Source organism: Schistocerca cancellata, chromosome 9, assembly GCF_023864275.1.
Source record: "Schistocerca cancellata isolate TAMUIC-IGC-003103 chromosome 9, iqSchCanc2.1, whole genome shotgun sequence".
NCBI lineage: Eukaryota > Metazoa > Arthropoda > Insecta > Orthoptera > Acrididae > Schistocerca > Schistocerca cancellata.
In genome coordinates, this window is record NC_064634.1 from 256,595,856 (window position 1) to 256,667,944 (window position 72,089).

Here is a 72,089-nt window from a genome sequence, read left to right on the forward strand (position 1 = left end):
GCTACTGCACGACCACGAGATGTGGGCAAAGGGCATGACCCTGGCGTCCAAATTACGAACCCGCCAGTTCATTTGAAGCGTATACAGTCTACTAAAGTCACCGTAATCGCATCACATGGGGATCCGCAGGTTGACAGGGTAATAAAACGGCATTTTTGCAGTTACGCAGTATAATTGATTATTACTGTGATGAACATAGCCTACTACCGCTAAAAGTTATAACCTGATTACGTTCAGTTCATGTGTACAAATGTACGGAATAGTTAATACCCGACTTTTCCGTTTTCCAGGTGTCAGAAGTAAGTTGTTTACAAATCTGATATATTAGAATTAACGCATATCGCCTTCGTAATCCTGAGAGTTTCTGTGTGTGACATTCTAAACGTGACATTCTAAACGTGATCTTCAAAACCTGTATGTTCTAGGATAGGTTATTGAGATAGGATTGCGGGAAGTGGGACACCAAACGATTGCATTTAGCACCATAATCTATCATTAATACCTGTACATACATTTTTATTAAAATATTGATATTAAAAAGAAATATTAGGTTTATACCGCTAACTCCACCCGCGTCCCTCTTCCAACATCATCACGCCCCCCCCCCCCCCCCCCCACGCCCTCCCAAGGGGGCGCGCCCCACAGTTAGGGAACCCTTGGCTTAAGATCCAGAAGAACAACGTTCCACTAATGCCGACTGTAACCGCTCCTGGCTCACCGACGTATAAACTGGGAAAACACTTGGCCTCTCTGCTCCAGCCGCACTTAGGGAAGAGCAACACACACATAAAGGACTCAGAACATTTCATGGAGAAGCTGTAGATACTAAAACTTGCACCAAGCGATATCCTGGTCAGCTTTGATATTGTTTCTTTGTTTAGGAAAGTGCCACTCCGTGACGCTCTGGGGCACATCGGTTCCATTTTCGAGCAAGTCATCACAAAGGTCTGCCGTGCATATCTCACCACGAGATGTTTCACGTGAAATGGCAATTTCTACGAACAGCTGGAAGGCTTTGCCATGGGTAGTTCCCTTAGTCCAGTGGTGGCCAATTTCTTCATGGAGCGTTTCGAAGCACAGGCACTGGACTCGGCGACTTGTAAACCTAAGGTGTGGTACAGATACGTCGATGATACTTTCGTTGTGTGGAGCCATGGTGAAGAATAGGTCGTGAGAATCAATGCAGCATTACCGAGGGATGTTACCCTATATTTGCTGAACACTTGAACAGCCTCCGCACCAACATAAAATTTACCATGGAAGTAGAAAAGGACAAAAAACTACCATTTCTAGATGTGCTGGTCACAAGGGACGGCGATAACCTGGGACATAGCGTGTACCGAAAACCGACACATGTGGACCGATACCTGCACAAACTATCAAACCACCACCCGAGCCAGAAAAGAAGTATGATTCATACGCTCGTAGCGCGAGCAGGACGAACATGTGAGCCGCAGCACCTCAAAAGCGAAATGCGACATCTGGAAAGTGTTCTGAGGAGCAATGGGTACTCCACAAATTGTGCTAGAAGTGCAACAGAGCCAAACACTCGACGAAGTAAGAAACCAGGGAAAGAAATGTCGGGTACGGCCTTTCTGTCGTGCGTTCCCACAGTGACGGACAGAATCGATCATATATTGCACAAACGCGGGGTAAAGACAATTTCCAAACCGACAAAGAAGGAAAATAATGTCTTAGATCGGCAAAGGATAAAAGGGACCCACTTGAAGTTTCGGGAATATACAACATACCATGCACATGCGGAAAAGTTTATGTCGGAATGACTGGACGATCAATCAACACCAGGATCTAAGAACATAAGCATCATTGCAGGTTGGAGCAGGTGGAGAAATCGACCGTGGCAGAGCACGCGCTGAGTGAAAACGACTACGTAATAAAATTCTCCGACGCGGAATTCTGGCTGTAGAGAAACACTATCACACCCGCTTGTTTAGAGAAGCTATAGAGATACACAAACACGGGAACAGCTTCAAGAAGAAAGAGGAAAGCCTTAAGCTAAACGGATCCTGGTTTCCCGTACTGCAGCGAACGACCGCCGCAGGTAGCAAGAGGAAAACCGCACCGGAAATGACCTCGGAGAAGACCTCGGAGAAGCCCTCGGACGTTGGCGAGCCAGGTACATATAGTCTGCGGCTGCGAGCACGGCTCCAGTTCACCACCGGCAATGGAGGGTGAAGCTTTGACAATGCCAGCCACTCGTGCTGGCGAAACGTCAGTAAAATTATCAGACAGTCGGCCGAAGAAACAGAGACAGAAACAAATAGGCAGTTTGTCAGTGTAGACAAAGCTGAATTACTTTTTTCTCTCCATATATTCTGGCCAATAGCATCTGTCTTTGTGCAGCCTGCAAAGTTTCACAGTAATGTTGAATCCAATTTATGCTTCCAACTTTGCAAAGATGAAATATGAAGAACTTTCTATAGAACCGAAATCACCTATTTCTACTGAATAGGAGAAATTACTTATGAGTTATTGGTTAATTTCGTGGACGTACTGGTGTTAACAATAAAATATATTCCACGACAGTGAAAACGATCACTCTCTCAGTAAGTTCAACCATTTTATTCTTATAGTAAATTAAGATAAGCTCGTTTTTTTGCATTTGGAAATTTACACAGTTTTTAACAAATCTTCAAGTAAAGTTATTTTTATCTGTTCAGAAGAGACTACTGCATATGACGGGGTGTAGGGACTAGTGCACACTACAATGTAATACTTTTAGTTGATACACATCTGAAACGTATTGTTACCCTTACTTCTAGTGTTGTTAATTAGTACACAAATATGTGTCTATCTAATTTGGATTCTCTGTTTTAATTTTATATGTCAAATACAGAGAGTGGATGAAATCACACTTTTGAAATACTGGTGCCCTACATTCTACTATAAATCCTTTACAGGCAATTAGAAAAAGTTATCCCTATAATTATTTTCATTTGCTTTAGTAACCAGGTTAATAAGGCATTAATGATAAAAGTTTAAATTTATTACAGTTTTCAAATATGTACAAAATGTCTTAATAACTGTCATTAGATATGCAATTAATTTTTAAACTCTATAATTCTTCAGGTTGTATACAATGCTTGAAGCAACACTACAGAATTAGAAATTTCTGTACTGTAATATGTTATCATTTAGGGTACAGTTCACATTTCTGCAAATACAATAAACATTTATTTATAAATGGAAGTAAAATGACGAAATCCCTGAGATGAGAGATTATCAGAGTATGTTACTTTGCATCATTACTTATCTGGTGACAAGGCTTTCTTCATATTTCAGGAAGATGTTCAGTATCACTGTTTTTGTGTGTATACAATCGCCATAAATTCTCCTAGGTTGCCAAAATAATAAAACCTTTACTGAGGAAAAAACTTAAAATTTGCATGGCAACAATTGTTGATTGAAGAAACTATAAATAGAGAAACTTGATTACTTTATTTTCTATGTAAATAATTGTTGTTTTTCTATTGTTGAGTAGAGTAAATCCATTAATTTTGTCACCTTTCTTACAAACTACTCCCTTGCACTCGGTAGCTTATGCATATTATTCAAGAATATCAATAGTGTCCTTTTCAATTAATTAACATCTGTTTAACTGATATTTCATTAAAAGTTCAGACATTTTATTCTCTCCATTAGATCAGATAATTTAATCTAGAATCATCATTTTTGTATAAGCTGTAGGAATACCAGTGTGTCTTTATTAAAGATGCACAAATCAGTATTCTTCCACAGTTCAGCTCCAAAGAATATGGGTTTAACGTCTGTTCATTTGACCCAACAATGCGTAGTATGAATAGGATGCATTCACCAGCTGGAAGATAAATATACATAATGAGATCAGAAGAAGCTGCGTTGACTATAAATCTATGTCTACTGATTGCATACATCTAAGTAATAAATGTACTTGAAAAGTGTACACTGCTATGATGCTGTGGTGAAATGTATCTTTTTTCAGAAGGAGCTCAAAATCTGTGGTTAGAAACACAGTGATTTATGACAGTGTTCTTACTAACTGAATTTGTGGTAGAAAGAATCATTCAATACGAGTTGAAAGTCCGTGGTATTTACATAATGTTACGTAACAAAATAATGGTTATTAGTTAGTATACACATAACTTTAACTGACGAACTTCCAAATAATTGTTATTATTTACATAAACAACGTTGGATAACCAGAGATAAACGACAGTATTCTCGACCTTCATTGTGTATGTAACTCTATTACGCCGTAGATTCGATTCCTTAGACTGTAACAAAGGAGACAAACATGGAGTAAACAACTACTTCCGATATTGTACATGTGCATCTAAATGACTACTCTGCAATTCACACTTAAGTGCCGGGAAGAGCGTTCATCGAACCACCTTCATTCAGCTATTTCTCTACCATTCCACTGTCGAAAAAAGTGCGGAAAAAAAGAACACTTAAATCTTTTCGTATAACCACTGACATCACTTATATAATTGTGATCTCCATAAGCAATTGGGCATCAGCAAAATATTTTCGCATTCGGAGGAGATACTGGTAACTGAAATTGTGTGAAAAGACCTCGCCATAGTTAAAAACGACATTGTTTTAACAACTGCCCCCTCCCCTCAAACAGTTCCCGGGCCGTGTCCGTTAAACTATCCCCTACTTCACGATAATCAACATGTGAAATTTTGTCGTCCGTCAATTTAGGCAGGTGAGGACCCAATATCGCTGCATATTGGTCTCAGAAGCGGACGGAGAAGTGCATCGGTGGCAATCACTAATAGATCTGTTGCATCTGCCAATAAAATACAAAAATGCAGCCTTTATTTTGCTTTTCCCACTACATTTTCCATGTCAGCGTTCCAGTTTAAGTTGTTCGTAACTGTAATGCTTAGGTATATAGTTGAATTGACAGTCTTTGGCTTTGTGTGCTTTCTTATCGTGTAATCAAAATTTAACGGATTTCTGTTAGTATTCCTGTGGGTGACATCACACATTTCGTTATTTACAATCCATTGCTGCTTTTAGCACCTTAAGATATCTTGTCTAATTCATTTTGCAGTAGGTTTTCATCGTCTGATGATTTTATTGGACTGTAAGTGAAGGACAGCATCATCTACAGACAATCTGAGAGGACTGCTCAAATTGTCTTCTGAATCGTTTGTGATGGATGAAACATTAATTCCTGACTGGGAATGGAGGAAGGAATGTCCTATAGATATGTGTCCGGAAATTGATGGTGTGCGTGAAACGACGAGTTGTTCCAGAACACACAACAGAACTGCATCTCATCCACGTTACAACATATTTTAAATGTGGCCTCCTTCGAATTGCAGGTCATAGTGGCAGTAGCTAGACGTTCATTTGTCTGAAAAGACCCATGGTCACACAAACGTCCAAAAAGTGCTTGAAATGTTGTGGGATGTGCTTGATGCCTGTAAGGGCACTTGTTTTGGTGTAGTTGTGCTGTCTCTCGACCATTTCCATCTGCTTGGACGTATATAAACACAATCTCGACTTGTTTCCTACATTAATACTGAACTATTTTGCTGCTTACAGTCCGCTGCGTCTATCACACATCCTCAACGCACAGCACTTGATCAGAGGAACTGTCATTCGTCAGCGCCCTCTACCGTGGCACGATGCATTTCCGGACACATGTTCATAGCACCCTTTCTTCTCCAATTCCAGTTAGGAACTCGCCCCTGCACTTTGTTGGTTTTACTGATATTCATCCTGCATGGATTAAGAACAACAGCGGGGCTGTAGTACTTCCTAGTGTCACACTTTGCGTCACTTCCGATTTACTCCATGACTTTGCGTCACTTATTACGAGATTTGATCTCTTAGTAAATAAATCACGAATATCGCCGCACAAATGAGGCGATACTCCAGAGGCACGCGTAACTGAAGGAAATGCTATGCCTTGTCGTAGTACATAGGTTGAACGCTGGTACTGGAGGCATGTTTATAATAAAAATATGGTAATATTAAATGTGATGGGTACAGATTCAGAATACGAAACAATATGGCTGATGACAGGTGTTAAATGTGAATAACACATGTCATCTGATGCTTTTATAGACCTTTTGCATCAGCAGCCATAGTGGCGGAACACTTGTCGGGAAACTTACAGAACACTTCGTGTAAATATTCTGGTCACAGTATAGTTTTAAGTGGAGATCTTAACATACCAGCTATAAACCTGCTGGTGCCAAACAGACTCTAACTTTTCGACTCAGTAGCCTAGAATAGGGAATCAGTGATCATAATCCAGTTACAGCAACGCTGCATACGGTGGTAAATGGAATTACAAAGAAAGGCATGAAGATCTTTCCGTTTAGCAGGAGCGACAAGAGAGATTTCAGATTACCTTGCAAGTTTCTCCAGCACTGACAATGTTGACCATCAATGGACAAAGTTCAAAAGCATTGTAGAGTACGCACTAGACATGTACGTCCCGAGTAGAGTTATAAGCGAAGGAGTCCTATGAACATGTGTCCGGAAATGCATCACGCCACGGTAGATGGTGCTGACGAATGACAGTTCCTTCGAACATAATGAATTACCTCGAAGAAAACGATCTATTGACACACAGTCAACATGGGTTTAGAAAACATCGTTCTTGTGAAACACAACTAGCTCTTTATTCACATGAAGTTCTGAGTGCCATTCACAAGGGATTTCAGATCGATTCCGTATTTCTGGATTTCCGGAAGGCTTTTGACACTGAACCAAACAAGCTGCTTGTAGTGAAATTGCTTGCTTACGGAATATGGTCTCAGGTATGTGACTGGATATTTGATTTTCTGTCAGACAGGTCACAGTTCATAGTAATTGACGGGAAGTCATCGAGTAAAGCAGAAGTGATTTCTGGCGTTCCCCAAGGTAGTGTTATAGGCTCTTTACTGTTCATTATCTACGTAAGCGACTTGGGAGACAATACGAGCAGCCGTCTTCGGTTGTTTGCTGATGACGCTGTCGTTTATCGACTAATAAAGTCATCAGGAGATCAAAACAAACTGCAAAACGGTTTAGAAGAAATATCGGAAGGACGCGAAAAGTAGCAGTTGACTTAAAATAACGAAAAGTGTGAGGTCATCCACATGAGTGCTAAAAGGAACTTGTTAAACTTCGGTTACACGATAAATCAGTCTAATCTAAAAGCCGTAAATTCAACTAAATACCTACGTATTACAATTACGAACAACTTAAATTGGAAGGAACACATTGAAAATGTTGTGGGGGAAGGCTAAGCAAAGACTGCGTTTTATTGGCAGGACACTTAGAAAATGTAACAGACCTACTAAGGAGACTGCCTACATTACGCTTGTACGTCCTCTTTTAGAATACTGCGGCGCGGTGTGGGATCCTTACCAGATAGGACTGACGGAGTACATCGAAAAAGTTCAAAGAAAGGCTGCACGTTTTGTATTATTGCGAAATGTGGGAGATAATGTCACAGAAATGATACAGGATTTGAGATGGGAATAATTAAAAGAAAGGCGTTTTCCGTTGCGACGGAATCTTCTCACAAAATTAAAATCATCAACCGTCTCCTCCGAATGCGAAAACATTTTGTTGACACCGACTTACATACGGAGGAACGATTACCGAGATAAGAATAAGGGAAATGTGAGCTCGTACGGAAAGATATAGGTGTTCATTCTTTCCGTACGCTATATGAGTTTGGAATAATAGAGAATTGTGAAGGTGGTTCGATGAACCCTCTGCCAGGCACTTAACTTTGATTTGCAGAGTATCCATGTAGATGTAGATGTAGAAGTGTAGACCATCAACAAAGTAAATAGCTTATAAATATTGAAATTTGTGTGAATTTCTAAGGGACCAAACTGCGAAGGTCATCGGTCCCTAGACTTACACACTACTTAAACTAACTTACGCTAAAAACAGTACACACACCCATGCCCGCGGTAGGACTCGAACCTCCGGCGGGAGGGGCCTCGCAATTAGTGACATGGCCCCTCTAACCGTGCGGCCACATGGCGGGGAATAGCTTACAGAACATTTGTTCGACTAATACTGGAATGCTACTCTTCAGTATGGGATCCGTACCAGATAGGATTGATAGAGGAAACAGACGAGATTAAAAGAAGAGCAGCATGTTTCAAGTACCGGTTCATTTAGTAAGCGCGAAAGCGTCACAGATGTGATCAAACAACTCCTGTTGCAGGAGCTGCAAGAGAGGCGTTCTGCATCACGGTATGATTTGTTGCCGAAGCAGAGTGTACGTTCTTATTAAAGCCGACCTATGTATTGCTCACTTCTACGTATATCTCCCGGAAAGAACATTCGAGGTAAAATTAAGACAGACTTGAGCCAACGTGTAGGCTTAGTAGCAGTCGTTTTTCCTGCGAACAATACCCTAGTTTAAGAGGAAAACAGGGAATTGACACTGGTACATAACGTATTCTGCGCTATACACTGTAGGGTGGATTGTGCAGCATAGATGTAGACGAACAAGTTGCTCGGTAGCACTGTCACCGTAAAATTCACGAAAAGCAATTAGCCTGCATCTTTTAGTTGAGCCTGATACCCTTGTGGCTGGTCAATTTTAAGAAAACTCCTTAACAGCATCGAACTCTAATTTGGTTGCCTGAATTATTGACGTTTAAGCTACCATGATAAGACTTTACACAGACCGAGACGAAGGCTTCCCTGTTGATTGGGTAGAGGCGTCCAGCGGTGAGAACCAGAGGTTTCTGGGCCCTGCTGATGAGGATTCTCAGGCTGCGTTTGAAACGTCCACTCGCTTCCACCCAGCAACAGCTGTATGCTGACAGCACCACCGCCTCCGCCTATGGACAGGAAAACACCTGAAGAAAATTTCTTCGTACTGCCATGTCGAGGGAACATCACTAGCGCTGAAATAAAAAAAAACACACACATCTGCCTTTAGTTTTATGCTATTGCTGTTTTTCGCCAGGGTATATTTTGCTCGCCTTAAATATTTCTCAGTGTGGTTCATCATCTAAGCAGTTTATCTAGAGGAGGGTTAAAATATTCACTGATTGAAATTTATACTGTGGGGAGAGAAAAGAAGATTAGGATTTAACACCCCATCGACGATGAGATCATTGTAGACAGAGCACACTCTCGGTTTTTAGAAGAACAGGAAAGTATATTTATTTATTTACTGCTGCCAAGAAACTAAATCTGTATAACAGAAATTATGACTGCAGAAATAGTAAAGCATGCACTCAAACAATCATTAATCGGTGCTGATTAAATGTGCTGCTGTTATAATATTCTAAACCAGAATCATCATGTAACGTATTAAAATTATTACGAAGACTATCTTTCTTTCAGTAGGCGTGCCATTTTATATCGTAACTAGGTGAGCACCTGTCGTTGCCCAGGTATGGTTTTATACAAACAGTTAGTCCTTTTCTTCTTGCCCCCGCCCTCTGTCCTCCTTCTTCTCGCCCTCTCTTCTCCATCTTCATTCTCTTCTGCCCATGTCTTCCTCATCTTCGTCTTTCTGAATATCTTCTAATTCTTTCCTCAGTCCCTACCTCTGTCGAACTCATACTCCCCCCCCTCCCCCTCTCTATCCATCTCCTCCGACACATATCACTCTCCACCTCCTCCGTTGTACTCTCTATTCATCTCCTCTTTACTCTCTACTCATCTCCTCTTATCCCTCTTTCTATGCGTTTCCCCCTACCCCGTCTCTGTCCATTAGTTCCTCTCTGTCGTTACTGTCCTCCCCCTCTTTCTCTGCACATCTGCTCTTTCCCCTCCGTATGCCCATTTCCTCCTCCCTGTATCTCCCTCCATCATCATCTTTCCCATCTTTGTGTCCAACTCCTGCCCCCTTTCTCCGTTTATCTCTTCCCCATTCTATCTGTGTCTATTTCCTCCCAGTCTTTGTCTCCCCATCTCTCCCACTCCTATCCTACTCTGTACATCAAAACCGCACCAATAGGAGGTTGTTGGTTCTCACACCACAGTATTTCTTTCCAGGCCGTAAAATGTGTTTGGCTGAAGTCTATACAAGCATTTAAGTCGTTCATTTTCCCAACAACTTGAGCTATGTGCGAACAGGTACCATATATTTAACATAATTCACACATTTTGTATACATGTTTCAGGTATATTTGTAGCATATTTTGCCATGCAGTTTCGTTTTCAAGCAGCTCTGTGTTTAGACTTCTTCTCTTCTGAACTACATGTCGTACACACTGAAGTGCCAAAGACACTGGTATAGGCATGCGTTTTCAAATACAATGTAAACAGGCAGAATAGTGCGCAGCGGTCGGCAACGCCTATATAAGATGCCAAGTGTCTGCCGCAGTTGTTAGATCGGTTGCTGTTGCTACAATGGCAGGTTACCAAGATTTAAATGAGTTTAAACGTGGTGTTGGTGCACGAGCGATGCGAACAGCATCTCCGAGGTAACGAAGAAGTTGTCATTTTCCCGTACGACCATTTCACTAGTGTACCGTGAATATTAGAAATCCGGTAAAATATCAGATCTCCGACATCACTGCGTACATAAAAAGATCCTGTAAGAACGCGACCTACGACGACTGAAGAGAACAGTTCAACGTGACAGAAGTTCAACCCTTCCACAAATTCCTGCAGATTTCAATGCTTGGTCATCAACAAGTGTCATCGTGCGAACCATTCAACGAAACATCATCGATATGGGCTTTTGGAGCCGAAGGCTCACACGTACAACCTTGATGACTGCTCTACACAAAGCTGTACTCCTCGCCTGGGTCCGTCGACACCGACGTTGTACTGTTAGTGACTGGAAACATGTTGCCTGGTCGGACGAGTCTTGTTTCAAATTGTATCGAGAGGATGGATGTTGAATACGCGGCGCCTGCATGTAAGCAGGGGACTTTTCAAGCTGGTGGAGGCTCTGCAATGGTGTGGGGCGTGTGCAGTTGGAGTGATATGAACCCCTGATACGTCTAGACACGACTGTGACAGATGACACGTACGTAAGCATCCTGTGTAATCATCCGCATCCGTTCATGCCCATTGCACATTCCGACGGACTTTGGCAATTCCAGCAGGACAGTGCGACACCACACATGTCTATAATTGCTACAGAGTGGCTCCAGGAACACTTTTCTGAGTTTAAACACCTCCGATGGCCACCAAACACCCCAGACATGATTATTATTGCACGTATCTGGGATGCCTTGCAACGTTCTGTTCAGAAGAGGTCTCAACCCGTTTGTACTCTCACGAATTTATGGGCAGCCCTGCAAGATTCGTGGTGTCAGTTCCCTCTAGCACTACTCCAGACAATAGTCTAGTCTATTCCAGGTCGTGTTGCGGCACTTTTGCGTGTTCGAGGGGGCCCTATACGATATTTGACAGTTGTACCAGTGTCTTTGGCTCTTCAATGTAATTTCGCAGGTACATTCAGCGGCACATGTAGATACGTCTGCCAAATGTGTTGGTAATAGAGCTGGTGCCAAGGAAGTTTAAGTGCCAAGTTAGGTTCAAGCCGATCCATTAGTTTAGATCGAAATGGGGAAAATACACTTGAAATGAAGTGGATATGAAAATACGATATGATGACCCAATTAGCCATCTCCTGCCCACTTATTATGAAAATTTCCTCCATGAATATTAACAAATGGCGTATTAATGATAAATTCTTTTCGTGAGCTACAAAAAGCCGTTGAAAAGTCACTTCAAATGTACTCCTGTTTGCTACAGTAACTTTATGAAAAACTGGTTTTTATTTCTTACACTGTTTCTTAAATACCCTGATATTTTACTCCGTTACGACGTAGATATTTCGCCCTTTATCACTAATGCAAGATTTTGCAGTGGAATTCGATGCGGAGATAGTCGGTTCGAATTCGGATCTTCGAAGACATTTTAATCACGAATACTGGGTCGAAATGGATAGAAAGATGCCTTAACAGAAACGTATATCAGTATCTTGTGCTGGACGATAAACCTCTTCGCAATGTGTCACAAAATGAGAGAACGTAACATGATGATGGCCAATCGTACGTCGAACGTCGGAGACACACACGCTTACAAAATTTTAATTTTAGGCTGGGATACTGGACTAGACTGTCCCAGAAATACATTAAAATTAGCTCCAATCCCCCCCTCCGACAGAAGTTTTCGGGAGTTTTCTCTTGGTTTTAGACATAAATCCCAGTCTGGATATTCGCACCGAAAATTTCCTATTTGGCTATCCTTTGCCCCACTTCTAGTCTGCTCGGATGTTCCACTGAAAACAACGAAGTTCTACTACAGCCCATCCTACTTTTACGAGATGGGAATGAAAGATACAAAAATTAAGCATCACACTAACATGGTGGCATCACAGTCCAAATGAATGTTATTGTTGACATACAACTGGCAACTATAGCAAACATCTTCAACTACTTTTTAACCACAAGTATTTTCCCTGAGATCTGGAAAACGGAACTAGTAATGTCACTTTGCCACAGTACCCTCTGTTTACAGACCTATTTGCATTTTATCTACACTTCCCAAGGTCTTAGAACATATGGTCCACGATATATTCCACGACCAGGTAACAAACCATCTATCACAGGATGCCTGGCCGTGCGGGGTAGCCGCGTGGTCTCAGGCATCTTGTCCCGGTCCGGTCGGCTCCCCCATCGGAGTTACGAGTCCTCCCTCGGGCATGGGTGTGTGTTGTCCACAGCACAAGTTAGTTTAAGTTAGGTTAAGTAGTGTGTAGGGTTATGGGTCGGTGACCTAAGCAGTTTGGTCCCATAAGATCTTACCACAAATTAATAGGACACCCCTGTGACAGCGGCCAATGAGCATCTGTTTCCGCGCTAATTCTTTGCTATAAAGCCGACGCTGGGGACTTGCAGTCTCCAGTGGTGGACACTCACGTGAAGATGGCTCGACGGTTTTCAGCCGAAATATAGTGGTAAGAGGTCAGCAAGTTACAGTTGTAATCCCGAAACCTCATCGAATATTCAGTACGCCGGGAAAACTTCAAGAATAACATACCTCTTCGGGGAGGAGAAGGCAATACAGATCTAGTGGTTGGACGCGTTACGCAATAAGCGAGCGATATTGTTCTCAGTGTTTTTTACTGGGCTGTCGGAACAATAACCTTATTCCGATGTTTGCCAGATTGAGACATTTTATCCAGACCGCTGCTGCAAAATTCATTACACGAAAGGCGAGCCCAACACTAGTGAAGGAGAGAATGGAAATGGCGTCAATCCTGCAATCACTTTCCTGGGCATGGGTCATCGACGTGACCTAAGCAAAATTGGACTGGGTCCATAAGAAGTCTACATCAAGACAGTTTTCGAAGTTCGCCCGGCAGTCAGCTACGTTACCACAAGGAGATACTTTTCGACGCCCCGTGGTCAATTTAACGGATAAGGTTTTGGACAACGTAACACTGTCTGTGCTTGAAAAAGGCTTGAACTTCGGCCTTACGCCGAAACCCTGCCGCTGACAGATTTTATTAGTGTTGTTGAGGATGCTGTCACACCTATTCCTAGTGACGCTGCAGAAGAAGTAAGACGTGAAACATATCGTGCACTCACGAAAGCTTCACCTAAGAAGAACTACATTTCTGCCTTGGAAAGGGCCACACTACGAAAGCTACTAAAAGATCCTCACTAGGTGATCTTACCGGTGGATAAGGGAAACGCCACCGTGCTGATGCCTCGTGAGGTTTATGAACAGAAAATTTATAGCTTGCTATCGGAAGACTTACGAAGATCCCGCAGCGAAAGTGGAAAGAAAAACATCAGCACTGCTGAATTGTTCTTCTGTTCCGCAAGAAGTGGCCAAAAGACTAAGACCTCATAGTTCTGTGTCACCCAGGTTATACGGTGTTCCGAAGATTCATAAGAAACGGGTTCCGTTACGGCAAATCGTCAGTAATATCGACGCCCGCACGTATGATTTGGCGATACATCTCGCCTCTCTACTGAGACCTTTTGTGGGGAAGTGCGCGCATCATGTTCGCAACAAGGCTGACCTTATCAATAGACGGAAGTCACTTCAACTCAGTGAAACTGACTTATTAGTGAGATTCGATGTCATCTCACTTTTCACTAAGGTTTCTCCTATGGACTCTTTGTCACACATTAGCAATAAGTTCACAGCCGATATAATAGAACTTTTTCATCATGTCCTTTCCTCAAACGACTTTTTATTTAACAACGAATATTTTGAACAGACTGACGGTGTTGCCATGGGCAGTCCTCTCTGCCCTTTGGAGATATACTTCTTTCTGGAAGACTTTGAAGAAAGGGCACTTGATTCGGCAGAACTTAAACCGAGAATCTTCTGGCGAAATGTAGATGAAACTTTTGTAGTGTGGTCCCATGGTGAGGAAGAACTGTCACGTCTCTTGTAACATCTGAATTCAATCCACAATAACATCCAGTTTACTATGGAAACAGAGAAGGACGGTTGCTTACAATTTTAGGACGTCTTGGTTACTAGGGGAGTGGATGGGTCATTAGGGCATTCTGTGTACTGTAAGCCCACACATACGGACCTTTATCTGCAAGCGTCGGGTTGCCATCACCCTTCACAACCTATTGGTGTTCTTAGAACGTTGGTGCACCTGAATCATACTAAGCTAACATAAGTCAGACGATAGGCGCATTACATGAAAGGTGCGTTGAACATCGGCGCTGCACTCGCCTTTCGCAGCCCATTAGGTCGGCCGAAACTGAGCATTGTATTACCACAGGACGCTATGGAATATTCTGCCACAGAAATCTTGGCATCAGCGAAAACTTTTTTGGGATTCAGTAATTAAAGAATCCGTGGAAATACATCTAACACAAAATCTTATAAATCGTGACAGCGGCTTTCAACTGGACAAGCCTTGGGACCAGACGATCTCTCTAATATCTTCTGAGAGAAGTCAGTTTATTCAAAGTGACATCTGACTTATTTTAACGACCCAAGCGCGCTTTTCCACAGGGGATGGACATGTAGTTTCACCTTTACGCATGCGCCTGCGCGCCACAGATTGACCATTAGTTGCAGAGGGTGCGGATTTCGATAATAGGACGCTCTTGTGACGGCCACCAATGCCTATGCGTTTCCGAGCCAAATTTTTGCTATAAAGGCGACGCCAGGAACTTGCAGTCTCCAGTGGCGGACACTTACCTGAAGATGGCTGGATGGTTTCCAGCCGAACTATAGCGGCAAGAAGTCAACATGACACGGCTGCAATCACGAAACCTCATCGAATATCCAACTACACTCAACCTACTAGGCGAATACCAATCAGGCCTCCGCACACGTTTCAGCACATCTGCCTTATTAACGGTAACACATATTCCGCCATGGATGCACGAGAGGCAACAATCATCCACTTCTTAAGACTTCAGCAAAGCCTCTGACACTGTCTTATTTGACCTTTTACTTGCCGAACTGAGCTGTGTAAATTCTGCGCCAAGTGCAGTGCAGTGTTTTTGTTCATATCTGGCGTGTCGCCAGCAACGCTTCATGTCAGACACCTTAAAAACTCAGTCCAGGGAGGTAGTAACAGACGTACCCAAGAGTTCAGTATTAGATCCTGTGCTCTGTGTATATACGTGTTTACATATGCTCTATATTTGTCACCAGTTTTGTCCCACCGCAAATACCACATGTACGCTGACGACCTCTAACTGTATCTAGGATCAAAACGAATAAACCTGAATACACCTATCAAGAATCTAATAACTGATCTGTGCACACTACCAAAATAGGTGCAGGATATAACCTGAACCCATAGAAAACCCGAGCGTTACTGGTGGGTTGTTCTAGGTTTATTATCCTGAAATATCATGAATTCCTACAATCCTTGGCCCTAACTAAACATCATATGAACAGACCTGGGAAAACCACACTGTACCGACCGACTGCCGTGTCATGCTCAACCGACAGGCGTCACTGGATGCGGATTTGGAGTGGTATCTTTTCATAAACCGCTCTGACGGCCTTTGTCAGTTATCGTGACCGATATTTCTCAATGAAGTAGCTCGTTAATTGATCTCACAAAGACTGAGTGCATCCCGCTAGCCAATAGCGCTCGGCAGACTCGGACGGTCACCTACCCAAGTTCTAGCCGAGCCCGACAAGACTTAACTTCGGTGATCCGACAGGAAACGCTGTTACCACAGCGGCAAGGTCGTTGATAACTTTGATCCTACGTGGGTCAAATGTCGACTTCTTTCCTTCAGCCAAGAGTCTACGAGTAATAATAGATGAAAATCTACATCGGACAGAGCTCATAAGTGCAATGAACAAGTAAGCATCAGCATCGCTCCACGCCCTATAAAAATATAAAAAGCTACTCCCTCTTGACCTGAAAAAAAAACTTGTACCTCACCATCATGCTTAGCTATCCTGGCTGCATGCAGACAGGCTTAGAGAATTCCATACCATCTGTCTTCTCTACTGTCTTATCAACGAATACTTTCCCTCTAATCTCTCCTCGACATGAGCGCTCTCATCTGAACAAAGTGGTAGAAACTCCCTTTCCCATAAGAGAAAATTCCTTTCTGTCCCACTCCATCGTTCAGCAACTTTCTCGAAGTCCTCTTCAGTAATAGGAAGCCGTATTTAAAACAACCTCACTCGTTACATTAGCGAACTCAGTAACATCTCCATCTTCAGAAGACAGTTAATGACATATCTACTAAAGCAACATTACCATTGTATATGTACGCACTTGTCACCTTTGTGCAACCTTCTTTCATACCAGATACCAGATAGTTCTCATTTCCTAGTGGTCTTTCTAGTGCAGTCTTCTTAAATTTCCTTTCTCCAGAACTCAATGTATCAGAAAATATCTGTCTTGCGCCTCCTCCTTTTTCTCGCTCGTTAGTCTTCTAACTGGTTTGATACGGCCCGCCACGAATCCTTCTCGAATACCAAGCTTCTCACTTTAGAACAGCACTTGAAACCTACGTCCTCAATTTTATGCTGGATGTTTTCCAAGCCATGTCTTTCTCTGATGTTTTTACCCACTTCAGCTCCCTCTATCATCAGTCAACTTATTCCCTGTTGTTTTAGCAAATATCCTGTCATGCTGTTCCTTCCTCTTGTCAATGATTCCCATATATTCGTTTCCTCGCTGATTCTGCGGAGAATGTCCACGTTTCTAACCTTACCAGCCCACCGAATGTTCAACATTTTTCTGTCGTGCCACCTCTAAAATGCTTTGATACTCTTCTGTCCCGATTTTCCCATAGTCCATCTTTCGCTACCATACAATGCTGTGCTGAAAACGTACAATCCCATAAAATTCGTCCTCAAATTTAGGCATATGTGTGATACTAGTAGACTGCTTTCGGCCAGGAAAGCCCTTTTTGCCAGTGCTAGTCTTCTTTTTATGTCCCCCTTCCCTCCTACATCATGGGTTGTTTTGTGCCTAAGTAGCAGAATTCTTTCATCTAATTCTTAATCCTGTATTCTGATGTTAAGTTTCTTGCTGTTCTCATTTCTCGAATTTATGATTATGTTTGTCATTTTCCAGTTTACTCTCAATCCATATTTTGTGCTCATTAGGCATCTCGTAATTCTTGTTCACTCTCAGTGAGACAGCAATGTCATCAGCGAATCTTATCATTCATATACTTTCACCATGAATTTTAATCCTGTTCTTGAACTTTTCTTTTATTTCCGTCATTATTTCTTCGCTGCCAAGGTTAAACAGTAGAGGTGAAAGACCACATTCCTTTTTAATTCGAGTACTTCGTTCTTCTTCTTGCACTCTTATTGGTCCCTCTTGGTTCTTATACACATTGTACACTCCTGGAAATTGAAATAAGAACACCGTGAATTCATGGTCCCAGGAAGGGGAAACTTTATTGACACATTCCTGGGGTCAGATACATCACATGATCACACTGACAGAATCACAGGCACATAGACACAGGCAACAGAGCATGCACAATGTCGGCACTAGTACAGTGTACATCCACCTTTCGCAGCAATGCAGGCTGCTATTCCCCCATGGAGACGATCGTAGAGATGATGGATGTAGTCCTGTGGAACGGCTTGCCATGCCATTTCCACCTGGCGCCTCAGTTGGACCAGCGTTCGTGCTGGACGTGCAGACCGCGTGAGACGACGCTTCATCCAGTCCCAAACATGCTCAATGGGGGACAGATCCGGAGATCTAGCTGGCCAGGGTAGTTGACTTACACCTTCTAGAGCACGTTGGGTGGCACGGGATACATGCGGACGTGCATTGTCCTGTTGGAACAGCAAGTTCCCTTGCCGGTCTAGGAATGGTAGAACGATGGGTTCGATGACGGTTTGGATGTACCGTGCACTATTCAGTGTCCCCTCGACGATCACCAGTGGTGTACGGCCAGTGTAGGAGATCGCTCCCCACACCATGATGCCGGGTGTTGGCCCTGTGTGCCTCGGTCGTATGCAGTCCTGATTGTGGCGCTCACCTGCACGGCGCCAAACACGCATACGACCATCATTGGCACCAAGGCAGAAGCGACTCTCATCGCTGAAGACGACATGTCTCCATTCGTCCCTCCATTCACGCCTGTCGCGACACCACTGGAGGCGGGCTGCACGATGTTGGGGCCTAACGGTGTGCGGGACCGTAGCCCAGCTTCATGGAGAGGTTGCGAATGGTCCTCGCCGATACCCCAGGAGCAACAGTGTCCCTAATTTGCTGGGAAGTGGCGGTGCGGTCCCCTACGCACTGCGTAGGATCCTACGGTCTTGGCGTGCATCCGTGCGTCGCTGCGGTCCGGTCCCAGGTCGACGGGCACGTGCACCTTCCGCCGACCACTGGCGACAACATCGATGTACTGTGTTGACCTCACGCCCCACGTGTTGAGCAATTCGGCGGTACGTCCACCCGGCCTCCCGCATGCCCACTACACGCCCTCGCTCAAAGTCCGTCAACTGCACATACGGTTCACGTCCACGTTGTCGTGGCATGCTACCAGTGTTAAAGACTGCGATGGAGCTCCGTATGCCACGGCAAACTGGCTGACACTGACGGCGGCGATGCACAAATGCTGCGCAGCTAGCGCCATTCGACGGCCAACACCGCGGTTCCTGGTATGTCCGCTGTGCCGTGCGTGTGATCATTGCTTGTACAGCCCTCTCGCAGTGTCCGGAGCAAGTATGGTGGGTCTGACACACCGGTGTCAATGTATTCTTATTTCCATTTCCAGGAGTGTATATTACCCGTCTTTCCGTGTAGCTTATCCCTTTTTTTTCAGAATTTGGAACATCTTGAACCATTTTACATTATCGAACGCTTTTTAAAAGTCGATAATATTATTATTATTGTCGTTATTATTAATAATAGCATTTTTAGCACTATTAGTGCCACCAGTTACTCCAATACAAGTACTGCCATTATTAACTTTATTATTTCACAGTCAGTGTTATTTACTCACATTGCCACTTCACTCAGATCATTTCACTACTATTCGTCATATTAAAACCTTTTCTTTGGTAACAGTGATGTAAAAAAGAGTGGTTTATTTGAGAAACACGGGAATAATGCAACGGAGGGCCAGATAGCTCTAATGAGATAGGATTAAATGAATAAATAAATACGCTATCTACACATACACTGATACATCAGAATTTTATGACCACTGGCCACTAGCAAGTTGGATGCATTCTGGTGGCGTTTCGGCCACGTAGCGCATTAAGAAAAGTATGTAAGCAGAGCAGTGACGGATGGGGGTTTCCGTAGTGAGGATATGGGCTGAGAATGGAGATATACACTGAGATAAGCGACTTTGCCAATGGGCAGATTGTTATCAGGCAGAGCCTGTGGACAAGTATATCGAAAACTGCGCGAAGGTTATCGAATTTTCATGTGCTAATGTCGTGAGCATCTAAGGAAAGTAGTAGAACGGCAGTGAAACTACCACTAGGTGCTGAATGGTTGGACGTCCACGACTCTTCACAGAACGTGGGGTTTGGAGGCTTGTCTGCACTCTAGAGGCAGATAAATGGCGATATGTGGCAACTCTGGTGAAAGAGCACAATACCGGTGGACGCACATGTGTGGCGGAGGACACCATTTAGCGCACTGTTTGAACAAGGGGCTCTGCACTCCCACGTGTTTACATGTTGGCCCTGCGACATCGTCAATTACGATTTTAATGGGCTCTGGACCATCGAGATTGGACTGTGAGTCATTGGAAACGTGTCGGCTCGGCAGATGAATCACGTGGCTGCTGCCCCAGGCCGACGATCGTCTCCACAACACCGTCATCCAACCGAACGGGTGCTCAAGCGTCCATCGTGCCACATACGTAAGCTGGTGGGCGCAGTACTATTCTACGAGGGCCATTCGGAAAGTAAGGAAAGATAGGTCGTAAAATGGAAACCACAGTGTAAATAAAAACTGTTTTATTTGCAACGGTTAGCTACACCTTCCAGCTGCTTCTGTACACAGTTGCCGCTCAGACTCAGGCATCTGTCGTAGCGTTGTACCTACTTTTCAGTTCCCTCGTTATAGAAGACAGCCGCCAGTGCTTTCGACAATTTTCTAATCTGGACTGCAGCTCGTTGTCTAAGTCAAAATATTGGCTTCATAGCCAGCGGTTCATCTGAGCAGAGATGAACCTCAGGGTAGCCAATTACGGGCTGTATTGTGGGTGATCGAAAACTTCAAATCGAAAACGCTGCATGAGCATCTTCATTGCTCCTGCAGAGTGCGGCCGAGAATTGTCGTGTTGAACGAACCGCATGACAGTTAAGTCATGTGGATCGCATAGCTTCAGGCGAAATCTTTCGCAAAGCCCTCATACTTGTCGAGAAACACTAATTAGCAGCCATATTTACGTTCTCACTGTGAGGTCAGAACTGAAAAAAGCGACATGATGCGATCGACAGGCGTACTAGGCACAGTGCCCAACGCATCTGTGCAAAGCTTCATCAGCTTTTCACTGTATTTTCCCTTTCGCGACCGATCGCACCTTACTTTCTGAATAACCCTCGTATGATAGACGTTCTCCTGCGCTTGCATGGAACATGCGATAGTAATCGAAGACACCAGGTCAACTGCGAACCACCAGCATCCTGTCATGCTTGATGTCTTTCCTGACGACGATTTCGCCTTTCAGCAGTATAATTGTCAGTTTCTCGAAGCCCGAATAAGGCTGCCGTATTTGGAGGAGCGTGATAGTGAAGTCATGTAAATGTTTTGGTAACTAAATTCACCTGATATGAATGTACACAAATCAGAGGACAGCTATTACGGAAATTACATGACTTGTGCGTAGTTACCTGGTGCCACGTAGCTCCAGAAATCTTACAACGAACTTTAGAATCGATAATAAGCAGAATTGGTGATACACTGCGCTACGAAGATGGCCCATAATTAAGCAAGTGGTCATAATGTTTTGTTTCGTCAGTATGTATGAAAACACACGTGCTGAAGTAAAGATTCTGTTATGGGGGAGGAAAGAAAGCATTAGCTACCAGATGAGGTCCCAGGGCTCGCCACCAGTAATTCATTTTTCTTTTAAGGAGAGAAATAGAGGGAAGAGGTGGGAGTGGAGAAGGGACAGAAGGCACTCGAAGTGCTACTAGAGTTGAGTTACTTGAACAAATCAGTGACGCGTGTTTGGAAAGAAAAGCGAGTAATATCATGTTTGACAAAATGGGGGGGGGGGGGGAGAAAGATAGGGCGATTACAACGAAGGTAACAAGAACTTAATGAGGTTCAGGGTAGACTGTTTGAACACCTATCGTAAATTTATATAGACATGGCCGTAACAATATAGAATTCGTACATAAATTTAAAAAAAGTCTCACACGACTGATCTATAAGCGCCGAGTCAGATAAGTGTGTTCCTCAACAACATTGATTCCGACGGTGTTGTTTTGCAGTTGTCAAATCTTCGACATGTGCCTACCTGCTCGGTTACGTTGTGTGCGGCCCAGCAATACAGGAACACCTGCCCACCTGGCACTGGAAGGAAAGACGCGCATTTGAGAACTGCAGTGAAGTCTGTACTCTGCAATAATAAAAATATGTCTCAGTAGAAAAGGTAAATGATGGAATGCAGCAATTATCATTATTGTGTACCAATTCTCAAGCTACTGAAAATGAAGCGCTATTAAGGTTCTCTCAATAGTACATAATAATATATCGTGAAGTAATATTATCACTGACATAGTTCGGTTTATATTTGCTACATTATTGTTGTATAGGGTGCCATACCTAAATCGATAAAAATGGAACACTTGTCGGGTCACTTTGTCGTCCGCCTGTCTGCCAGTCAGTCAGTCAGTCTGTCAGCCTGTGTGTCCGACTGTTAAAAACCCTTTTCCTCAGGAACGGGTAGAAGTATTAAGTTGAAATTTATGTCACAAAGTAAGGCCCACAGTCACTGGGCGGTGCAAGAAGTAGAAGTAAGAAATTGAAGTAAGAAATAGGAGTTTCTAAGTCAATGCAATCAAAAAATAGCATGTATGTCACATATTTTGATAACCCAAAACTCACTCTTCAGAACCTATAGGGTACTTCCTGTTGACGTAGACTCACGAAATTTGACAAGATGCAAGGTTTCTAAGTACAACTGTACCACAAAAATGGCTCTGAGAACTATCCGACTAAACTTCTGAGGTCATCAGTCGCCTAGAACTTAGAACTAATTAAACCTAACTAACCTAAGGACATCACACACATCCATGCCCGAGGCAGGATTCGAACCTGCGACCGTAGCGGTCGCTCGGTTCCAGACTGTAGCGCCCAGAACCGCACGGCCACTTCGGCCGGCAAGTGTATCACATTTATACAATTTTTTTTTTTTTGCAATTTTTTATTCGACTGTCTGTCAAGAGCCCTTTTTCTCACAGATGGGCTGAGGTATCAGGTTCAAATTTTTGTCACATATTAAGGTCTATATGCCCTTGGCGGTATATTAAATATATGCTTCTAAGTCAATGCAGTGAAAATATACGGCGACTTACGCTATGTATTTCGATACTCGCGAACTCCTTGATTAAAACCTATACGGTATTTCCCGTTGACCTAGAATAAGGGGAAATTTGGCAGAAAGCAAAGTTTAACAGTAAAACTAAAAAAAAAGGTCGGAAAAGTTGTATCACAAGAAAAAATATTTTTTGGTAATTTGTTGTCCGACAGTCTGTCTGTCGGTGTATTAAGGCCCCTATTCTCAGTAACGGTTGGCCGTATAGAGTAGAAATTTATTTTAGATACTAGGGTCTACGGTGTCTGCTGGTGTAAGAAACTTAAACTTCTAACTAAATGATATCAGAAGATACGGCCACTAATTTGGAATATTCTGATACTCGATAGCTATATCAGGATAAATCAAGCATTGCATTACCTGTATATAACAAGGGTAAAAGTACAGACGCCTAATATCGGTTTGTTACAGAATCCTTTAACATGTTCTGAGTCCGAATGTAATAATCTTTCTTGAGCCTGAAAAGCTTATGTTCCCCAAACAGCATGGTTTTGGAAAGTGTCGCTCGTGTGAAACTGAGCTATCCCTTTTCTCACATGATAAGCTGCGAACTACGGATGAATGTCAAGAGGCAAATTCCATATTTATAGATATCCGCAAAGCATTTGAAACTGTGCCCCATTGCAGAATGTTAACGAAGTTAAGAGCGTATGGAATAAGTGTGCAGATATATGGGTAGCTGGAAGACGTCTTAAGTAACAGAACCCGGAAAATATTCATCTGAGACAAGCCTACGTCAGGATTGCCCCACAGAAGAGTCATAGCACCACTGTTGTGCTCTATATACGTACATAAACGATTTGGCGGACAGGGTGGGCAGAAATCTGAAGTTGTTTGCTGATAATGACATGTTGTACGATAAGGCGTCAGAGTTGAGTGACTGTAGGAAGGTACAAGACGACAAAATTTCTAGTTCCTGTGATGAATGATAGCTAGCCCTAAATGTGGAAAAATATAAGTTAATGCGGATGAGTAGGAACAATAAACCTAGAATGTTCGGATACAATAGTAGTGTCCTGCTTGACACAGTCGCGTCGTTTAAGTATCTGGACGTAACGTTGCAAAACGATATGAAATCTAACGAGCATGTGAAAACTGTGGTAGAGAAGGCGGATAGCTGACTTCAGTTTACTTGGAGAATTTCAGGAATACGTGATTCATAGGTACAGGAGATCGCATATAGGACTCTGGTGCCATCTATTCTTGAATATTGCTCGAGTGCTTGGGATCCGTACCAGGTCTGATTGAAGGAAGACATCGAAGCAATTCAGAGGCGAGATGATGGATTTCTTACCGGTAGGTTCGAACAACACGCAAGTGTTACGGAGATGCTTGGAGAACTCAGATGGGAGCCCCTTGAGGGAAGGCAACTTTTTTCTTCGTGGAACACCACTGAGAAAATTTAGAGAACCAGCAATTGAAGCTGACTGCCGTTCGGTCCCACTGTCGTCAACATTATATTGTGCGTAAGGACCGTGAGGATAAAATGCGAGAAATTACGGCTCATTTGGAGACATACAGATAGTCATTTTTCCCTCGCTCTAAAAAGTTCCTGAATGGAAAAGATCTATGAAGTCTACCAGCAATGCAGTTTACGGCGAAAGAAGTGCAGTAAGTTACTGGTCATTTTTTAATTCATCACCAAGTGACTACAACATGGTTACACGGCTTTACAATGACATCAACGACAGGCAACATGGTGCCATGGTTACCAACCAAATTCCCTTCCCATTATCACTGCATGAGTCAGTGACAAAATCGCACTTACAAATCAATCGCTACCCTGCCATTATTTACAGGAACATATTTTACGTAAAATTCCTCTTATCGCCTGAAATTAGTTGCCGGCCGGTGTGGCCGTGCGGTTAAAGGCGCTTCAGTCTGGAACCGCGTGACCGCTACGGTCGCAGGTTAGAATCCTGCCTCGGGCATGGATGTGTGTGATGTCCTTAGGTTAGTTAGGTTTAATTAGTTCTAAGTTCTAGGCGACTGATGACCTCAGAAGTTACGTCGCATAGTGCTCAGAGCCATTTGAACCATTTTTGAAATTAGTTACGTTTTGTAAACAAGAGCTCACTGAAGTAATTTTGAATACTTACGTGAGAGAACTGGGCAGCTGGGCAGAAAATGCTGATGGCGGGGGGAGGGGGGGGCAGCTGGGCAGGAAATGCTGGCGGCGGGGTGGAAGGGGGGGGGGGAGGAGAGCATTATCTGTGTATGTAAAGTGTAAAGCGAACTGTCATCTTCGTGCTGGAAGTCGCCTTTCCAGGAGGAACGCTACGACTGACGTACAGGATGACTGAGAATCAATTTCCCCATTTGCAGCATGGAGCAGTGTGCATAGATTTACGTAGAAGCCGTCCATATCCTTTCGTCGTATAGGTGTTACTAGTAACGTATATAGTGTATATATGTAACCAATGCAGTGTAAATCCGCTTTATGGGAGCCGAACACCCACCGATAGCAGCTGTGCAGTGTGTCACCGGCGATTCCTATATCAAGCTGTGTAATGGTCGATATAACATTGTGAAATACTCCGAAGTGGCCTTTTGACACACAGTGCGGTGGAGAGAGTGTGGACTCGCCTTCTCGCTATTCCATTCGCAGACCTACAAAAGGAGGGAAGTTCATAACCACAATCAGGCGACCTGCTTCCTGCACACGTCTAACCTCCAATCTTCTCTCCCCAACCCCCTTCCAAGACTATTACACAACCAGAACACAATTTATCCCTTACTATGGATCTGATTCACTTAGAAGTCATATATTTGATCTTAATTCACTTTAATAAACATTAATTCTATAATATCAAAGTGCAATTTTTTTTAACATTGCATTTTCTTCCATTCAGTGCATTCGCTGAAATATGGAAACTATTATTCCCAAACAAAAATGAACAGGATCTTCCTCTGCAGGAAGTTTAATTTACTTTAATCTTCTGCTGGAAAAAAATTTCCCTAGAAGCGGCGGTTTTCACACACAAACACACAGACACACACACACACACACACACACACACACACAGGCACACAGACACTCACACACACACACTCGCGCATTGTAGTACTAATAATTTCGAAATAGTTCTGTGGTGTAAGAGTAGCTACCAAATATGTTTGATTCCAGTTCTATTAAATTCTATACACCTCAGGGTGAGAGATATTAATGGCTGGATACTTCACTTCCTTCTGTACCACTGTCTGACTGCCTGAGGTATAGTATAAGTCGTTTCTCTATCTAGTACTACATTTTACGAATTTTTCTGTTTATTTAATTCATGAAGGAGGTAACATGCTCAGTTGGCAATATGGACAATTGTTTGTTGTCTACATAAAATTCTCGGGTTGAAAGTTACTACCGTAATATTTCCAAGAAACATTTTCTTCCTTAATGCCGAGAATATGATATCGTAAGACACTAGTGCTTCGAAATACCTAAACATAATGCCAGATACAGAATGCCTAAGAACCTGCTCCTTTGATTAGTAATCGAAATATCCTGGGTCCGAGATTAGAACCCGTGCTCTGCTTAAGTTCCGAATAATAATCGTCAGCAATTGCGCCAAGGACTTCCGGCCTAAAATGTCTCCCCCCTTCTGCCACAAGTTTTGTCAAACAAGGCATAGGAGGGGACGGAGGCTCTGGGAAATCACTCGTCCTTGTGGCGGCAAACTACACCTGGAAGGTGGAGCTATCATCGATTAACAACAGCATCAACAGCAAAGGCGAGGAAACCCACTGCATTAAAGATACATAATGTGCACCCATAGGACACGTGGCCTGTAATTGAAAAAGTGTCATGATGGTCTCACCATTGGCAAACGAATCCGGATTGGATCTCGATTTGCATATCTGGGATATCAGGGAGGGTACTGCCAAGGGGGAGGGACGATGAGCCTGGGAAGAAATAACCAACAGCGGGATAACATTCTATGAGTGTAGCAAGGAAAGCTAAAGAAGTCTGAAAAAGGAAATGGAAAGGCTGAACTTAGATACAGTGGGATACAGTGAACTGAAATGGCAAAGAAAGCGTCCATCTCTTTCGTCACCCAAACTCTGTCAGTCTCCTGAACCCCCTCTCTTTGTCCACCACCTCCATCGCCCACTCTCCCACCACCTCCTTGTGCCCCTTTCTCTGTCCATATCCTATCTCCTCTCTCTTTCAGTTTGCACCTTCCCCTCTCTCTGCCTCCTTTCCTTTAATTCTGTCTCCTCGTCTTCCTTTCTTTGTCTGTCTCCTTTTCCATTCTCTCTGTCTATTTCCTCAAGTCCCCTCTCTGTCTGTTCCCTTAGCCCCTCTCTCTGTCCATCTACTCCTCTTTCCTCTTTCTCTTTCCTTTCTCTGTGCATCTCTACATCTCTGTCAGTTTTCCCCTCCCCCTCTCTGTCCATCTCCTCCTTCCCCCTACTTTGTCCACGTCATCACGCTCACCCTGGTTGGAGGCTGGCGGTTCTTACCCAAACAGTATTTCTTTCCAGACTGTATTCGGTTGAAATCGTTTACGATCACATTTTTACCGGTGCTTTGCCCATGTATACACATGCCAAATATAATTCACAAATATTTAACACATTTCACATGTGTTTTTATACTTAAATCATCTGTATCCCTAGCTAATTTCGCCCTGCAGTTTCATTGCCACATAGCTCGACGTGCATGATGTTATACTTGAGCGATGTGCTGTACAGTGATACAATTTTGCAGGTTCATCCAGCTGTATGTGACTATAGTCTACAAAATGTTTTATGATTAGAGTTAGTAGTAAAGGTGTATGAAATGAAAATGTGATACACGATGACGCAGTTTTCACGCATTTCAGTGTTTATGACGCCGTATCTCTTGAACTAGATGTCATTCGACGATATAATTTTTCTGGTACATTCGGTGGCAAGTGTGAATACTTTCTGCCAAATTTGTCACGAATACGGTTAGTAATAAGGAATTGATATGCTACAACGTCATTATTCATGCGACAGCTTTGGGATCGTCAGTGAGAAAAAGTTTTCTAACTGTTTTAAATTATGTGTAAAGTTTGTTGCAAGCCCTTAAGTGCTCTCATTCTCAAATACTGGATAAATAAAGTCAATGGGTTTTTCAAATATTCCAGTCTTATAGGTAGATATGTCGTACCTTCACAGTAAGCGATATGCATAAAATGTTTGGTTGAAATTCTTCCAGTGGTTCAAATGTGGAACATAGGTATACAGATACACACATACATATATACGTACATCCATTTTTATAATATGTATGGACATTAACAGCAGCAGAAAGTGGCGTAACGGGACTAGGATTCGTAATGAAAAGGGACATTCTCATCAGATTCCACACTTGACCAGCTCCACCAGTGACATTTCACGTATACATGCCAACGTTGCAAACAGCAGATATAGATACATAGAAGGTATATGAAGACACTGAACTGCTAATTCACTATGTAAAGGGTGATGAAAATCTAATAACCACGTGGACTGGAATGGACGTATAGAGGAAGGAAGAAAGAGTAACTGGAGCATATGGACTTGACAGAAGAAATAAGAGCAGAGAAAGGGTAATTGAGATTTGCAATAAAAATGGTAAAAGCGAGTAGCTTAAACCGTGGTCTAGGGGTAGCATCTTTGACTATCAATTAAAACATTCTCGGTCGCGGGTTCGAAACCCTCCGCGGCTTTGATCAATAATTAGCATTGGCGGCGGAAGACTTCCGATATAAGGAGTCACCCTCATTTTGCCAACGGCCATGTCAAAGAGGGTGGAGGACCGACAGAGGTTAAGAGCACTCTCTTGCCCTTGGGGTGGGAAACTGCCCCTAATCAGCAATGATCAACGGGATGATGATGCAGAAGGCAATGGAAACCACTGCACTGAAGACACATGAGACGTATCCAGAGGACGTGTAGCCTGTAATTAAGAAACAGTCATGATGATCTGTGCATTGGCAAAATATTCCCGAATAGCCGCCAATCGGGTCTTCGGGAGGGGACAGCCAAAGGGTAATTGACCATGAGAAAAAGATTGCGTCATCAACTTAGGATAACAATCTACGTGTCGGGGCGTGGAATGTTAGAAGATTGAATGTGGTAGGGAAGCTATAAAATTTAAAGGCTCAATCTGGATATAGTAGGGGCCAGTGAAGTGAAAAGGAAAGAAGACAACATTATCTGATCAGATGATTATATGGAATTATCAGTGACAGCTCAAAATGGTATAACGGTAATAGGATTCGTTGTGAAGAGGAATGTAGGGCAGAGTGTGTACTCCTGGCCGGCCGGAGTGGCCGAGCGGTTCTAGGCGCTTCAGTCTGGAACCGCGCGACCGCTGCGGTCGCAGGTTCGAATCCTGCCTCTGGCATGGATGAGTGTGATATTCTTAGGTTAGATACGTTTAAGTAATTCTACGTTCTAGGGAACTGATGATCTCAGAAGTTAAGTCCCATAGTGCTCAGAGGCATTTGAACCATTTTTTGTGCTCCTGTAAAGCGTTCAGTGATAGAGTTGTTTTTATCAGAATCGGCAGCAAACCAACACCGACAACGATTATTCAGGTATACATGCAGACGTCGCAAGCTGAAGGTGAAGAGATAGAGGAAGTGTCAAATGACGTTGATATGGTAATACAGCAAGTAAAGAGAGATGAAAATCTAATAGTCATGGCAGATTGGAACGCAGCTATAGGGGAATTGGCAGAAGGACTGGTTACGAGACAATATGGGCTTCGGACAAGGAGTGAGAGAGGTGAATGACAAATTGAGTTCTGTAATAAATGTCAGTTAGTAATAGCGAATACTCTGTTCACATGGGGAGGATGTACACTTGCAAAGCGTCAGGTGATTTGAAAAGATTTCAGATAGATCTCATCATGGTCCGACAGAGATTCTCAAATCAGATACTGGATTGTAAGGCGTACCCAGCAGCAAATATAGACCCAGATCACTATTTAGTAGCGATGAAGTGCGACCTGAAGTACTGGTACAGAAGTACCAAGGAACAACGAGATACACATGAAATTCTCTAAGAGTATACGTACAGCAATAAGGAATAGCTCAGGAGGCATTACAGTTGAAGAGGAATTGAGATCTCTAAAAAAGACAGTCACTGAATTTGGAAAGAAAAACATAGGTACAAAGAAGCTAACCGCAAAGAAACCATGGGTAACAGAAGAACTACTTCAGTTCATCGATGAAAGAAGGAAGTACAAGAACAGTCAGGTAAGTTAAGGAATACAGAAATACAAGACGCTGTGGAATGAAATAAATAGGAAGTGCAGGGAAGCTATGACGAAATGGCTGCAAGAAAAATGTGAAGAAATCGAAAAAGAAATTATTGTCGGAAGGACTGATTCAGCATATAGGAAAGTCAAAGCAACCTTTGGTCAACTTAAAAGCAATGGTGGTAACATTAAGAGTGCAATTGGAATTCCACTTTTAAATGCAGAGGAAAGAGCGAATAGGAGGAAAGAGTACATTGAAGGCCTCTATGAAGAGAAGGATTTGTTTGATGTGACAGAATAAGAAACAGGAGTCGATTTAGAAGAGACGGGGGATCCAGTATTAGAATCAGAATTTAAAAGAGCTTTGTAGGACTTAGGGTCAAATAAGGCCAAAGAGATTGATAACATTCCATCAGAATTTCTAAAATCGTTAGTTTAAGTGACAACAAAACTACTATTAACGTTGGTGTGCATAATGTCTGGCGAAATACCATCTGACTTTCGGAAAAATACAATCTACACAAATTCAGAGACTACAAGAGCTGGCAAGTGCGAGAATTATCGCACAATCAGCTTAATAGCTCATGAATCCAAGTTGCTTACAGGAATAACTTACAAAATAATGGAAAATAAAATTTAGGGTAAGTCAGATGAGGATCTGCTTGACTTTAGGAAAGGTAAAGGCACCAGAGAGGCAATTCTGACGTTGTGGTTGATGATGGAAGCAAGATAAATCAATACACGTTTATAGGATTCGCCAATGTCAAATGGTGCAAGATTTTAGAAATTTTAAGAAACCTTGGGGGTGAATTCTAGGGAGAGATGTGTAATATGCAATATGTACAAGAGCCAAGAGAGAATAATAAGACTGGACGACAAAGAAAGAACTGTTCGTATTAAAAAGGGTGTAAGACAAGAATGTAACCTATCGCCCCTACTGTTCAATCTGTAAATCGAGGAAGCAATGATGGAATTAAAAGAAAGGTTGGGGAGTGGAATTAAAATTCAAGGTGAAAGGATGTCAGTGCGACGATTCGCTGATGACATTTCTGTCCACGATGAAAGTAAAGAACGATTACATGGTCTCCTGAATGGAATGAACATTCTAATAAGTGCAGAATATGGACTGAGACTAAATCGAAGAAAGACAAAAGTAATGAGAGCGGCGAGAAACTTAACATCAGGATTGATGATCACGAAGTAGATGGTTAAGCCATTCTGCTACCTAGGCAGCAAAAAAACCAATGACGGACGGAGCAAGGAGGACATCAAAAGCAGACTAGCTATAGCAAGAAAGGCATTCCTAGCCAAGAGAAGTGTACTAATATCAAATATCGGTCTTAATTTGAGGAAGAAATTTCGGAGAATGTACGTCTGCACCACAACAATGTATGGTAGTGAAACATGGACTGTGGGAAAACAGGAACAGAAGAAAATCGAAGCATTTGAGATGTGGGTCTACAGAGAAATATCTAAAATTCGGGGGACTGATAAAGAATGAGGAGATGCTGTACAAGATCTGAGAGGAAAGGAATATGTGGAAAACACTGAAAAGTAGAAGGGACAGCATGATAGGACATCTGTTATGACATCTGGGAATAACTTCCATGGTACTAGAGGGAGCTGTAGAGGGTAAAATCTGTAGATGAAGACAGAGATTGAAATACATCCAGGAAAAAACTGAGGACGTAGGATGCAAACGCTGCTTTGAGATGAAGAGGTTGGCACAAGAGAGGAATACCTGGTGCGCCACATAATACCAGTCAGTAAACTGATGACTAAAAAACAAAAAGTAACAACTCTAGAATCACAAGAAGAAAGAAGAGGACGTATACAGGACAAACTGCAGGGACGTATTCCTAACTAGTAATGGAGGAAAAAAAAGGTCCTATGAACGTATGTGCCTGCAACGACAACAAATCGTCTGGGAACGAAGTATAGAGCTGCATCTCATCCACATCTCCACATCTCAAGTGATGCTCGCAGCGGCCTCCATGGTATTGCACGTGACAGGGACAGAAGCGGTTGCAAGGCAAGAGACACATAATCCTAATTTGGCGTACACCATGTCGGCGGGCCACTTGCCAGGAACTTTATTGTGGTTTGTCTCAATATCCCGTAGAATTGGGTCCTCAAAATCTGGTGTACGCACAGCCCGCCGTCTCCCTGCACGTTCGTCGGTCTGAAAGTGTCCCTGATCACACAAACGTCCAAACCGGGCTTTAACTGTTTTGTGATATGGTTGGTGACTGTGAAGGTGCTTGTTTTGGTACAACCGTGCTGCCACTCAACCGTTTCCATGTGTTTGGTCGTAAACAAAGACCATCTCGGCTTGTTCCCGACATGAACACCGGGACATTCCGCTGCTTACAGTACTTACTCAATCACACAGCCTGAAACACACAAGGAACACACGGCACGTTTACAGAGTTGCTATCATTCTTCCGCACAATCTGCCGTGACAACGATACATTTCCAATCAAGAATATGTATTACTGTATTACGATAAGATCCGGAGACATCGGAAGATTCCAGCTGGATTACGTCCTGGACCGACAGAGATTTCAAAATCAAATGTTTATAAGGGGCGTTCCAAAAGAAACGAGCCAGAGGCATAATTAAAGAAATCAGTACCTGTGTGTTAGAAGTATTGACCTTGGCTGTTGAGACACTCATCCCACAGTGAGATAAGGCGGTGAATGGCTGTCTCATAAAATTCCCAGGGCTGCGATATTTACTAGTTCCGCATGTACAGCTAGACGTCGTCGTCCGAGGTGAATCGTTTGCCCCTCACAGCCTTTTTAAGGAGACCAAAAATGGCGTAATCACAAGGAGTGAGGTTCGGACTGTATGGAGGGTGGCCGAGTACCTCCCATTTGAATTTCTGCAGGAGTGCCGCGACTGTGTTGGCCGTATGAGGCTTTGCATTGCCGTGGAGTAGAATGACCCCACAAGTGAGATTGCATGGTCGTTTTGATTTGATCAAGTGGGAAAGGGTGGTCAAGGTTTGCGAGTAATGCTGGGCATTCCCGTGCTGCACGAAGTGAATCAGAAGGGGGCCATCTTGGTCAAAAAAGAACGTCAGCATAACCTTTCCTGCACTCGCCTGGATGACCTTCGCTTTTTTTGGTGACGTTGACCCTGAATGCTTCCACTGGGAACTCTGACGTTTTGTTTTTGGTTCTAAATGATAACACCATGACTCATCTCCAGTGATTAATCTTGCCAGGAACAGATTCCCTTCCCGAGCATAGCGCGGCAGATGTGCAAGACAGTGGCCATTCGACATGCTTCCAGTGTGGTTGACGACTGTGGGGCACCCATTTGGCGCACACTTTGCGCATGTGCAGTCATTCCTTCATGATGGTCTGAACTCTTCTGACGCTCAATCCGACCACGGCGGCTATGGCTTTCACTGTCACTTGGCGGTTCCTGGGTAATGAGTGCATCCACCAGGAGGACGAAGCCATCGGTAATGCAGTGTGGTGCTCCAGACCGTGCATCATCGGCTAACGACACCCGTCCTTCGCTGAAGCGCTGGTGCTACGCCTCGACCCTCGCAAGGGACGGGCAGTATTCGCCGTAAACTTGTCCAATGCATCGATGAATGTCCGTTCCTCCTGCTCCTTAGGCTGTGAGAAAACGAATAAAACCTCTTTACCTATTTTGATGACGCCTCCATTTCGCTGTTTGCAATGCGACTGGCGGCTTTCGACGATTGATGCATGCTCCTGCTAGCTCTGTAAAGTCACGTGACGTGCACGTGCGCCCTCTAATGACGAGCTGTGAACTTTCACGCTCTGGTCGAAGCCACACCTCGTTACACACGTCACGATATCACCCTCCTGTTACCGGTTTGCGCATTCCAGACTCTGGCTGTTTCTTTTTGAACACCCCTTATAATTGTAAGGTGTACCGAGGTACATATATAGTCTGAGATCACAATTCAGTAACGATAACTAATGGACTGAAATGTAAGAGAAGCATCTGGAACAATCAGTGGGGAAAGGAGTGGGAAATTAAGTACTGAAGGATGATGAGAAGCGTTTGAACTTCATTAAGGATTACTGCGATAAGGAATCATAATGGATGAATTTTAGTTGAAGAGGGACGGAGATTTCTAACGAGTGAAATGACAGATATTGGACAGACAAGTATTGATACAAGAAAGGTAACTGGGAAGAAACCTTGACCATTATTGCGAAGAAACGTTGGGCAACGGACGGAACACCTCAAGTGCTTAGGTAATGACAGGAATACACCAATATAAATCCCTTAGGAATGAAATAAATAGGACACTCAGGACGGCCAAGACGAAATACCTGTAGGAAACATGTGAACAAATCGAAACAGAAATGATTACTGGAAGTTTGTTGTTGTGGTGGTCCTCAGTCCTGAGACTGGTTTGATGCAGCTCTCCATGCTACTCTATCCTGTACAAGCCTCTTCATCGCCCAGTACCTACCGCAACCTACATCCTTCTGAATCTGCTTAGTGTATTCATCTCTTGGTCTCCCTCTACGATTTTTACCCTCCATGCTGCCCTCCAATACTAAATTGGTGATCCCTTGATGCCTCAGAACATGTCCTACCAACCGATTCCTTCTTCTAGTCAAGTTGTGCCACAAACATGTCTTCTCCCCAATCCTAGTCAATACTTCCTCCTTAGTTATGTGATCTACCCATATTGACTCAATATTGTAGAAAAAAAAAAACAGCCTTCGTTGAAATTAAAAGCAAGCAAACACCAAGAGTGTGAAGGAAATTCCACTGTTTAGTGCATACGAAAGAGAGATTAGATGGAATGAATACATTGTGCGCCGCTATATGGGAGAGGACATTTCTGATGACACGAAAGGAGAGGAAACTGGAGTCAGTAAGGGATACATACGCGATCTAGTTTTAGAGTCAAAATTAAAAAGAGCCTTTGCGGTCTTGAGATCAAACAAAGCAGAAGGGACAGATAACTTTCCATAGAACTTTCTACAATCATCCGGGGAAACGGCAACCAAACGACTGTTCAAGTTTGAGAGTAGAATGTATGAGGCAAAGTGCAAAGATTTCCAAGACTCTATGAATGGCTCTACTTTCTCTACACAATTGTTGAGAAGCTGTTAGCAGGCTGTCTAAAGAATATACTTGACCCCCTATACTAACTGTTGCGAGATAAGGGCATATCCACACATTTTCGGAAAAGTATCATCCACACAATTCCTAAGTTCGCAAGAGTCGACAAGTACGAGAAATATCTCACAATCAGCGTAACAGTATACAGCTACATCTACGAATAGAAACTTGGAATATCCATGTAAATATTTTTAAAAAAATATGGCAGAAGGAACAGTCCCCATATTCATGGAAGGAAGCAAAATTGGTAAGCAACTTCAAACCATGGTAGTACTGAACCTGTTCCTGTATTTAAAGACACAGCTCCTTAACGAGTCCATTAGGACAGAGCAAATTATCCATCATCAGTTGGTCTGAATACCAGTTCCTTAACTGCTCTCAGAGCAGGTACAGAATGAAGAGATTCTTCACTGACTATCTGTCTTTGCTGGAGGCAAGAAATACAGGAAAATGCTAGAAGTACAACTCCATCGATGAGGATTCTGTCGTCGTCTGCCAATATTTGTTCCGTCCTGCCCGCATCTCGTGGTCGTGCGGTAGCGTTCTCGCTTCCCACGCCCGGGTTCCCGGGTTCGATTCCCGGCGGGGTCAGGGATTTTCTCTGCCTCGTGATGGCTGGGTGTTGTGTGCTGTCCTTAGGTTAGTTAGGTTTAAGTAGTGCTAAGTTCTAGGGGACTTATGACCACAGCAGTTGAGTCCCATAGTGCTCAGAGCCATTTGAACCATTTTGTTCCGTCCTTGTTGTCGTCACGCCCTTTTTAGATGTACATTAACTGAAGTTCTGTCGGAGGGTGTTTCGCAAGAGTTAGTTGTTACCGTAAATCTTCGCTAACGCCACGTAGGTTACAGCCTTCGCTGTAAACTCTCGTATAGCGCTCATAATCTGTAGACAGCTATACCATTTAATACCTTCTCCAGTCTAGTAAAGTCAGCTTACCAGTTTTAACCATTCTCATTATTAATCTGTGTTTTTCGTAAACATGTTAAAGTACCACTGAAGCTTTGTGGCTTCTACGTGGATTCAATTGGACCTGAAAGTAACAATCCAAAACTAAGTGAACATCTTGAAGTGTTTCTGTCGGAGCTCTTGGGAGAAGACAGGGCCTGTCTGCTCCAATTTTGTATGGCCTTGGGTGATTTCGGCAAGAAATTTGGTACGCAATGTACATGGATTATTAAGAATTACATTTGTCAAAATAATTCACAATGACAACATCAGGGTGACTGAGTTCGGTGTGTGTTTCCATCCAACCGCTGTACCTCTCGCGCTGGCCATTACGCAGCTGCTGGTGGAATACAAACAACAACCAGTGTTATTACATAAAACATCCATGAAGTGATAGAGACAGGTGCATTTCCCATGGATACTCACCGAAATCAAGGACCCAACGGTGAGAGGCTCCAATATCAAGCCTACCGACGGGCAACAGAAAACTATTAGATAAAATTTGTTGTTCCTGTATCAAGATAAACGTTGTTTCTAACCAGATACTGAAACGGCAATCCATTTTGTACACTACAATCAAATTTGCAACACTAAAGTAAACTTCGAACATAGATATCAATCGTTAGGTATACATTTACGTCGTAAATGAAATATAAAATTAAAACAGTATACTTGATGTTTGTACAATAGCTTACAGCGCCATCTACCACAAATATAAAACAAAGTTTTCAGTAAACCGTACATACTTTTTGGAGTAAAACCTAAATATTCAATAAAAATACAAAGCTGCTCACGCCCACACAGGAGCGATGGTTGGGAGCTGCCGAGTTGTAGCACAGACATGTTCCCTTTACTAATATTTACTTTTCACCTGGAAATTTTGTTTGTGTGATCCGTGGTTTTCGAGATATTTAGCTGTCTCAAGTTAAACCAAACACCCTCTATGTAATGTACAGCTTGGAAATATGTATTACAATCAAGATTTATAATGTTCTCATGGGCGACTGCCGGTTTTAGTATTTCCTAGGATTCATTAAGTGCTGAAGCGTCAGCGAATACTTAAAATAATTAAAATTGTGTTGTAATTCGTATATTGTATTTTGTCTGGAATAAAAGTATGAAAATATAACATAAATCAATCTCACTTTTACATTCTTTCCACTTTATAAAAAATATTATGGGCTTCTTTGAAATATCTTTGTTTTTTACAGCAGACCAAACTGAACTTTTAAATCTCAAAACTACAATTCATGTGACTCAACAATATTATCTCTAATATAAAATACAGGTATAATGACCTGAATTAATGGCAAGGTGTCTTCCTTTAACTCGTGTTTATTTTTCTGAGTGAACGGTGAGTGGTGATTCATGAAGAAGAGCTAGTTCACTGCATTGAGTGATCAGATCTGATTCAATCTATGTAAATAACGCTTTGGCCCATCTCTAGTAAGGGCATCTGATTTTAACTGGCGTCGAAGTTAACGCTTTTTGTTCACGATAGGAGTGCTTTGCCGATACACCTAACGATTTTCGATTCTTTCATACGGTGGTGTATTTTCTGACGATAATTAAAACTTTATCCTCGTATCGAGATGTGTTGCATGTAGGCTTACACATATATGCCCTCGTAGACGGAAATGTGCAGGCATTAAAAAGTTAAAATGTTCCTGACTGTAAAATAGCTCTCGTATGAAGCCGGGAATTTAAATTCCCGGAAAGTGTATTGACACAAAAAAATGAAAATTGATAAACTTAGGAGCCTGAATTATTTTACTAACTACAACGACACCCTTCAATCGTATCTTTCGTTGATTATGAACAGATGTAAACAGCACTACACAGCCGATTTTCTGAAAGTGAGATCAGATGATTCCGTCAGTCTTCCCTACATCATTCCATAACTTTTTATGTCTGTTAATTGAGCGTTAATGGAATTCACGGGGCTAGATTGCAACCTCACTAATAGAACTTTTCTTCAGTAACCAGAATCAAAGACGTAAAATAGGCTTCATTCTGCTTTGTGAAACGCTTCTCAGTTTTTGGATCCATAATATTTTATATTTGTTTTCCATCGCCTTCGAGATTTACTCTGTCTTCTGCACACAATTTCTGGAGTGTTATTATGTAATAACAATCGAAATTCATGTTAAAATGCGCTGAAGAGAGCCTTTTATCATTTCTGAGTCCATTCGGACCGCCGTGGGCTTTTGAGCACAGAGTGTTAGTCATAGAAATGCTACATGAATTTCTTACACACTAATAATAAAAAAAATAATGCGTTTGTATCATTCCAAAAATTTAAAAACTTACGTATGTCGCTTGAAATAATGCTACACACGCGACGAGGACACTAAAGCAGAACTGTGTCATTACAACGGAACTCATAGTGCTCTCCAAGTCCTTGACGAACCTGGAAAGAGAAAAAGGTAGATTTAATTGAACGAAACATTAATTAAGGCAGTGGTACGTCCAATTTTAAATTGTAACTAACTGCGCAGTGAAGGCGTTTGTAATGTAGCCACATAAAGACCTGAACCTATTTCACTTTAAACAAATACCGTGACCATTAACTTCTGTTAGAGTTATCAGCAATTTACATTTGAAAACATCTTCAGTAATTTGTAGGAGACCACCTGTCAAAATTTAAGTTGTTAGTAAGATTACAATGTCTTTTTTAGTTCTTTACTATTCTCAGTTAAATGTATATGGCCAACGGCCTTGCCAAAGAGTTACACCATTCCCATCAGATCACCGAAGTTGAGTGCTGTCGGGCTTGGCTAACATTCGGATGGGTCACTGTCCGAGTCTGCCAAGCGCTGTTGGCAAGTGGGAAGCACTCAGCCCTTGTGAGGCCAATACAGGAGCCACTTGACTGAGAAGTAGCGACACCGACCACAAAAAAAAAAAAAAACAACAATGGCCGGGAGAGTAGTGTACTGACGACATGCTCCTCCGTATCCACGTCTGGTGACGCCCATGGGATGAGAATGAAACGACGGCCGGTCGGTACCGTTGCGACAGCGTTTGTCTGTTTTTTTCCCCTTTTTTCGTTTAACGCATATTGCAAATAGGAGGGCGTGACGAAAAGGAATTTTTTAATGTGAAAACTCTTAATACTTTTTAAATAACTTTAATAACATTCTACATTTTTATTTTTCATATCGACATTTTTTCAGCCTTCTGCCGCTAGAACGCTCCGAATTGTAGGGTTTAACATGATGGTGTGTAACAAAACTGCATCGATAGGTGAGAAACGGAGTAACAAAACTGTATCGACGTGTGAGAAACGGCACTCTGTAATTAGAAATCTGAAAACATGAATTCGAAAAGACCGTCCACAGATGGAGAATCGTGTCCTTCAGCATGACAACGCCAGATCACACATGAGTAATGCGATGTATGCAACAATTTCTGTTTTATTTACTACGTAAAAAAAATTGGGGGCATTGTTCTTCATAATGGCCTCGCAAACTGCCAGTAAACATATTTAAGTCATTCTGTTAAAACAGAGGACGAACACGAAATAGCGTATTTCTATTATGTTTCGTTTAAAATTACATACAAAGTGAAAGAACTTATTTGGGTGAAACCATAACACTGCACTGCATTTCATATCTCGTAGTCGAAACCTGTACATTGCAGTTTACATAGCCTAAATAATCTAAATGTTTACACGATCATCGTGTAAAAATTTGTCGGAAGTTGGTTAAGCACTTTTCAGTATTTTTTTGCAAACGTGGTTGTTGTAATGCATAATTGTTTATTATATGTATGTAATATATATTGAAAAATATGTAATCTGTCTCTGTTCAAAAGTTCATTAATGTCCCGTGAAATAATTTAATGTAAATTGACTATATAGAGTCGGTGTCCGTCCAAATATTCATTGGAGTATCGTGAAAATTAGAAATAAATCGCTCAATAACTTTTCGAGATTTTTGGTAACAACGTTAACCAACCGTGCTGTCTTTACATATAGGCTGTATGTTTTAATCTGAGACAGCCAAATATTTCGAATCGAGTCATTATACGAAAAAAAAGTTGTAGGTGAAAAGTTATATTGAGACATGTGTCTGTGTTACAACTGGGCACCGCAATCCAACCTTCCTCTGTGAGGAGGGACCAGCTTCGTGTTTCAAATGTGAACCCCACCCCTCTCCCCTTTTTTATTGCATTTCGGATTCTACCCCAAAAAAATATGTACGCTTTACTCAAACCATTGCCCATTTCAGTCTACTTTTCATTTACGATGTAAATATAAATTTTTTTTCTATGTTGGTTGATGCTGATGTTCAGACATTACTCAAGTGTTGCAAATGTGATTGTAAAGTACAAATAACATGGATAGAAATCGGTATTTCTGACCATAAAGCTATTTGTATGGTAGTGCAATTTTCTCATCCGTATGGGGTTGAGTGCGGCGAGTTCCCAAACCATCGGAATGCTTCATATCAGTGGTCGCACTACAACTCAGCCATCAGGGCTACCGATTTCGGTGTGTGCTTCCATCCTACCTCCATAACTTTCACGCTGCCTACCGGCAGAATACAAACAAAATCCTTTCTAATGAAATAAAATATCCGTGAAGTGATAGTGACAGGCGCACTTGTCATGGATAATCACTGAAATGAAGCATTCTATGGTGACAGAAAAGGCGACTCATCGATATTAAGCATCCTTATTGGATCATTGAACTATTACATCCACGTCCTTGATCCTGGAATACGCTGAACGTAGTCTCTCACCAGACATTGAAACGGTTAACGCTACTGTACTGTACAGTCGAATCTGTAAAACTAAAGTAAATTTAGAGCGCAATATCAACCGTCAGGGCCCAAAAAGACACATTTACGTCCTAAATGAAATACGGAATCATCTTCGGCGAATCTTAACTGCAAAAACAGGCACATTTGATACATGTCCAATATGGCGCCAACTACCACGAATGGACAACAATGATTTGAGTAAACGGTACGTATTTTTTGGCTCAGAATCCGAATTTAAAATAAAAGTCGGGCGTCCCCATTCGAAAATAAGAAATTAGTTCCGCCCGTGCAACAGAGGTGGTCATGAAGTGGCCACTTGTAGCACAGGTAGATGTCCACTTTGCTCATATTAACTTTTCACCTATAGCATTTTTTTTCGTACGATACGTCGTTTTCGAGATATTTAGTAGTCTCAAGTTAAAACAAGCGCCATCTACATACTCGCTGTTCCAGAAACTTCCAGGACAGGTTTTTTTAAACAGAAAATTGCACTTACCAAGTAACAATCCTAGCCCCTATCGAAGTAGTCCCATCTACACACAGTTGCCAAAGTTATTGGTCTGAAGGCAAGAGGTCGGGCGAACACGCCGGATGTCAGATGGCAAGAGCAGAATGCCTAGTCAGATACTCAGTAATACACTACTGGCCATTAAAACAGCTACACCAAGAAGAAACGCAGTTCATAAACGGGTATTCATTGGACAAATACATTATACTAGAACTGACATGTGATTACATTTTCACGCAATTTGGGTGCATAGATCCTGAGAAATCAGTCCCCAGAACAACCACCTCCGGCCGGTAATAACGGCCTTGATACACCTAGGAACTGAGTCAAACAGAAGTTGGATAGCGTGTACAGGTACAGCTGCCCATGCAGCTTCAACACGATACCACAGTTCATCAAGAGTAGTGACTGGCGTATTGTGACGAGCCAGTTTCTCGGCCACCATTGACCAGACGTTTTCAGTTGGTGAGAGATCTGGAAAATGTGCTGGCCAGGGCAGCAGTCGATAATTTTCTGTATCCAGAAAGGTCTGTACAGGACCTGCAACATGCGGTCGTGGGTTATCCTGCTGAAATGTAGGGTTTCGCAGGGATCGAATGAAGGGCAGAGCCACGGGTCGTAACACATCTGAAATGTAACGTCCAATGTTCAAAGTGAGGTCAATGCGAACAAGAGGTGACTGAGACGTGTAACCAATGGCACCCCATACCATCACGCCGGGTGGTACACCAGTATGGCGATGACGAATACAAGCTTCCAATATGCGTTCACCGCGATGTCGCCAAACACGGATGCGACCATCATGATGCTGTAAACAGAACCTGGATTCATCCGAAAAAATGACGTTTTACCATTTGTGCTCCCAGGTTCGTCGTTGAGTACACCATCGCAGGGGCCCCTCTCTGTGAAGTAGCGTCAAGGGTAACCGCAGCCATGGTCTCCGAACTGATAGTCCATGCTGCTGAAAACGTCGTCGAACTGTTCGTGCAGATGGTTGTTGTCTAGTAAACGTACCTCTCTGTTGCCTCAGGCATCGAGACGTGGCTGCACAATCCGTTACAGCCGTGCGGATAAGATGCCTCTCATCTCGACTGCTAGTGATCCGAGGCCGTTGGGATCCAGCACGGCGTTCAGTATTACCCTCCTGAACCGACCGATTCCATATTTTGCTAACAGTTATTGGATCTGGACCAACGCGAGCAGCAATGTCGCGATACGATAAACCGCAATCGCGATATGCTACAATCCGACCTTCATCAAAGTCGGAAACGTGATGGTACGCCTTTCTCCTCCTTACACGAGGCATCACAACAACGTTTCACCAGGCAACGCCGGTCAACTGCTGTTTGTGTATGAGAAATCGGTGGGATACTTTTCTCATGTCAGCACGTTGTAGGTGTCGGCACCGGTGCCAACCTTGTGTGAATGCTCTGAAAAGCTTATCATTCGCATATCACTGCGTCGTCTTTCTGCCGGTTAAATTTCGCGTCTGTAGAACGTCATTTTCGTGGTGTAGCAATTATAATGGCCAGTAGTGTAGTTAAACCAGTACGGTGTTTTGTACTCTGATGCAATAAGAACCGATTCCGAAAACATCACTAATCGGGGCGATGACATCGAATTGCTTGGCGCAAACGTTTTAAATCTTCCTAATAAAAACTATGGTTTATTGACTGATCTGTAAGAACATACTCGTGGTGAATTATTCCTTTACTGTCAAAGATAGCGTTCAACATTGTCTTTCTTCTAAAAGATTGTCGTTTGACTTTTTCCGAGGCAGTGATCGAGGACTCCGCCATTCAGCACTTTGACACTTTGTGTGAGGCTCATGCTGGTGGCACAAACTTTCACACCAGGAGCAATCTTACACAGAAATGTAGGGTCACATCTGGTTCTATCCATTCGTTCAGCAAAAAGCCTTTGTGTTCCCTGTTTCTGTATGTCTGTTAGCATATGAGGGACATGTTTTGCATTATGTACCTGTTGCCGTATATCATGACGCACACCACAATTCACGTTAAGTTCTTCTGTACATACAATAACATGACGGCCTTCTTGTAAATAACTGCTTTACACGCTCCACTTTGGCGTCAGTGTGTGCTGTAGACGGGCGACCAGCTCTGCCATCATTTTGGATTGAATCTCTCACTGCCTTTGTGCCATTCGAAAACACAACTTCTTGATAGAGCATCGCCTGGGTACGTTTACTTAACCATTGTCGAAGTTTCACTAGGGGTTTTTCCCGAGCTCAACACAGAACTGAATGTTCATTCTTTGCTCCCATTGTGTCACAGTAACTAATGCGCCGAGCACCCGAACAATGTGTTGCTAAGCACAGCGCTGCCACATAGTGAATCTGCCCGGAAACATGGCCAAGGCCAGTTCAAGGACGCACACGTATCAGGTAACATAAAAACTACATTCGTTCTTTTTTAGTACTTCAAACTCAGAAATAAAAAGCTGTCCTGGAAGTTTTATAACAGAGGGAGTAACTTACAGCTTGCAAGTACGTGTGGTGATCAAAATGAATAATGTTCCCAGGGGTATGTTGACAGATCGTAGTGTTTCCTTGGAGCCATTACATACTGAAACATGAGAGGGACTGGTAGTCCTGTCCAAGACGCAAATACCTGTCCACTTACCTTTCTGAGCAGTGGTTCAGTGTTTGGTATTCTGTATTCCGTCTGCAAACAGACGTATGGAACCTCTTATGTTAACCATCAATAATTTTATCTAATGAGTCAAATCATAATCACGCCTTGCTTAATAGCTTAGTGAATGAACTTAGGAATGCAGTAGAGCAACATTCGGCCATCCTTGGTAATTTTCCGGAACTATGTGATCGCAGATGTCTACACATGGCTCATGCTTGCATTAATTTTGGGCCGGTGATATGTTGGCGGTGTGCTGGGACTAAGTAGAGTCCCATTTGTGTTCCATCGGTTTTAAACCAGGCAAATTTGGTAGCTGATGTATATTTATTTATTGCTTCTCAAACCACTGTAAACAGATCCTAGCCTTTGACAGGGGCAGCTAACCACTAGAAAACGCCATCGACGTCAGGTGAGGCATCAAGCATGAAGGGGCGAAGGGTATCAGCAATGAAGCCCACATAGTCGATAGTAGTCAACGGCAATCATGACGCCTTCGATTAACGTTGCATTTCTCATGGAAACTCAGGTGACTATTCCCCCAGAGAATAATACTTCTACCAAGAGCCTGCATATTTGGGTATGGTGTATGTTTCGATTAGCTGTTCGTGTAATGGCGGCACATCTATACACGACTTGTACTGACAAGAAAGGTGATTTGCATTCAGGTGACATGATTTCACAGATTAATGGTCCAGCCACAATGACCTCTGCAGTCATAATCCACAGTTGCCATTGGGTCGAAAGGGAAACACAAAGGGGAAGTTTGGCGAGAAGCCACAGGTCGAGTAATGAGCGCTGAATGGAGTACTCCAAAACATTAGTGACTCCACCAACATTGTACTCCATCTTCAGATCTGCCACAGATTGCTGCCTAACCTAATTTACAGAGTGGTAAATGGTTTGAACTCCATGTTCAGTAATTATAAGTGGACTTCCAAAAGCTGTTCACCTACTTGTACCTCCTTCAGTTACTTTGTACCAAAGTCCTGACAGTAGCAAGATAACAGCAGACCAGTTTTGCCATTTCCGAGATCCTCGATCCCAGGTGCTGGGTCATAATAAGCTTCTCTTTGTCAATCTCACTAATGTTCGCGGATTTTCCAATATAAGGTCCGTATGGTAGCAGGAATGATTCCCCCATCATTTCTGCTCCAATTATACACAACTGGCCATTTAAATTGCTACACCAAGAAGAAATGCAGATGATAAACGGGTATTCATTGGACAAATATATTATACTAGATCTGACATGTAATCACAATTTCACGCGATTCGGGTGCATATATCCTGAGAAATCAGTACCCAGAACAACCACCTCTGGCCGTAATAACGGCCTTGATACGTCTGGGCATTGCGTCAAACAGAGCTTGGATGGCGTGTACAGGTACAGCTGCCCATGCAGCTTCAACACGATATCACGGTTCTTCAAAAGTAGTGCCTGGCGTGTTGTGACGAGCCAGTTGCTCGGCCACCACTGACCAGACGTTTTCAATTGGTGAGGGATCTGGAGAATGTGCTGGCCAGGGCAACAGTCGAACATTTTCTGTATCCAGAAAGGCCCGTACAGGACCTGCAATATGCGGTCGTGCTTTATCCTGCTGAAATGTACGATTTCGCAGGGATCGAATGAAGGGTAGAGCCACGGGTCGTAAACATCTGAAATGTAACGTCCACTGTTCAAAGTGCCGTCAATGCGAACAAGAGGTGACCGAGACGTGTAACCAATGGCACCCCATACCATCACGCCAGGTGATCTACATCTACATCTCCATTTACACTCCGCAAGCCACCCTGTTCCAGTTGCGTACGGTTCGCGGGAAGAACGACTGCCAGAAAGCCTCCGTGTGCGTTCGAATCTCTCCCATTTTACATTCGTGATCTCCTCGGAAGGTAAAAGTAGGGGGAAGCTATATATTCGATAACTCATCCAGAAACGCACCAGCTCGAAACCTGGACTGCAAGCTACACCGCATGCAGAGCGCCTCTCTTGCTGAGTCTGCCACTTGAGTTTGCTAAACATCTCCGTAAAGCTATCACGCTTACCAAATAACCCTGTGACGAAACGCGCCGATCTTCTTTGGATCTTCTCTATCTCCTCTGTCAACCCCACCTGGTACGGATCCCATACTGATGAGCAATTCTCAAGTATAGGTCGAATGAGTGTTTTGTAAGCCACCTCTCTTGTTGATGAACTACATTTTCTAAGGACTCTCCCAATGAATCTCAACCTCGCACCCGCCTTACCAACAGTTAATTTTATATGATCATTCCACTTCAAATCGTTCCGTACGCATACTCCCAGATATTTTACAGAAGTAACGGCTACCAGTGTTTGTTCCGCTATCATATGATCATACAATAAAGGATCCTTCTTTCTATGTATTCGCAATACATTACATTTTCCTATGTTAAGGGTCAGTTGCCACTCCCTGCACCAAGTGTCTATCCGCTGCAGTTTGGCGATGACGAATACACGCTTCCAACGTGCGTTCACCGCGTGGTCGCCAAACACGGATGCGACCGTCATGATGCTGTAAACAGAACCTGGATTCATCCGAAAAAATGACGTTTGGCCATTCGTGCACCCAGGTTCGTCGTTGAGTACACCATCGCAGGCGCTCTTGTCTGTGATGCAGCGTCACGGGTAAACGCAGCCATGGTCTCCGAGCTGATAGTCCATGCTGCTGCAAACGTCGTCGAACTGTTCGTGCAGATGGTTGTAGTCTTGCAAACTTCCCCATCTGTTGACTCAGAGATCGAGACATGGCTGCTTGATCCGTTACAGCCATGCAGATAAGATGCCTGTCATCTGGACCGCTAGTGATACGAGGCCGCTGGGATCCAGTACGGCGTTCCGTATTATCCTCCTGAACCCACCGATTCCATACTCTGATAACAGTCATTGGATCTGGACCAACGTGAGCAGCTATGTCGCGATACGATAAACCGCAATCACGATTGGGTACTATCCGAGCTTTATCGAAAGCGCGAAACGTGATGGTACGCATTTCTCCTCCTTACACGAGGCATCACAACAACGTTTCACCAGGCAACGCCGGTCAACTGCTGTTTGTGTATGTCGGTTAAATTTCGCGTCTGTAGGTCGTCATCTTCGTAGTGTAGCAATTTTAATGGCCAGTAGTGTATAAACTAAATAATGAGAAGTATCCAGACACACCCACTGCATTGCAGTAGTGAAGACTAGGTGTCAAGAGACGTATACCCATCAGTATAAACTGAGGCTGGGAGGATTCTCCTACCGCCGACCGGGTGGCCGAGCGGTTCTAGGCGCTACAGTCGGGAACCGCGCGGCCACTATGGTCACAGGTTCGAATCCTGCCTCGGGCATGGGTTTGTGTGATGTCCTTAGTTTAGTTAGGTTTAAGTAGTTGTAGGTTCTAGGGGAACGATTACCTCAGATGATAAGTCTCATAGTGCTCAGAGCCATTTGAACTATTTTAGTATTCTGCTACGAGCAAAGCAGCAGTAAGAGCAGGATGGGTTGGCCGGGACATGTCATTGACTCCGAACATGCACTAGTCATTGGATGTCAACCGAGTAACAAATTCATGAGGGACTTTTCAGTCCTACAGCTGCGCAGGTCGACTGTTGGTGATGTGATTCTCAAGTGAAAATGCGAGGGAACGACCACCGCTGGACGAAGACCAGGCAGACCTCAGTTAATGACTAATAGGGACCATATACCACTGTGGAAGGTGATTGTCAGAAATGCCCTGAAATCATCGAAAGGAATCACTCATGAGTCCAAACAGATACCAGCTGTTCAGGTAGCGCAATGACTGTGCATCACGAGTTAAAAAGAATGGGGTACAGTAGTCGAGCATGTCCTCAGAAGCTACACTTCCTGTTGTCAATGCTAAGCAACGCTCGAGATGGTATAAAGTCGACGCCACTTCACAATGATTTTAAGTGGTGCAACACGATGGAACCTGTGACTATTCGATGAAAGGGTTTTGGTTTTGTGAATGTCTGGATAATACTACCTACCATCATGTGTAGTACTAACAGTGAAGTGCAGAGAAGGTGGTGTTATGATATAAGGGTGCTTCTCGTGGATGAGGAAAGATACGAACCTATTTTGCATGATCTGTGTACTGTGTATAATAGAGGAACGATTCGGAACGATGACTGATTTTATCAGCATAACGATGGACTCTGTCGTAGAGCAGCTTCTCTGAGGAAATAGTTGGCGGAGACATCAGTAATGACATGGACAGGCCTGCCACTCTCCCTACCTGAACCGAACTGAACACTGTGGGTAAGCTACAACGTCGATTTCGCACCAGATTCAAGTGTCCAAAAACGGAACCCTCTTTGGTTTCGGCTCTTGATGAAGAACGGGCTGCAATTCCTCCACAGACAACTTCATTGAAATTATCTACCGCAGAATTCAAGCCGTCATAAAGGCGAAGGGTGGACGCACCTTATTTCAAGATTCACTAACAGATGTCTGTATACTTTCGATCAGTTATCTTACTTTCCTTATTGCGTGAAGTGCTAGCAATGCGACGGGACATCGTTCTGTCTCGCGGCGGATAGTGGTCACATTGTGTTGGCTCCTCATTTAGTAAAAGCGCTGTAACATTCTCTTCGAGTACTTGCGAAGCCACAGTATGTGATCAAAAGTATCCGTAAATCCGGCTTAATATGACTTAGAAGTTCGTGGCGTCTTCAATCGGTAATGCTGGAATTCAATATGGTGTTGTCCCACCCTTAGCCTTGATGACAGCTTCCACTCTCGCAGGCATACGCTAAGTCAGGTGCTGGAAGATTTCTTGGAGAATGGCAAACCGTTCTTCACAGAGTGCTGCACTGAGGAGAGGTATCCATGTCGGTCGGTGAGGCCTGGCACGAAGTCGGCGTTCCAAAACATCCCAAAGCTGTTCTATAGGATTCAGGTCAGGATGCTGTGCAGGCCAGTCAATTAAAGGTATGTTATTGTCATGTAACCACTCCATCACAGGCCGTGCATTATGTGTGTGTGTGAAATCTTATAGGACTTAACAGCTTAAGTCGTCAGTTCCTAAGCTTACACAATACTTAACCTAAATTATCCTAAGGGCAAACACACACATCCATGCCCGAGGGAGGACTCGAACCTCCGCCGGGACCAGCCGTGCATTTTGAAAATGTGCTCTTCAACAGTGCTGTGACAGTGTTACGCAAAAAAAAGGGGGTGCAAGTGCCCTCCATGAAAAACTCGCCCACACCACGACACCACCGCCTCCGAATTCTACTGTTGGCACTACATACGCTAGCAGATGACGTTCACCGGGCATTCGCCATACCCACACCCTGCCATCGGATCGCTACACTGTGTACTGTGATTCGTCATTTCAATCAATGTTTTTGAACTGTTCAATCGTCCACTGTTTACGCTCTTAACACCTAGCGAGGATCGTTTGGCATTTACCGGCGTGATTGGTGGCTTATGAGCAGCCGCTCGACCATGAAATCCAAGTTTTCTCATCTCCCACCTAACTGTCATAGTACTTGCAGTGGATCCTCATGCAGTTTGGAATTCCCGTGTGATGGTCTGGATAGGTGTCTGCGTATTACACAATACGACCCTCTTCAGCTGACGGCGGCCTCAGTCAGCCAACAGTCAAAGTCGGCCTGTACGCTTTTATGCTGTACATGTCCCTTCACGTTTCCAGTCCACTATCACATCAGAAACAGTGGACCTAGGGATGTTTGGGAGTGTGAAAATCTCGCGTATAGACTTATGACGCAAGTGACACCCTGTCACCTGACGAAATTAGAAGTCCATGAGTTCCGCGGAGCGCCCCATTCTGCTCTGTCAAGATGTTTAATGACTACTGAGGTCGCTGATTTGGAGTACTTGGCAGTAGGTGGCAGCACAATGCACCTAATATGAAAAACCTATGTTTTTCGTATAGTTTTGACCACGTAGTGTACTTACGCGTCAGATGATTTTTAAGCCGCTATGTGCGAATCTGGAATGTTAAGGATTCTAAACTTCTCCACATACAATTGCACAGTGAAGTAACCGAATTGCAAACAATGGAGTGTACACTGACGTGATTACGACCAGGTACTAAAATGCGTGTTGGACGACTTCTGGAACTCAATAAGGCAATAATTCTGCGTGTCTTGCGTTCAACAGCTGCTTATTGTTTTCCAGAGTTCTGAGGTACCAGACGCCTACACACAAGTCACACGCTTCCCGTAATCAACGAACGATTGGTTTGTCGGCTCGGAGCTGGCACCCAATCGCGTCCCATTTGTGTGTCATCGGATTTAGAAAAGCTGAATTTGATGGCCAAGACATCAAGGTGGATTCACAATCATTCTCCTCAAACGACTGCAGAATGATTCTGACCTTCTGAGACGGACAGTTATCCTGCTGGAAGATGCCATCTCTTTTGACGAAGACGTCAAGCATAACGGGCTACAGATGGTGCCTAATATTGTTCACGTAGCCTGGAGCTGTTATGGTGTCATCGATTACTACTGCAGGTTCCGTGGAAGCCCAGGTGAATGTCCCCCACAACATAATACTGCTCAAATGGTTCAAATGGCTCTGAGCACTATGGGACTTAACTTCTGAGGTCATCAGTCCCATAGAACTTAAACCTATCTAACGTAAGGACATCACACACATCCATGCCCGAGGCAGGATTCGAACCTGCAACCGTAGTGGACGCGCGGTTCCAGACTGTAGCGCCTAGAACCGCTCGGCCACCCCAGCCGCTTAATACTGCTCCCACCGGTCTGTAGCCGTGACAAGCTGCATGTTTCAAGCAGCCGGTCGCCTCGATGAGAGCGTATCTGGACGCGACCATCAACGTGGTTTACCAATAAATGAGGTTCATCCGACCAGGCGACAAAATTCCATTGAAACGTGGTCCGATCACGATGATTTAGTACCCACTGTAATCTTAACTGACGCTGTTATTGTACCAGCATGGGATGACGTGTAGGGGTCCTCTGCTGCGGGAAACCAAGTTCCTCACTGTCCTCTGAAAGGTGTGCTTCCAAAAGATTTGTGCTTGCACCAGAAATGTACTCTGTCTTCAGATCTGTCACAGACCGTCGCTTATCCTTATTTAGAGATTCGGCAAGCCTTCGATAACTGTCTTCTGTAATGTGGCATGGACGTCCAACCTCTTGTCGCCTACGATTGATTTCAGCCTTCTTCAACCACTTACCACAAATGCTCACGTCAGTACGACGCGAACAGCCGACCAGCTTCGCTGTTTCCGAGATGCTCGGTTAAGTCGACTGATTTCCGCACTGGCGCCACTTATCATCGCTACAATAATTCCCCATTCGTGTCTGCTCCGCCCGAATACTTCTGTCATCGTGTCACGTGCCTTCAACGCCGCCAGGCAGCACACAACCTGGCGGAGAGCAGTGGTCTTAATGTTTCATCTAATCAGTGTGCACGCCTTGTGGATACTTATTCCGAGGTCGTGTCTATTGCCGACCATGCCATGGGTCTTCTTCTTGACACAAGATTTATGTTTTGTAATAAATACAAGGATGATGTTCCCACATCCACAGAACGCTTGAGGATTAGCACATGCTCGAAACTAGCTACCGGTACTTAGTAAAGTATCTGTTTTAACTAACACATGAATCAAAATATGTCGTCATTTTTACTGCTTACGACGTATCGTATGTCAAAAACGAACTACATTTCACGCGGTTGTTGTATTCGGTAGCTTCCGTCTGTTTTGTCGCAAGATCGTACCAAACTGTTGAGGTCATCGGTCCCTAGCCGCGCGGGATTAGCCGAGTGGTCAAAACGCTGCAGTCATGGACTGTGCGGCTGGTCCCGGCGGAGGTTCGATCCTCCCTGGGCACGGGTGTGTTTGTGTGTGTTTGTCCTTAGGATAATTTAGGTTATGTAGTGTGTAAGCTCAGGGACTGATGACCTTAGCAGTTAAGTCCCATAAGATTTCAAACACATCTGAACATTTTCATCGGTCCCTAGACTTACACACTACTTAAACTAACTTACACTAACTTATGCTAAGAAGAACACACACACCCATCCCCTCCAGCAGGAGGGGCCGCGCAGTCCGTGACAAGGCGCCTCAAACCCTGCGGCCACTCCACACAGCCTATTGTTCTCTCGAGGAATTTTATAATACGTACTCGAGCTTAATGTTTGCTGTAGGGTCCTTACTGTTTTTTATTGTAAGGAATCCAAAGGCCATCTGAAATTTGAGATAATACGAAGGGTACCCGTGGTGTAGGGGTAGCGTCTTCGGTCCCGGGTTCGTTCCCCGCCACTGCCTAAATTTTGATAAATAATCAGCATTGGCGGCCGAAGACTTCCGGCATACGAAGTCAGCCTCATTCTGCCAACGGCCTTGTCAAAGGGGGCGGAGAAGCGGATAGAGGTTCAGGGCACTCTCTTGTCCTAGGAGTGGGAAATTGCCCCTAAAGGCGGAAGAATCAGCAATGATCAACGACATGAGGATGCAGAAGGCAATGGAAACCACTGCATTAAAGACACGTAACGTGTATCCACAGGACATGTGGCCTGTAATTGAAGAAGTGTCATGATGATTTCTCCATTGGCAAAAGATTCCGGAATAGTCCCCCATTCGGATCTCCGGGAGGGGACTGCCAAGGGGGAGGTTACCATGAGAAAAAGATTGAATAATCTACGAAAGGATAACGTTCTACGAGTCTGGGCGTGGAATGTCAGAAGCTTGAACGTGGTAGGGAAACTAGAAAATCTGAAAAGGGAAATGCAAAGGCTCAATCTAGATATAGTAGAGGTCAGTGAATTGAAGTGGAAGGAAGACAAGGATTTCTGGTCAGATGAGTATCGGGTAATATCAACAACAGCAGAAAATGGTATAACAGGTGTAGGATTCGTTATGATAGGAAGGTAGGGCAGAGGGTGTGTTACTGTGAACAGTTCAGTGGCCGGGTTGTTCTAATCAGAATCGACAGCAGACCAACATCGACAACGATAGTTCAGGTATACATGCCGACGTCGCAAGCTGAAGATGAACAGATAGAGAAAGTGTATGAGGATATGTAAAGGGTAATGCAGTATGTAAAGGGGGACGAAAATCTAATAGTCATGGGCGACTGGAATGCAGTTGTAGGGGAAGGAGTAGAAGAAAAAGTTACAGGAGAATATGGGCTTGGGACTAGGAATGAAAGAGGAGAATGACTAATCGAGTTCTGTAACAAGTTCCAGCTAGTAATAGCGAATACCTTGTTCAAGAATCACAAGAGGAGGAGGTATACTTGGAAAAAGCCGGGAGATACGGGAAGATTTCTATTAGATTACATCATGGTCAGACAGAGATTCCGAAATCAGATACTGGATTGTAAGGCGTACCCAGGAGCAGATATAGACTCAGATCACAATATAGTAGTGATGAAGAGTAGGCTGAAGTTCAAGACATTAGTCAGGAAGAATCAATACGCAAAGAAGTGGGATACGGAAGTACTAACGAATGACGAGATACGTTTGAAGTTCTCTAACGCTATAGGTACAGCAATAAGGAATAGCACAGTAGGCAGTACAGTTGAAGAGGAATGGACATCTCTAAAAGGGGCCATCACCAAAGTTGGGAAGGAAAACATAGGTACAAAGAAGGTAGCTGCGAATAAGCCATACTGCAGTTGATTAATGAAAGGAGGGAGTACAAACATGTTCCGAGAAAATCAAGAATACAGAAATACAAGTCGCTGAGGAATGAAATAAATAGGAAGTGCAGGGAAGCTAAGACGAAATGGCTGCAGGAAAAATGTGAAGACATCGAAAAAGATATGATTGTCGGAAGGACAGACTCAGCATACAGGAAAGTCAAAACAACCTTTCGTGACATTGAAAGCAACGGTGGTAACATTAAGAGTGCAACGGAAATTCCACTGTTAAATGCAGAGGAAAGAGCGAATAGGAGGAAAGAGTTTCTCCATTTCTCGGCAAACTTCTATAACCTACAATCATCTGAACCTGCTAACAATATACGCGACATACAAGCAAACTTAGGGACCGATGACCAGGCAATTTGGTTCCTTCCCCCCCTCTTTTAAAGCAACCAATACATACAAACCTCTTTCCAGTATGACGATTCTCTGATGTCTTATGATGGCTTCTGTTAGACAGTCCCTTCTATTATTCAAGTTGACGGTACATTGGGTGACTTACGTATCAGTGATGACGAAACGATGAAGGGGAACCAGAACACGCCATGTGAGAAAATCTCCTCCCGAGCCGAAAATAAAACCCGTGCCATGGTGCATTTTATATCCTCTTCGCTACTGACCATTAGCCATTTCTACCAAAACAGCAAAACTGGTCGACTAGTTTTCGCATCTGATTTTCCAATGTAGCTACCCCATCATCGCCTGACTTAAATTCATCACTCTCTACAACACTCGTCTACGTTTAGTAATGTTCAACTTATAACGTATTTTCAAGATACTACCTATGTCTTTTCGTAACTGATCATCGAAACCATTTGCCGTCTCTACCTGGGTTGCAGGGTCGTTGGAAAACTTTAAGGTTTTTGTTGGATACTTCGGAATTTAAATTTCTAGTATAGATTTCTCCTTGCTTGTTGAGAGCGCAAATTGAAAAACTTCTTCCTCAACCACTGTCTCTGTATAATGTCTTTCGATACTGCTGTCTGATGTCTCTACGAGCTGTAGATCAGCGACTGCCTCTGTGTAATGTGCTTCGACTACTGCCGTCTGATTTAACTACATGTGGTAGATAATTTTTTGCTCCCTGTATCTTATTCATGTTGTCTTCACACTTCCAAAAACTGTAGTCTAATTAAAATACACTGCTTTGACATTTTATATTATGGTCATCACTGGATGTCGTGTCACACTTTCCAAATACCAAAAGATTATCGACATATCAGGCAACATAAGAGTGTCAGACAAAGTACTGGTGGGCACCTATAATTCATTCATGGCGTATCACTACGTTTAAACTGTTGAAAGAGGTTGCGGACCAATATGTCAAGAACACAAAGCTAATTTACTCTCAAGTTTAGTGAAGTGCACTCGTATCCATTTCTGTTCAATGAGTGCTAGTTATGTGTCTCTGTACCGAGACAATATTTTATGTGGCATTAAAACTATGCATTTTGAATAACACTTCTTCGTTTGTAGTCATTCTTAACACACAACGACTGTTGGAAAAGAATTATTATGGAGTGTTCAAATTGTCGTGCTTACTACCGATAAGATTAACAGTGCTTATTAAGATACGTGCGAGAGAAACTATCCAGTTTATGCAACGTACCTGAGAATTGTCTGGTGGCTTTCGATACAAAGGCACAAATTTTCGTACATTATATCGGAAATATTGCCGTTCACGGATCTGCCCTCATCTTCTACCTTTACTTCGTAGCTCTCCGCCTTCAGATTGACAATGCGCAGTGTAAGTATCTGCAGCTGCGCAGCCACGAGAATCATGACGGCGACGAAGAGCAGGTCGACGCCGAAACTCAGCTGACTCGTCCACGCCCCTATCACGCACTGGACGGCGTACGACAGCGCGTAGTAGTGGGTGTTGTTGTCCCAGGCGTGCTGAGCGAACGGCAGGCGCCGTCCCTCCCGGCGCGCCACGATCGGCATGGGGAACCACACGAAACACTGCGAGAACATGAAGAGCAGCATGCCCATGGTGAGGCGGAACGCACGCCTCTGGGAGCAGCGGTGGATGTCGGCCAAACCAGGGTCCGCGGAGCAGGCTCCCCTCTGCAGAGACATCAGCGTGTCCACGCGTCGGGCCAGCGCGTAGTACTGCCGCTGGTTGTGCATAAAGAAGGCCATCTTGACGGTGCCGCAGCCGATTGTGAAGGTACTGGTAAGAACCAGCGTCGTCTCTTCCATGTCTCCCCAGCAGTAGTAAAGGGCCAGCGAGCTCTCCACTGCATTCCAGACGCCCAATACCAGCCCCACAAAGCCGTACAGTTCAAACATCCAGGAACCAGGAAGAGGCCACACTCCACATAACCACAGATGGCGGATGTTCAGTTTGAGGATAGACTGTCCACTTGCCGTCCACGACAGTGGCAGTTCCATATCCTCTGGTACTCCTCTCGCCATCTAGCTTCGTTATCAGTTCCCGATGACGGCTCTTTCACTTTCTACGACTTCTTCCCCGAAGAAGCACGCGGAAAACCCGCTACTTTGCACTCCTAATAAACTAACGCATCAGGACAGATGAACAAATGAAAGCTACTCTGAGCTGTTCAGCCTCTTGCAGCCACTAGCATTTGAGCAGTCTTTTATACATGGAGGGAAGCGGTAGAAATAACAGGCTTGTAAATGGGTTTTAAATAATCGAGTATTGCTGCAACATTTAGTGGCTGATTCATTTATGTTCCCCTGCATTTAATCAAGTCTGGATTATATAACATAAACAAACGTAACACGGCAATGCAAATTAAAGATGAAAGTGGACCGTTGGAACATCTGGGAGTAACCGAAACTGATCGATGATGATGATTAACAGTAACGACGTTCTCTCTTCTGTCTAACGGAGGATGTAGTTCTCGTAATGTAATTTATACGAACACCGTACATCTTTATAAAATTCATATACTACTATATGTACATTACTCTACTCCTATTCAGTGATATTTCGGTCATTCAAGCGGAAGACGTCGTCATTTTGCCATGATACTTTTCGGCTTATAACCGTTGAGCCACGTCACAGTGTTTGTACCGAAAATTGGCGCAATGGTGATACGGATATGTTGTCGCTGCATGCACGCCCCAAGTGGAATTTGACGCACTCTGTGGAAAGTTCTTTTACCTAGGGGACGCAGGCACATGCGCAACGTTGACATTGCATGCGCACACTCTATCGAATTGCGGGCCTGCAGAGACAAAATTACGCCTGAAAAACTTCGATAATCATATTAGAGTATTCATGCATGAGAGTTCCAAATCTGACGTCCATCCCTCCATATTTAAGTTAAAATTACTTTCATACGGTAAACCTCTAGTTTATGTCAACGCTGCTGGCCGGTAAAGAGGTCTTTCGTTAACTTCGGTTGCAAAGAAACGAAATCACTGAGAACACTTTCCAAGCAAACGCGCTGCAGTTAGGTCATGTATAGTTATCATCAGTGAGCCCCTTACGACAACTCCCTCCACAGTCGCACTTAGACTCGGCTCAATTCGTAAGAGTATGTGAGCACCATCACAAAACGGATGACAAACCATTCGACAGCTGTACTAACATCTCATTCATGTGGCGTGGAATTGCACAGCATTATAATAATAGATGTACTTTGTTTCATATTCACTAAGAAAGATAAACGTAATGCTGAAGACACTTTAGGCAACAGGAAACGGTGTGTATCGCATTGCGTGACAGTGCGGCATATGATATGTGGGATTGCCTGGATACTCAAAGAGGGAGAAATAAATATAGTAATCCGCCACTCATAGTGTAAAAAAGTCACTGGTCACGATACTTAAATACCTTATTCATTTACAGATAATGATATTTCACACGCCATCTTATCACAAACAGATAAGCAACTAAGAAGTTAATTTTCTATACACAAGTACTCTGTGGAGACTTTACATCGTGTAAAGAAGAAGCTGTTGTTCTTTCCCCAAATATTCATGTTTATGACGAAACATTCCTCTGTCAAATACTAAGGGAAATGCTCCTTTTTTTATTTATTTACAACATGCTCCATTACAATATTTGTGATACTGCATGTATGTATCGTGTATGTGTGTGTTTGTGTGTGTGTGTGTGTGTGTGTATGTGCGTGTGTGCGTGTGTGTGTTTGTGTGTGTGTGTGTGTGTGTGTGTGTGTGTGTGTGTGTGTGTGTGTGCGTGCTTGTGCGAAGTGTAGTATATATTTGTGTTGTATGATGTTGAGAGGATGGTTCAGATGGCCCCTAAGCACTACAGGACTTAACATCTGAGGTCATCAGTCCCCACGTGGGGTTACCGAGAGGGGTTCAAATGGTTCAAATGGCTCTGAGCACTATGGGACCCAACATCTTAGGTCATAAGTCCCCTAGAACTTAGAACTACTTAAACCTAACTAACCTAAGGACATCACACACATGCATGCCCGAGGCAGGATTCGAACCTCCGACCGTATCAGTCCCGCGGTGCCGGACTGCAGCGCCAGAACCGCACGGCCACCGCTTACCGAGAGGGGAAACGATTGTGTTAACCGTATGGCTTTGGTGCATAGTGCTGCATCTTGTAACGGAACATATTAAAGGCTTTGCTGTACCGAAGTATGCGATACCCTCCAAATTCAACTAGTTTAATGAGTATTTATGATTATAGCAAAGGTATTGTGTATGTTAACAATGATTGCATAACATGTCTCCATAAACAGTCAACCCATTAAATTATACTGAATAACTGACCCACACACAAGTTAATATCACTTTGATCACTGATACAGCAAATGTCATCATGTAAAAACACTGAGTTCATCTTAAATAATTAATATGAAGTACGAAAAATAGTGGCCAACTTAGGTATTTTGGATCTCCTTAAATAAAAATCATCCAGTGAAACCTATTTGTTCACTAGGAGCGTTTTCACTCAGTATTCACGTAAACAATCCTATTTTAGACGAAAACCAATGTAATTCTTAATAATTCATGTTATTTACTTATTTATGCAAATTAGAGAAGTCAATTGACAAACTTCTAAAAGACGGCCTTTTTGTAACAAAGAATTATTCTGTCAAGTCAACAAATCTGTCTGTCATTTTAATAACATGTTAAATTATGTCACTCGATGCAAATTAATAACTTTTCTGCACAAATTATGATAACAGATGTACATGTGACTTGTAAACTATATCTCTTTTTAGTAGTTCTTTTACAATGTTATAAATACAAGCAGCAAGAACGGTCGAATAGCAGTCGGAATGTCACTTTGGTAAAGTGTGTTTGTGTGTTATTGTTTGAGGTGGATAAACAATGCAAAGAACATGTAACGGAAGTACTACTTTGTGTTGAGTCATGGTCTTTGGTGGACAGTGGAATTAAGATGGCCACCAGAATAATAAATATTTGAAGTTTACATATTTGTTGGTTTCGCTCGTTCTTTATCACCAAAAGCACCTAAAAAACACGGGACCTCATGTTTTTAACCCTAGACAACCAGATGTAGAGCCAGCATCAGCATCGAGAGACAGCAGCGATCCAGCAAGTAGCAGCGATTACCACAACACAATGCATTTTAATGGCACCAACCTAACATCAAGCTCCGTAAATAGGAGTGAAATAGTGCGATTATAGCAATTAGAAATATCTACGACCAGGCGACCATTACAATCAGCAGCAGAAATTTGAGCAGCATTGGCACCACAGTGACAGAACGAACTATTACAAATCTGTTACTTCAGGGATAGCTCCGAGCCAGACTCTCTGTAGCGTGCAGTCCACTGACTCCGAACCACCGCCATTGGTGACTTCAGTAGTGTCAAGCGAGAGCTTGACACTACTGAAGTCACAGTCATATGTAGGATTGGCCTTATGACCATAATATTTTCAGACTAAGTAAATCAGTACATAAAATAAAATATAAATATTATTTCGCACAGATCTGGATGGTAAATGATTTAATTTGAAAACAAGTGCCTCTGCTTATCAGAGTGGTCAACGTGTCTGACAGCAATACAGTAGACCAAGATTCAGCTCTCGCTACTGACAGGGACTTAGTGGGAGGGCTGGAATGGGTCCACTCACACTCGTGAATACATTTGAGGAAGTACCTCACTAGGAAGTAGCGTCTCTAAAGTATGGGAAGCTGGCAACAACTGTTAGAGCGCTTTGCTGACTCCATGCCCCTCCACACGGAAACCTAATGAAGACATTGGCGGAGGATTACATGGCGGCCGGTCGGCACTACTCCATCAGTGTCGGAAACCAGAGCTCCTAATTTAAAAACCATCAATAATCTCCAGAAAATTACACTGTTCCCATAGTTCATATTTTTTCACCATTCACAACTTACACTACGTTACGCACACAAACACACGCAGACACACGCATTAATACGATATATCAAAAAGGAAGCAGTTCGCTTGTTTTGCATCACAGACCGGCGGCATAAGATTTTACAAAATATGCACTATGTTTTGACGAGATATTTTTATAATTCCAAGTGTTGTTAAAAATATCTTATGATATTTTTTTTAATATTTAGCCCCTATATGTTCTCTTAATAATTCCCTGCTATACCGGATGCACTATTTATAAGGTATGTTTTAACAATTTTTTAAACTATCTTAATTTTATTTGCCTCTTTACTCTCTCTGAGTATTTTTCTGTACAACTTTATTATCGGACACAATTTTTTGTGTTTTCTGTTCATATTTTTCCTTTGAATCTTAGTTCTGTCTAGCTCTTTTCCCATGAATGTGTGCTTCTGTTAGTGTAACAATTTTATTTTGCATAACAGATTGATAGGCACACACGTGATGCTGTTACAGTCCTCAGCTATTTAAACACCTTTTAGTGAGTCCGATTACAATTTATGTTTATTATTTTTATGACTCTCTCCTGTGATTTGAAAGCTGTTGCCTCATAAACTGATAAGATATGACAGTTTCATTAAAACTACTAACATTCAGTGCTGGGATACAACAGCGCATATGCAATGTGGGCGATACCAACTCGGGTATAAAACAGCCCTGCCTATGGGTTCTAAGACGGGAATACTACCTGCAGTAGTATACAGCAAAACACTTCATTCCGTAGCTCTCAGTGCCACGTGAATGTGACTATATTAGCATTAGATTTATTATGACGGGAGTCTAAAGCAGTATACACTTCTATACAGCGTGACGTACGCTATGTGTAAAACTAACTATTTTATTTTATTTGTCACAGTGATTCCACAGTTCAGTGGTTTCCAGTGAGGCTTCAAATTTAAGGATATCCTAAGAATTTTTCTGTCATTCGTGGATTTTTTAACCCCTGGCAAAAGTTCCGAATAATGACTTGGTTCGGAGAAATTGCTATATTTCTCTGGAAGTAAAGAAAAATTACAGCACCTGTAGGATATAAAAAACAGTCTACTGAGCACAAAACTTGGAATCAGAGTAAAACAAAGATTCGCGAATGTGTTGAGGAGAAACATAATTGATTTTGACGACAAAATTAACATCAATAGGTACCGTATAGTAGATCAAGAGAAAGAATTCTGGTACCTTGTAATCAAAAAACGGACGAAGTAAAAGGGATGTAAAAAACAGAATAATACAGGGGAAGGGGACCTTAGAGTGAAATATAGATCTTAATTTAAGATACATCTGACAATGTACTCCTGGAGCACTAAATTATGGCAAGCGCATTATGAACTGTGCGCAAAATTGGATGGAAGTGAATCGAACCGCTGAGAAGTAGCGTTACAGAAGAGTGCTCTTAATTACGTATAATGATTAGATGCGAAATGAAGAAGCAAATGTATTGAATACACTAACTAGAATAAGAGACGAAAAATGGCTCTGAGCAGTATGGGACTTAACTTCTGAGGTCATCAGTCCCTTAGAACTTAGAACTACTTAAACCTAAGTAACCTAAGGACATCACACACATCCATGTCCAAGGCAGGATTCGAACCTGTGACCGTAGCGGTCGCGCGGTTCCAGACTGTAGTGCCTAGAACCGCTCGGCCACCCCGGCCGGCAATAAGAGACGGGAAGACAGGACTTCAGTTAAGAAATGATGTAATAACTTCCGTAACCGTACAGGAAACTGAAGGAGGTTAAACTTCAGTAGGAGACGATCACTGTAAAATATACAGAAATAATTCAGGACATGGTGGAAACGTGCTGTCCTAAGACCAAGAGATTATCACAGGACGTGATTTAGGGCTTGCTTCGTTAGGCAAATTAGGAGGCTCTGTAACGAAACTTGAACTCAAAACATTTGAACGTCGAATATTGTCCGTGAAAGTGACGGAATATTTAACTCGAAAACACGGTTAAGTAAAGTATACTGATTCCCTACTCGCAAGGACTCGTTTTACTACAAATTCTCTGTAATGATCACGTTAGAATTTACTAAACAAAACACAGGAGAATATTAATTACCGAAATATCGAGAATACTTTTGAAGAATGCTCAATCTGTAATATCGCTCAGTGGTATCTACAGAAACAAGTAATCTCACTCATGGGTTTGAGACTGCTGTTATAATACGACTTCCAGAACGTAAACATAGTTTCAGAACTGTAGTCGTATATGTATAAAACTTCCCGTTGTGTATATTTCTTTTACCATTGTTAAATGTGATCTGATTTATTCTAATTGGTCGGAGCACGCTAATGGCGGGCGCCCCAGATCACACTATTTATTAAGTACAAAATAAAAGTATAGTCACTGCGCATGCATATGTCGAAGCACATACCACAAAAGATACATAATAAAGTTTAAAATAGCAAAACTACATTTACTCCAAGGCAAATCTTGTGTGTATGATTCCCTAAAAAAAAAAAAAAAAAAAAAAAAAAAAAAACACTTAAAGTGAACGCATCTGTTTCCTAAATATTTTCTGAGAGATAGAGAAAGAGAGATAGATAGACGGAGTCAACTTTACTTCAAATGCCTTAACTGTTACCTGGGAAACGATTTACGAAATCATCTGCTGTTCGGTGGCGGTGGCGGCGAAGTCGGAGTAGAGATCTGCTCTTGACAGACAGCAACTATAGCATCGTCTTATTTGGTACATGATCCTGTCGGCGGTAACACTATTCCTTTCTCGTCTCGCTTCATGCACAGCATGATCGAAAGTAGCTGGCAGTCTTATATATATATATATATATCGAAGTTCGTATTTCTGTAAGACAACGTTTCTGACACACTTGATTGCGTTGTGAATGGCAAATAGAAAAAACGGATTAACTGGTTTTGTAGCGGCTGTTAGTATTTTAGTGAGTGTGTATCCTCATTATCAGTTTTGTAACTCAGGCCACAGCAACTACCGCTCAAAACACTTTAAAACTTACTTTGCACGATGACCGCGTCAATATTAAGTATATGCCGCACTCGGAAAGTAAGTGTGCGGCAATATCTGACGAACGTTTTATTACGGCGCAAATCCAAGCCAGTATTCACTGCAAATGTGCACGGTCTAGTGGCCTCACTCATTCTCGATATGGCTCACGCTCCCCATTCGTATAGCACTTCTCTTTTACACATTTACGTTTATCAGAACAGAAATTATCATAATATTAAAATTATTGCGCTCTCAAAAACAGTAAATAACTCATTAATGACATATTAGCGTTGTAAGATAGTAAAAGTGGAACATAATTACACTTTAAATTAAAGAACAAGATATCTGAAACAGCAATGGTAAGTATAAAGTAAAGAGATAAAAAAGAATCACACACAGCGATATCTTCACTAATCGTGACCCAAGAAGGCTCACTCTTAAAATCGAAGGAAGTGAAGTGCGTACCATATAAAAAAAAAGAGGTCTTCAGTCACCTAGAACTTAGAACTACTGAAACCTAACTAACCTAAGGACATCACACACATCCATGCCCGAGGCAGGATTCGAACCTACGACCGTTGCGGTCGCGCGGTTCCAGACTGTAGCCCCTAGAACCACTCGGCCACTTCAGCCGGCGTACCATATCAAACAAGAGCATGCCTAGTACGGCATTGTGGTTTTCCAACCAATCTTCAAATTGAAAATAACGTTTTTATTATGCAATGCCAACGTTGCGTTGGTATAAGAATCAGCAGCTGAATTTTTTTACAACTCACTTACATGTTCCACATTGCCAAGGTATTTATTTTGCCAATTTGACCTGTGGTCAAGACTAACATCTTCCTTTCGTTTATTATTACATTATGTCTTCTTGCAGTAGAGATGAGATGATCTCAGACAGTTTTAGTGAACTGCCCGCAACTGCTTCGCGTGTCTACAACGCTATTTTGTATAGATCTCTTTGACAAAGCCTCTTCATAACTCAATAGAATCCTGATGTTTCCCCTACAATAGTTCGCGCTTCGCAGTTGAAAGCTGTCAAAACTGCTACCACGTCGACAGTAGAAGTGTCTTAAGAGTAAAGGATAAATGTATTCATTCATGACACGGTATTTTCTCACGAATATCAATGTTCACTGCATCATATCTCTTGGGCCATGTGTCGCACAATGATGTAATTGTGTAGGTACATGCAACAGCATAGTTGGATATTTGCCAAAGGTCTTGCCGTAGTGGTAACACAAGTTCCTACCAGATGACCAAAGTTAAGCGCTTTACTAGCACTTGGATGGGCAACTTTCCACGTCTGCCGAGTGCTGTTAGCAAGCGGGGTGCACTTAGCCCTGGTGAGGCAAATTGAGGAGCTACTTGACTGAGATGTAGCGACACCGATCACAAAACCTGACATCGGCCGGGAGAGCGGTGTGCTGACCACATGCACCTCCGTATCTGCGTCCACTGACGACTAAGGGCTGAGGGTGACACGACAGCCGGTCGGTACCAATGGGCCATCAAGTCCTGTTCGAGCACCATTTTGTTTTCTTTTGTATGTGGAAATTATCTGCGAAGTATGTTGCGAATAGAAATAGTAGAAAAGAAGTAATTAATTTAAACGTCATGCACGCTGCGGCAATTTTTCACCCAGTTCAGTGTTTATGACGTGCTATCTCCTGACCTATGTGCGCACAATGATATATTTGTACAGAGCTAATAGCATAGAAGTAATAAATTTCAACGTCATGTACACTCCTGGAAATGGAAAAAAGAACACATTGACACCGGTGTGTCAGACCCACCATACTTGCTCCGGACACTGTGAGAGGGCTGTACAAGCAATGATCACACGCACGGCACAGCGGACACACCAGGAACCGCGGTGTTGGCCGTCGAATGGCGCTAGCTGCGCAGCATTTGTGCACCGCCGCCGTCAGTGTCAGCCAGTTTGCCGTGGCATACGGAGCTCCATCGCAGTCTTTAACACTGGTAGCATGCCGCGACAGCGTGGACGTGAACCGTATGTGCAGTTGACGGACTTTGAGCGAGGGCGTATAGTGGGCATGCGGGAGGCTGGGTGGACGTACCGCCGAATTGCTCAACACGTGGGGCGTGAGGTCTCCACAGTACATCGATGTTGTCGCCAGTGGTCGGCGGAAGGTGCACGTGCCCGTCGACCTGGGACCGGACCGCAGCGACGCACGGATGCACGCCAAGACCGTAGGATCCTACGCAGTGCCGTAGGGGACCGCACCGCCACTTCCCAGCAAATTAGGGACACTTTTGCTCCTGGGGTATCGGCGAGGACCATTCGCAACCGTCTCCATGAAGGTGGGCTACGGTCCCGCACACCGTTAGGCCGTCTTCCGCTCACGCCCCAACATCGTGCAGCCCGCCTCCAGTGGTGTCGCGACAGGCGTGAATGGAGGGACGAATGGAGACGTGTCGTCTTCAGCGATGAGAGTCGCTTCTGCCTTGGTGCCAATGATGGTCGTATGCGTGTTTGGCGCCGTGCAGGTGAGCGCCACAATCAGGACTGCATACGACCGAGGCACACAGGGCCAACACCCGGCATCATGGTGTGGGGAGCGATCTCCTACACTGGCCGTACACCACTGGTGATCGTCGACGGGACACTGAATAGTGCACGGTACATCCAAACCGTCATCGAACCCATCGTTCTACCATTCCTAGACCGGCAAGGGAACTTGCTGTTCCAACAGGACAATGCACGTCCGCACGTATCCCGTGCCACCCAACGTGTTCTAGAAGGTGTAAGTCAACTACCCTGGCCAGCAAGATCTCCGGATCTGTCCCCCATTGAGCATGTTTGGGACTGGATGAAGCGTCGTCTCACGCGGTCTGCACGTCCAGCACGAACGCTGGTCCAACTGAGGCGCCAGGTGGAAATGGCATGGCAAGCCGTTCCACAGGACTACATCCAGCATCTCTACGATCGTCTCCATGGGAGAATAGCAGCCTGCATTGCTGCGAAAGGTGGATATACACTGTACTAGTGCCGACATTGTGCATGCTCTGTTGCCTATGTCTATGTGCCTGTGGTTCTGTCAGTGTGATCATCTGATGTATCTGACCCCAGGACTGTGTCAATAAAGTTTCCACTTCCTGGGACAATGAATTCACGGTGTTCTTATTTCAATTTCCAGGAGTGTATAATGCGGTAGTTTTTATGCAGTTCGGTATTTATGACAAGCTATCTCCAGAACTATATGAACACAATGATATATATGTGTAGGTATATGGGGCGGCATATGTGTGTATTATCTGCGAAATAGGTTTCGAATCGAGTTAGTATCAAAGAAGTAATAAATACAAACGTCATGTACAACGCAGCAGTTTTTCACGCAACTCAGTATTTATGACGTAATAATTCCTGAACTATAATATGTAGGTGGTTCTTGCCACCATAGCTCTGTTGCCTGACAAGGGATAAGTGTACCATGTTTGGTTGGAATCAGTTAAGTAGTTTTGACGGAGATGTCAATTGTACGCACATGCATAAGAACATTTTACAATATGTACGTATTAAGGTTTGCGTCACAGTTGCAAATAATTGGGTTTATTTACGACAAGTTTCGAAAGCTTGCATTCGTTTTCAAGCCATGCATACAATTTCAGTGAGTCCTGCATAAGTCTTTTGCCTTTGTTCGCTGTACAGAAATAAACTGCTGTATGGTAATGTAATCTTACATAACAATTCAAAATGTACTTTGACTGTTACACATAAAGCAGAGGAATTATGGGTGAAACTTGTTATTAGGGAAGCCTGTGAGCTGGAAGACAGGTTACATCTTTGTATTCACAGGATTCATTTAAAAAGGTTAAAAGATTTTCGTTTCTACGATTTATGGTTATTACTGAGAAAGCTGACCAAGTACTATTAACACTGCGATAAGAGTTATAAAGGGCCCAATGTAATTACGTACAGTCAGACATTAGAGATTCACGTACTGATTTGAAAATTAATGCAAGCTTTCGTAACTAGTCACCGTAACAACAAATACATTCTGCTGTATCGGAAACTTTAATAAATCATAAGCTCCATATCAGACTCACTAGCGGACACTATAGCCCAGTCACTCCGCATCACTTTATACATACTGAAGCGATAACTCACAAGCGGACACTGTAGTCTAGGTAATGAAGACGTAAAAAAGTCGAATAGGGAAAGAAACCATATAATCACAAATTTTCATACATTGGTAGAGTTAGTGCCAGGGACAACATACTAAAAATTCTGACGGGTGGAGTGTGAGCTTTAACGAGGGAGATGGGTGCGTTTGATGGTCACTTTTCAATGTTTTCTCCGTGAATAACTCTAAAAGGGCGCCTTCAAGCAAAAATGCTTTCCAGTTCGAAATCATACTACATTAAATTTCTTACAAAAAGGATCCTATTAGTTTTTTCTCTAAGACTAATATTTTATACGTTGGAGGGAATGGAATAGTCGCATGTTTCTAATAAAAGTATTTTAAAGGTGTAAAATTAATGTATACGTTTAGATAAAGTGGTTTAAGAACAAATATTAAATGTATGTACTACGTCTAACTGAATTAGTGCCTTATTAAGGAACAAATTCCGTTCCAAGCGTCTAATAATATGAACGGGGAGATGATGGAGTGTAGAAGCCCGATGAAAGGAAGGTCGCCAAATTCTGGTCATGTACTTGCACTCTTTCACAGGTTAGCAAACTGAAGACGAAGTAGGTAATTCCCATTTTATCTACATCACAATGCCGCAAGCAGCAACTGGTGACCGCTAGGCAAAATTAACCGACCCTTCCATCGTTCGACTTACGAATCACTTATATGGCACAATGCAGACACAACTGAAAAATGATTATTTTCCACAAGGTGCGTTAACTCTACATGGATGTCAAATATTAGATATTAATACTATTAACGCAAGGAATGCACATGGGCAGAATATAGCTACACTACTGGCCATTAAAATTGCCACCACGAAGATGACGTGCTACAGACGCGAAATTTATCCTAGAGGAAGAAGAAGCTGTGATATGCAAATGATTAGCTTTTCAGAGCATTTACACAAGGTTGGTGCCGGTGGCGACACCTACAACGTGCTGACATGAAGAAAGTTTCCAACCGATTTCTCATGCACAAACAGCAGTTGACCGGCGTAGCCTGGTGAAACGTTGTTGTGATGCCTCGTGTAAGGAGGAGAATCGCGTACCATCACGTTTCCGATTTTGATAAAGGTCGGATTGTAGCCTATCGCGATTGCGGTTTATCGTATCGTGACATTGCTGCTCGCGTTGGTCCAGATCCAATGACTGTTAGCAGAATAGGGAATCGGTGGGTTCAGGAGGGGAATACGGAACGCCGTGCTGGATCCCAACGGCCTCGGATCATTAGCAGTCGAGATGACAATGATCCTATCCGCATGGGTGTAACGGATCGTGCAGCCACGTCTCGATCCCTGAGTCAACATATGGGGAATGTTTGCAAGACAACAACCATCTGCACGAACAGTTCGACGACGTTTGCAGCAGCATGGCCTACCAGCTCGGAGACCATGGCTGCGGTTACCCTTGATGCTGCATCACAGACAGGAGCGCCTGCAATGTTGTACTCTACGACGAACCTGGGTGCACGAATGGCAAAACGTCATTTTTCGGATGAATCCAGGTTCTGCTTACAACATCATGATGGTCGCATCCGTGTTTGGCGACTTAGCGGTGAACGCACATTGGAACCATGTATTCGTCGTCGCCATACTGGCGTATCACCCGGCGTGATGGTATGGGGTGCCATTGGTTACACGTCTCGGTGACCTCTTGTTCGCATTGACGGCACTTTGAACAGTGGACGTTACATTTCAGATGTGTTACGACCAGTGCCTCTACCCTTCATTCGGTCCCTGCGAAACACTACATTTCAGCAGGGTAATGCACGACCGCATGTTGCTGGTCCTGTACGGGCCTTTCTGGATACAGAAAATATTCTACTGCTGCCCTGGCCAGCACAATCTCCAGATTTCTCATCAATTGAAAACGTCTGGTCACTGGTGGCCGAGCAACTGGCTCGTCACAATACGCCAGTCACTACTCTTGATGAACTGTTGTATCGTGTTGAAGCTGCATGGGCAGCTGTACCTGTACACCTGTACACCCCATTGTACCTGTACGCCAGCATTGCTACTTCGTGCCAGGAAGGGCTCTCAATGCCCAGACGTATCAAGGCCGTTATTGCGGACAGAGGTGTTCGTTCTGGGTACTGATTTATCAGGATCTATGCTCCCAAATTGCGTGAAAATGTAATCACATGCCAGTTCTACTATAATATATTTGTCCAATGAATACCCGTTTATCATCGGCATTTCTTCTTGGTGTATCAATTTTCATGGCCAGTAGTCTACATCTCTGCTCATTCTTCTACGCTGTTAAATGGGGAATTGATTATTAGTCATTCTGCAAGAACCTATGAAAGTAATTATAAAGAACAATCGAAACAGTGAGTTCACATTTGAAGACAATTTTCACATATAATGTAACCTTGTAACGAGAAATTAAACACATAAAAAAAGTTTTGCATCACCCTGGTTCCCAAAACTCCTGAAGATAGACGTTAACTGAAGATCTTGTATCATAGACACAGTCCCTTTGACTGTTGAGAGAAGTCACTAAACCCGCCCAAAGATGTAAAGAACCATGTATGCGCAGCGCCTATTAGACGGTGGGGGGTCCGACAGCCCATCACTTCCAGTTACTCCACCAGGAAGGAGGCACACGGCTCATGGTGTATGTAGTTTCACTATGCCTACACGGTCAATACCGCTGTTCGATCACGCCCGCATTGTTACTTTGTGCCAGGAAGGGCTCTCAAAAAGCGAAGTGTCTAGGAGTCTCGGAGTGAACCAAAGCGATGTTGTTCGGATGGAGGAGATACAGAGAGACCTGAACTGTCGCTGACATGCCTCGCTCAGGCCGCCCAAGAACTACAATTGCCATGAGTGACCGCTACCTACGGATTTAGGCTCGGATGAACCCTGACAGCAACACCAACATGTTGAATAATAATGCTTTTCGTGCAGTCACAGGACGTCGTGTTACGACTCATACTGCTCGCAATAGGCTTCATGATGCGCAACTTCACTCTCGATGTCCATGGCGAAGTCCATCTCTGCAATCACGACACCATGCAGTGCGGTACAGATGGGGCCAACAACATGACGAATATACCGCTAATGATTGGCATGAAGTTCTCTTCACCGATGATTGTCGAATAAGCCTTCAACCAGAGAATCGTCGCAGACGTGTTTGGAGATAACCCGTCGGGCTGAAAGCCTTAGACACATTGTGCAGCGAGTGCAACGAGGTGGAGGTTCTCTGCAGTCTTAGGGTGGCATTAAGTAGGGCCGACGTATGCCGCTGGTGGTGACTGAAGGCGTCATAACGACTGTACGATACGGGAATGTCATTCTCCGACCGATAGTGCAGCCATATGGGCAGCATATTGCCGATGCATTCTTCATGGAGTACAATTCGCGCTCCCACCGTGCACATATTATGAATGGCTTCCATCCTGATAAAGACATCGCTGGACTAGAGTGGCTAGCATGTTCTCCAGACATGAACCATGTCGAACCCTGTCGAACATGCCGGGGATAGATTGCAAAGGGCTCTTTGCGGACGATCAACCACTCTGAAGGATCTACGCCAAATCGCCGTTGAGGATTGGGGACAATCTGGACCAACAGTGCCTTGATGAACTATTTGATTGTTTGCCACGACGAATAAAGGCATGTATCAATGCAAGAGGACGTGCTACTGGGTATTAGAGGTACCGGTGTGTACAGCAATCTGGTCCACCGCCTCTGAAGGTCTCGCTGTTTGGTGGTGCAACATGCAATGTGTGGTTTTCTAGAGCAACAAAAAGGGCAGAAATGATGTTTATGTTGATCTCTATTCCAATTTTCTGTACAGGTTCTGGAACTCTCGGAACGGAGGTGATACAAACCTTTTTTGATGTGTGTAATAAATGGCCAAATTGATGGAAGTAACAACTCACTGATAACGTTAGCCGTTAAAACAACATCAAACCGATATGGGGATTTCGGCACGACTAATTATAATTTTCTCAATCCCCTCAGCGCTGATACTTCATTCCGTACCACAATAACGCAAATACCCTTATATTTGCGATCAACCCTACTCACCCCCCCCCCCCCCAATCTCGCCTTTTGCCCAGAGCATCTTACCCACGTATAATAACACAAGCAACTACATAAAAAGCAAACGACTGTAAAGCTGCATACACGTACGATAGCACATACAATAAAAGACCGGAAACCACACAGAGGCGGCTGGCAATATTATAACTAGTAATAATTCACAACTAAAAATTTTTTAAACACAAACTTGAATTGAAATTTCAAGTGAAATGTGCTCCTAAATGCCGCTAATCGAATATGCAGTGTAACGAAGTACGATTACAGGGCGACGCATTTGTGAAACAGTAAGACCACAAAGAGTCTTAAGTAAGACAAACCAGTACTTTAACCTTACGAAATTCGTTATTCAAAGAGCTGTTTATTATCTAACTAGAAGAGAATAACGGAAAAGCTGTAACATAGTAACATATCTGAAAGCATTACAATAACACACTTATAATATTCTAAAAGTATTCAGCTTTCAAAATGGCGGTTTGTTCCAAGCAGGAAGCTTGAGCTTCTTTTGACGAAAAACCAGAGCTTTGCAGATATTCGTAGGATTCTACAGAAAGACTACGGAGACCTGGCTGTGACCAAAAGCACGGTCAGTCGCTGGGCAAGACATCTATCATCATGGTAAAAAGGTCGCTCAAGCCTGCCCAATCTCCTGTGTCCCGGCCGGCCGCACGCAGCTGTGACTCCTGCAATGCTGGAACGTGTGGACACTCGCGTTCGAGGTGACCGTCGGATCGCACAGAAAC

General features: G+C 43.3%; 1 protein-coding gene and 1 non-coding gene across 2 annotated transcripts; one reads left to right on the forward strand and one right to left on the reverse strand.

Annotated features, from left to right (window-relative positions):
- Positions 1-3,599: 3,599 nt before the first annotated feature.
- LOC126101337 (odorant receptor Or2-like) lies at positions 3,600-56,247 on the reverse strand. Its single transcript, XM_049912008.1, has 5 exons — positions 55,439-56,247; positions 38,546-38,645; positions 21,873-21,974; positions 8,664-8,819; positions 3,600-3,838 (listed from the first exon to the last, which is right to left on the reverse strand). The coding sequence occupies exons 1-5, from the start codon at positions 56,245-56,247 to the stop codon at positions 3,782-3,784; spliced, it is 1,224 nt and encodes a 407-aa protein (XP_049767965.1). The 3' UTR covers positions 3,600-3,781.
- On the forward strand, positions 29,221-29,304 carry Trnas-gga (transfer RNA serine (anticodon GGA)). The gene is given in 2 exon segments: positions 29,221-29,260; positions 29,270-29,304. It is a non-coding gene; the product is annotated as a tRNA-Ser (tRNA).
- Positions 56,248-72,089: the final 15,842 nt, after the last annotated feature.

Excerpts from the sequence above, each read along its gene's own strand:
- LOC126101337 (XM_049912008.1), bottom strand. The coding sequence starts at position 56,247 with ATGGCGAGAGGAGTACCAGAGGATATGGAACTGCCACTGTCGTGGACG. Across the intron at positions 21,975-38,545 it reads CATTATTTCAAGCGACATAC|AGTACAGACTTCACTGCAGT; the intron begins GTAAGTTTTTAA and ends TTATTATTGCAG. Across the intron at positions 8,820-21,872 it reads CACACAACGTAACCGAGCAG|GCGGAGGCGGTGGTGCTGTC; the intron begins GTAGGCACATGT and ends TCCTGTCCATAG.